This window comes from Aegilops tauschii, chromosome 7 (genome assembly GCF_002575655.3).
Source record: "Aegilops tauschii subsp. strangulata cultivar AL8/78 chromosome 7, Aet v6.0, whole genome shotgun sequence".
In the NCBI taxonomy this organism is placed as follows: Eukaryota; Viridiplantae; Streptophyta; class Magnoliopsida; order Poales; family Poaceae; genus Aegilops; species Aegilops tauschii.
This window is the reverse complement of record NC_053041.3, coordinates 170714458-170786546: the sequence shown is the minus strand read 5'-3', so window position 1 is coordinate 170786546 and position 72089 is coordinate 170714458. Positions and strand designations below refer to the sequence as shown.

Genomic DNA, 72089 nt, shown 5'->3' with positions numbered 1-72089 from the left:
GGATTGCAATCTTCCATGCCACAGCTTTCAAGAACCTTCCTTGCGTATGCCTTCTGGCGCAGTGTGATCCCCTCTGGCCTTTGACGTTCCTCCATCCCGAGGTAGTAACTCAATAGCCCTAGGTCATCCACCTTGAATAGCTCCTTCATTTGTAGCTTGAACTTTGCAATCACCTCTTCATCTCCTCCAGTTATCAATAGGTCGTCGACATAGATGCCAACTAGTAGACGATCTCTTCCTTCACCTCTCTTGTACATCGCATGCTCTAGTGGGGCTTTCTCAAATCCAAGAGAAATCATCGTCTGATCAAGTTTGATGTTCCACGCCCGAGAGCCTTGCCGTAGCCCGTACAAGACTTTGCGTAGCTTCAGTACCTTGTGTTCCTCTCCCTCTTTGATGAATCCCGGTGACTGATTCACATACACATCTCCTTCTAACTCGCCATTCAAAAATGCGGATTTTACATCCATGTGATGTATCTTCCATGATTCCTGAACCGCGAGAGTGATGAGTAGTCTCACCGATTCCATCTTTGCAATGGGAACGAACACTTCTTCGAAGTCCACACCTTCCTCTTGCACGTACTCTTTGGCTACTAGCCTCGCTTTGTGTTTCACGGACCCATCGGTATCTTTCTTGATCATAAATTCCCACTTGAGATCCATGACTTTTTCATTGTTGGGAAGATCCACAACCTCCCATGCATTATTGTCGTGGATCGACCTCAACTCCTTTTCCATAGCGCGACGCCAACACCACTTCGTATTCGCGTCCTTGAAATCCGCTGTTTCCTCGGTGCTTGCTAGACACTGTCACCCACTCCCTTTCATTTTTACCGGGTCAATCGTCCGAAGAGTTTTCTTCGAATATAGGTGTAACACCGGTTGTAGATGTATTGGTGTAGGTAATAGTGTCATTTCCTTGTACCATTCGTGTTTGCCTACTCCATTGGTCCAATGGTACGAGCGCACCACATGTGCTACACGGCCCTCCTGACTCGGGCTGAAACAAAACATCCACTGTTGGTAGGCCTCGTGGGCTGCTTCCAAGACCATGTGCGCCCATTCCTGGGCTGCACGAGGCGGCTGGGTCTGGCTTTCCTTTCCGAGCGTTCCCAGCACCCGTAGGTACGAGTGCGTCGCCTCCCAGTGCAACTCTTGTCTTCGGTGGGATTCCACGTCTGCCTGTTCCTGGGCACCGCGGCACGGCTGCTGCGCATCGAGCTGGCCCTACTTCCAGAGCACTTTCCAGCATGTCTCAAGCTATCCGCATAACTCAATGCACCAGCTTCTTCCAGTGCGTCAGTAGCCGCTGCACTCGTCTCCACTTTTGCACGAGCTTCAACAACAGTTTTTGTTTCTTCGTGGACTTTCGGCGCCACGTACGCCTTCATTTTTTCTGGACACATCGTATGAAGACTGCTTCTCCATGGTCGAGCACATGCGACAATTGCTGCATCCGCTCCAGCGAAGTTAGCACTTATGCTCGTAACATCGACGTAAGCTTCGGAATCACCCCCCATGTCCGTAGCGTCGACATGAGTTTCCGAACCATGAACTTGACAGTGAACTTTTTTCTTCACGGAGCACGACAATTTCTTTAGCCGACGCTTGAAGAACTTGATCTACCTTGTCCACGAGTTCGCACATCAACATCATGTAACTTTCATCACCTAACTAGGCCATGAGCGCCTTCTCCTTCGGGGGATTCTCACACTCCAACTTGAACTGTCCGAGCAGATTACAGTTGTGGCAGCGGATCTTCCTCTTGTCGAACTTTTTCTTCTTTGGCTTCTCCGACTGTTCGTCGGTGTCCTTTGCGGGACGGTACTTTCCGCCGCTACCAGACGCCTTGTCGAAATTGTTCTCCTTGAAAACCATTGCCTGCCACTGAGCACGCGTTAGCATCAGGTACTCATCCTGTTTTGCATCACCGTAACTCAGCTTCATCCGCTCGTCATGCGCCTTGAAGCGACCAACCAGATCATCCAAAGTGAGAGTCTTGAGATCAATGCATTGCTCGATCGCTGACACAATTGGCATGAAGCGCGGTGGAGCGGCACGTAGAAAACGCCGGACCACGGAGATGTCCTCTAGCTTCTCCCCGAGACTGCGAATCCCGTTTACCATCATGGCGACCCTTGCTGTGAAGGCATCCACCGTCTCATCTTCTCCCATCCTCAGATTCTCGTAACTTTTCAGCAAAGTTTGCAAGTTCGCCTCGCGCACACGCGAGTGCCCTAGATGCAACGTCTTGAGTGTGTCCCACGCCTCCTTCGCTGATGTCTTCGAGATAAGATGCTCTTGCACGTCCACCGGCATCACCGAGCAGATGGCCGTGATAGCCTGGCGATCCTTCCGATACAAGGCACCACCCTTCAGGTACTCGTCACCGCCGGGGTCGAGGGCTTCCCAGAGCTCATTGGCCTCAAGCGCCCACTCCATCATGGTCGCCCACACCACGAAGTTCGCACGGTCGAATGGTGGATACTCTGATCTCACTGAAGCATCAATTACTTTAGCCACACCGGAGTACTCCGCCAGCTGCTTGGTCTTCTCGTCGTCTGACATAATCTTCCATTATATTAGAAGATCAACCTTGCTCTGATATCAATTGTTAGCCCAGTCCCGATGCCGAGTACTTCCGGCAACGGCGATATGACCGACGACGAACGACGATGATGAACAGAGCTCGCTGACTATCTTGGTTTCAGCCCCAAGCCGGCCAGACCCAACGAGATACTTTACATCGAGACGCATCGTATGAAGCAGATGCACCGCAGTGCAAAACTGATCTCAGCTCACTGATCTCCAAGCCTAAACATGCACATACACAACAGCCTTTGGGCTGGATACTCAAACGCACACACGCACAGGAGACTTTGGCTGATTGCCACACGTACGTATCGTACGTTGTGATTTTACTTTATTGCTTCACGGTTACAAGTTACAGGGGTGCAGGCTACATATATATACACGCTAGGATCAGCTATAGCAACACTACTTGGTCACGACTTGTACTACTACACGGTCATGACTTCTTGCAATAGTTGGACTCGTATACACACATGTACCTGGTTCACGTCGGGATTAATTCCAACAGTGGTCTCCTCTTCGGATGTACTGGAAATAATTTGCATTTTTTGGTGGGATCAATGCGTATCCTTATGAGGCCGAGTTTATTAATTTATGCATATACTTATTTTTAGTTCATTATTTCTATCTGCTTTCTATATTGTTCTATTTCTGTTGTGCAACGTTGTGTCAGCGTTCAGTTTTATAAATTTTGGAACTGTAATTCGAGCGTGTAAGATTTATCCTAGGCGTAACATTGTAAAGCCTGACCAAATTAATTATACAAAAAAAATGTCAACATCCACAATAGAAACTCAACATGAAGGGAGTATGCAATGTATTTAAACATGAAGGAGTATGTTATGTTATCTCAAACATACCCAAGTAGTGTCGTTCTTACATTTCCTAACAATCACAAATTTGCTTGGTATGCTGCACGGAGAAATGTTATCATTATCGATGACTGAATGGAAACTACAATTGATACTTTTATAAAAGAGCATAAGATCCCTGGTATTTATCATGTCCATCTATGCTAGAAACAACAATTAACGCTTACAGTCTCCGTTCATGCAAACAAATATATAGTATAATTTTCTGGAGAAAACCATTAGTCTTTGTTTATATATTTCAGTTTTTCTTTTCTTATTTGCAGGTTTTGGATCCTTTTGGATAATGGTTTGAAGAATAAATGACAATAGATTTCCCAGGTTTTTTTTTGTATGGGTGCCTCAGGTTGCTTTTACTTTTGTGGTTCAAACTACGAAGGTATTTTGGTACTGAGATTTCCCATCAGCACATGAGAGGCCAGGGGAGGGAATAGTGGGATATTTAATATGAAAACCGCAGGAGAATTGCACTATTTCACAAAATAATAACATTCCTATAATACTTATATCTTCTAAAAATGTATGTTGTATATGGAGTGGTTACAATACCCATAAAGCGTATATACTAATTTCAATTATCTTAAAAATCTCCTGGTTTTGACATGTTAGGGATGTGCTAATTTAACACAGTAAAGTACTTTGGTCAGTTAATTGCTGTTAGAGGAAAAATGACACATTTGGTCAACCTTTTCAAATTTAAGAGGACAAATTTGCCGGATTAAATAGTAAAAAGTATATTTATTATGGTACAACTTATACTTATATAATAATAATAATAATAGTATAGAATATACTCTCACTTTCAAGAATATACACGCATATTGGCACACAACCTCATGTCCACCAGAATATATAGATGACATGATATTCAAAGGATTTTGAAGGAGACATGGAAACACAAAAAGTCAACTAATGGATTCATGTGTTAATCATCCTTATGTAATATGTGAAACCTTACATAATTTACCTAATCTATGAAATTTAAGTCCCATATATCTATTTTTGTGTATCGTTTCAATCATAATAGCAAATTTAATTAGATGATTCTACTATATATATATATATTTAAATAAATATATATATATAGTGTTACTATTCATCATCCAGGGTGCAAAATAAGTTAGTCTTCACCCGAGGTAATCTTACAATCATTATATATATTTTCATTCAGTAGGTTGACAAGAAAAACATAATTGGCAGGAGGTGCCAATAATGCATGAGTAGGTAGATCGCCAATCTTTGTTTTTTGTTACCAAACATGGCTAAATCACTCCACGAGTGATTAGACTTATTGTTTGTCAGAGTTAAAAGAAAAGAATACATGTTGAATGGTAAATTCCATTAATACATAGTGAAGTTACTTGGGTTTGCATTTCTACATGTCCACAAGTTTTTACTCCATGAACCAACCATCATAATTTCAGCTTATTATCTATCTTCAATTATTCCAAAAGATGGCATGAAGAAGACAAAGAAACATTAGATATCAAGATTCAAATCGTTTCAATGCTAGCCGCGCAATTGCGCGGGCCACACTACTAGTTCTTTGTAATGTACATTCTATTATTAGTTATGTGTCAATCCGGTGTTTCTTTGAAAAGCTGAAGTAGGAACCAATCAAGAATTCAAATTAAAAAAAAATTAACGTTATCATTTAAAGTGAATAACCAATCGAGTGATGCACCACGTTCAGAAACGAATCAGGTCCAGCGTGCTCCGGTGATACGAGCTCCCGCGAGTTGTTGGATATGAGATCGAATGGCCACGGACAGAGCTCCTGTCACTTTGTAAAAATTTCCTCCATGAATATTAGATTTACGCGCAATTCCAGGAGCTGGGTTGTGAACTCTTGGATCTCAGATCCCACGGCTCATGATGGCTCGTATCACGGGAGCACCTAACTCCATGTCACCTGATATTTTTCCCCATGCACCATGCACCATGCAGCACGCAACAATTCAGTACACACCATCCAAACATCACATACCACACAAAATTAAAAAACAAAATTAAACTTTCTCACATTAGACCATGTTATAGCCAAACCAATCAAAATGAACTACAATGAAAATAATTTTTCATACAAATGAAGAATCAAGTGCTTTGTGAACCATCAATGTCAATACCATGTTCTCTCACCAAAGCATCAACCGTAAAATTCCTAGTTACAGTCCAGAAAACTGGATATTACAATTAAATTTCAATGAGCGCAACAATATAAGAAAGGGTATCATATATCACAAATACGAAGAGAATCACAAGCATCCACAAATAATCAGTTGCAAACAAATGCTCCTAGCTAGTATAACAGTAGGTCACGGTAATTGGGAAGATGCATGAATCATTGTCTCGCTTCATATAAAATTTCTTATTCATGAATAAAACCAAAAATTTATTTGTTATTATCCATTGACAAGTATAGTTAAATTATAATAATGACTTGACTTTTCTAATGAAATTAGGAGAATACATACACGGAACATTGCAAATCACTTAGTCTTTTAACAATTGAACGCATTCAAGTACTATACAAATGGCAAGAATAAAAAGATTACGACCCAACCGAGCATAAGTAACCTGTCTAGGATGCATACATATCCCTCCTTGTGGACAAATCGACATTATGGGGCGATTCTTGCGAATAAAGTCAACACGCAGATAAAGTTTTTAATTTTACCATGATTAGCCCCCCATAACCCACTACTCCATTAGCATTATACCTTCTTCAAACCAAGACCGAAAACATCTAATGACTGTCTAGTACCCATCGCTTAAATCATGACATTTCAACTTTTATGTCAAGAAGTTGTGTCCGAAATTTCTTACATATTTTATATCGAATGAATTTATTTAGTAATATATCCTCTCCGGTTAATTGGCCTACGAGTATCCTTAGGTTGAAAATTTTACCAACATAATACAAGTTGTATATCCCTAAAATTATCGATAGTTCAAAGACGAGCTCGGGCTCATCACCCGGTGAATAGTAAAATAAGAAATAATATCAGAAAAAATGAAAAAAAAAAATCCAAGATGCTTCTGCGTGTGATGTGCGTGCAATACTTCGGGGTGCTTCACATTCGAGGAACTTGTGGCAAAAAAGACAAAATTGGCTCTGAACAGTGTTTTTTAATTGTTTTCTACCATGAGCCCCTCGATTGTCAAAGCACCCCGAAATTTTGCTCGCATATAACACATAGGAGCATCTTGCATGTAAAAGAATAAGAAATTTTCTTTATTTTTTCTATGCTTTGCAAATTTATTGTTCATATTTTATTTTATTTTCCCTATTTTAGCGAATTTATTGTTCATGTCCGGGCTCAATACGTTGCATCCTAAAATTTATATAATTAAAAATATACCTTTTGGGGGAGAAAATATTCCATTTGAAGTTTCTAATGATATATTATTTCATGAAGTATAACTTCACTAGTAGAAAACAAGGCTTTGGTCCAAGCTCAATGTACACATTAGTCCCGGTTGCATTACGAACCAGGACTAATGTGAGCATTAGTCCCGGTTCGAGCGGCTAGGGCGTCAGGAAGGCATTAGTCCCAGTTCAAATGGGACCTTTAGTCCTGGTTTGAGACACGAACCGGGACTAAAAGGTGGGATATCCCGGTTTGAGACACCAACCGGGACTAAAGGGTGTGATGCCCTTTAGTCCGGATTTGTGTCTCAAACCGGGACTAGAGGGTTTCTAAAATTTATTTTTTGTTTTTCCATTTTTTTTGTTTTTAGTTCTATTTTAAATTGCGTATATCTTTTAGGATATTTGATGTTTTTGAGTGATTCTTTTTGCATTAGATTCAAAACTTAGTCTAGTTTCTATTTGTGCCATTAGTTTTCAAATTTGAATGATTTAAATATGAATTTATTCAAATTTGCTTCAAACCCTAGATTGTGAATAATTTGAGTTTAAAAATAGTTTGTAATTTAATTATTTTTGCTCCTAGTCACATGTTAGATTGTTGTCACAGTAAGATTTATTTGGTTATTTTTAGAATAATGTAAATTAGGATTTTAATTAAAATAGTACTGCTTTGCTTATATAGTTGTTTTAGTCCTTTACTTATTGTTTTCAATTTTTTTTGTTAGTTCCTTCTGTAGATTTTAACATGTTGTAGTATGCTTCTGTTAGACAACAATAGAGAAATTTTTATATTTAATTAATATTGATTTTGCTACCGCTTTGTATTAATAGTTGTTTAGCCTTTAATAATAGTTGATAGAATTAGTTTTGCTATATTAAAAAGTAATTCTTTTGCCACATTAATAGAACGTGACTCTGGCTTGGTTAACCTTAATTGTGACTCTGGCTGGGACGGTGCTAGCAGATGTAGTCGACGGTAGGATTGGATGGACACCATCCCGGACTAAAGGATTTCAAACTCTACCCCCCCCCCCCCCCCCGTGTATCGCCATTTCAGTTTTGAAAAAAAAAGAAAATGATAAAAACTTCAAAAATTAAAATCCTTCAAGATGTATTTATCTTACTACATCTACTAGTTAGGAAAATTAAATAACTTAAATTTGGACATGTTTTGCAGAAAAAAGTGTTATGAAAAAGTAAAATGGTTATAACTTTTGCATACGATGTCAAAAAAATGTATAATATATCAAAATGTTCAGCACGAAAAGCCGGTTCCGATTTCGACGGCCGTAAGCCGTTTTGCAAATTTTTAGAATCGTCAAATTCTGAAAGGAAAAAAAAGTTACCCTCAAATTTATGTTTTTTGAATTTTTGGTCAAACTGTGGTCAAACTACTTATTCATGAAATATTAGTGTTACTAAATAATTATTGGTTTTAAGAATAATAGTTTCAAACTCAAACGGTGAAACGTGTGACTTCATGCTCAAGTTCAACTCCTAAGGGTTAATAGGATTGACAACCTACTATTGTCAGGAAAACAAACAAGTGAGGACTTGGAAACAATGGGGAATAGAACTCGAAAGTTAAGGCCCTGTTTGGTTCAGCTTTTATCGACGGATTCCGCTGCCGCGCAGCAGAATCTGAACCAAAGGGCGAACCCAGCAGAATCCGTTTCCAGAAATCTGCTGCCAAAATTTGAACCAAAAGCGGAAGCAGCCCAAGACGTGCTTTCCAAAATTTGATTCCGCTGCGGGCCAAAATATGAAAAAGTTGTATCAGTTGGTTTGCCAAATGGCCTACATCTTTTTCACATCAGATTTTCCACAGCTATTTTCCATAGCAGATTTTTCACAGCTGCTTTTAGAAATCCACAGCCGAACCAAACAGGGCCTAAGTGTGCTCAGGCTGGAGTAGTGAGAGGATGGGCGACCGGCCGGGAAGTTAGACGATTTGGAATGATGATGGGTGATTAGAGATTAAATTGAGCAGTTATGAGGGGTTATGAGGGGTGATTAGAGATTAAATTGTCAAATAATTCAGAAATTTGAAAATTGGGAAAATTTTAAAAAAATTCAAAATTTGTTTCCGAAAAAAACAAAAAAAATTCAAAAAAATTCCTTTAGTCCCGGTTGGTGTTACCAACCGGGACTAAAGGTGGAGCTCCAGACAGCAGCCACGTGGAGCCCCTTTAGTCCCGGTTCGTAAGCGAATCGGGACTAAAGGTTTTGGGCTTTTGTCCCGACCTTTTTGGACCGGGACTAATGGCCCTCTGGAACCTAGACTAGTTCCCTGTTTTCCACTAGTGCTTGTATCACGTTGGTCAAATTATTATTCTAGAGATATAACAGGCTTTATAAACCATAAAGGAAGGGCGCCAATATTGGCCGGACATGCGGTCTAAGACCTCCCAGGCCGAACGATTCGTTCGATACGAGCGATTGATCCCCGAAACGATTTCGTTCGGTAGGGGGAACCCACAGACCGAACGCCTCTCTATCGCCAAGCCTTTTCCATGCGAAAGCCAAAAAAGGAAAGAAACACTACGAAACAAATGAAAAGGCCCAGATTTTAACTTTTTCTGTGACAAAAAGCCCAATTCTTGCTCTGCTACAAAAAAATGCCATAAACTTTAAAAGCAGAAAAATGCCATGGAAAATTCTAAAAAATGCCATTTGAGTTTGACCAAACTATTTATGATTTACCATGATATTATTTTTTACAATGGCAAGGTTTATAAAACATATTTGATTACCTAATAAAAGCATGGTAAAAAAGTCAAAATTGTCATGGCAAAAAAATTATGTTCACAAAATGACATGGACTGAAAAGTTCTATATATCAAGATCCATAGACTAAAAATATATGCCATGACCCATACGCTAACCATGATGCATAGGCTATAGTTGCCATGGGCCATGGCAACTACGTTGGAAATGTACTATGTATGATCCATAGATTAAAAAGTGCATAGACTATAATGTCACAGCATGATCTATGGACTAAAAATGCCATGATCCATGCACAAAAATTTCCATGATGCATAGACTATATTTATCATGCTCCATGTGTAGAACAAATTTGCCATGTTGCAGAAAAGGAAGAAAAATTGGCCATGGTACAGATAGTAAAAATTGCCATGATCCATAAACTACATTTGCCATGCTCGAACAACTTAATTTGCCATGGTCCAATAAAATTGCGATGGTTTTAAACGAGAAACATGAGGAGTAAAACTAAAGTTGCCATGGGCCATGGCAACTTTATTGGAAAATTTTCTATATATCATGATCAGTGGATAATAAAAAATGTCATGCTCCATAACCTACATTTGCCATGATACATACACTGAGTTTGCCATGGTCCCTTTCAAAAATAAATTTTGCCGTGTTGCAAAAAAGGGGAAAAAATTGCCATGGTCCATATAATTAGAAATTTCCAGGCTCCATAAACTACATTTACCATGAGACATACACTAAGTTTGCCATGGTCCCGTTCAAAAATAAAATTTGCCATGTAGCAAAAAAGGAAGAAAATTTTGCCATGCTCCATAACCTACGTTTGTCGTGATACATGCCTGAGTTTGCCATGGTCCCATTCAAAAAAGAAAATTTTCCATGTTGCAAAAAAGGAAGAAAAATTGCCAAGGTCAATATAATTAGAAATTGCCACATGCTCCATAAACTACATTTGCCATGAAACATACACTAAGTTTGCCATGGTCCCGTTCAAAAAGAAAATTTGCCATGTTGCAAAAAAGGAAGAAAATTTTGCCATGCTCCATAACCTACATTTGCCATGATACATACACTAAGCTTGCCATGGTCTTCTTAAAAAATTGCCATGTTGCATAAATGGAAGAAAATTTGCCATGGTCCACATAATTAGAAATTGCCATGCTCCATGGCAACTACTCATATCATTTCTGTCGTGGCAACTATTTGCTAAAGAAGAATGCAGAAGTATTTACTAAATTTGCCATGGCAAATAAAAAGTAAAATTGCCATGTGTATGAAGGTACAATTGCCATAACAAATAAAGATTGATAATTTGCCATAGCAAAACACTATAATAACTAACCATGGCCTTTGAGCCCTTATTTTTATCAATTGTCATCGCAATTTCCCTGAATAATTGCGACTATATAAGATGTGGGACACATGAAACACATGATTGGCAAGGAATAAAATTACTTGCATGACGAATACAAACTACTTGCATGACACATACAAACTATGTTCCATGGTGCAAAAAAAAACTCTCATGACGCATACAAACTACTCCCTATGTAAAGAAATATAAGAACGTTTTGATCACTAAAGTAGTGATCTAAATACTCTTACATTTATTTACAGAGGGAGTACTTTCCATGGCAAACCAAAAAGTGGTGGAAAAATATTGGTAAAAATCTCATGACGCATACAAACTACTTGCCATGGTGCTCAAAAAACATCATGGCAACAACCTATTTTGCCAGGATGTTAGTACACAAAGGCAATTATATGTGGTTGATACGTCTCCAACGTATCTATAATTTTTTATTGTTCCATGCTGTTATATAATCATTCTTGGATATTTTACAATCACTTTATGGCAATTTTACATCATTTTTGGGACTAACCTATTGACATAGTGCCCAGTGCCAGTTGCTATTTTTTGCTTGTTTTTTACATCGCAGGAAATCAATATCAAACGGAATCCAAATGCAGCGAAACTTTTTGTGGATTTTTTCTGGACCAGAAGACACCTATTGGGCCAAGAAAGTACCTGAGGGGTGTTCCGAGGGGAGCACAACCCACCAGGGCGCGCCCAGGTGGGTTGTGCCCACCTCGGTGGCCTCCCTCACCGCCTCTTTGCTCTATAAATACCCCAATATTCCAGAAACCCTAGGGGAGTCGACGAAAATCAATTCCAGCCGCCGCAAGTTCCAGAACCACCAGATCCAATCTAGACACCATCACGGAGGGGTTCATCATCCTCATTGGTGCCTCTCCGATGATGCGTGAGTAGTTCATTGTAGACCTTCGGGTCCATAGTTAGTAGCTAGATGGCTTCCTCTCTCTCTCTCTTTTGATTCTCAATACAATGGTCTCTTGGAGATCTATTTGATGTAACTCATTTTGCGGTGTGTTTGTTGGGATCCGATGAACTTTGAGTTTATGATCAGATCTATGTTTTTATCCATGAAAGTTATTTGAGTCTTTTGATCTCTTATATGCATGATTACTTATAGCCTCGTATTTCTTCTTCGAATCTTTGGTTTAGTTAGGCCAACTAGATCGATTTTTCTTGCCATGGAAAGAGGTTCTTTGTGATGGGTTCGATCTTACGGTGCTTGACCCCAGTGACAGAAGGGGAACCGACACGTATGTATCGTTGCCATTAAGGATAACAAGATGGGGTCTATTTCTACATAAATAGATCTTGTCTACATCATGTCATCGTTCTTATTGCATTACTCTGTTTTTCCATGAACTTAATACACTAGATGCATGTTGGGTAGCGGTCGATGTGTGGAGTAATAGTAGTAGATGCAGGCAGGAGTCGGTCTACTAATATTGAACGTGATGCCTATATAATGATCATTGCCTGGATATCGTCATGATTATTTGAAGTTCTGTCAATTGCCCAACAGTAACTTGTTTACCCACCGTATGCTATTTTTCTAGAGAGAAGCCACTAGTGAAATCTACGGCCTCCGGGTCTCTTCTTTATTATATTTTCCTTCGAGATCTATTTTTATTCACTTTTATTTTTAGATCTATTAATCCAAAAATACGAAAATACCTTGCTGCAATTTCTATTTATTTATTTTATCTCGCGTTCCCGCGAGATCTTTTTATCCAATCTACTACAATTTTACCTATGTTTTTACCCATGAGGGATTGACAACCCCTCTCTTACGTCGAGTTGCAAGTATTTGTTCTTTGTGTGCAGGAGCTGTTTACGTGGTGTTGCGTGGTTCTCCTACTGGTTCGATAACCTTAGTATCATCACTGAGGGAAATACCTACCGTTGCAGAGTTGCATCGTCCCTTCCTCTTTGGGAAAATACCGATGTAGTTCAAGCAAACATCAGTAGTCAGCTCAAAAAATTTACTAGCTCATACTACCTCGCATAGCAAAAAAATGAATCATAGATACATCAACAGTTAGAGAAAATTAATGAAAAGTTGCCATGGGGTAACTAAATGACCATGGTGTATTGCCTGCTTGTCTAGCAAAATTTCATGGATATCTCCTTAGTCAAAAAAACTAATGATGATGCTCCTCTACAAATACATTAAGACTGCAATCACAAACTGATGTGCCTCTACTGTGTCGTGGCATGTCATTTGTAGAGAATGAAACTAAAAAAATGAAGCGGAAGTGTTGAGCAGGATGCTACCTATAGGGAGGGAACCAACGCTGGGCCCTTGTGCGATGAGTCGCCATGGTGGTCAGCTCGAGTTGTGGTTGCCGCGTCGCCTCATCACCTCAGCGAGATCCGGCATCGGTAGGACGACGTGTGGGGGGCAGTGAGGCCGCCGTGCCCCGCTTGGGGTGGGAGGAGGACACCAACGCGAGCCTCCATCGCGTCATCAACCTCCAAGTCAGCAAGGATAGGGGGACGACACGAGCAGCGACTGCACGCGGCCTTACGCACAACAAAGTAGACGACTGTCACGCCCCATCCCAACCCGCGGCTGTAAGGAGCGAGCGCCGCCCCTTGGAACATGTTGGCTTCAGACGCTTCTCTCATTTACAAATGTTGCGGATGTATTTGTAAAGGCATTTTCAAGACGGAGCCGCAAACCTCCCGCAACCGTTGGACCGCGTTGTCCGGACTAGGAAAGGCATCCAACACCGATCTGTATCGATGCACGGACCGGTACGGACGCCATTGTACGAATCCGTAAATAAGTACTAGTGAGGAATCACAATAGTTATGAAGCATAAGTGAAGGTACTTGGCAAATCATGATATGCAAAAGATAAAAGATCTAGATTTGGAAGTGACAAAACAACTTTCTGAAGATAATGAATGATAATCGGATCAAACAAACGGTACAGAGTGGGACTTCATTTACTGCTCAAGAACTAGGAATGAACTACAAGATGAGTCGGAGAGGAGGCTGTCGAGGATATACCCCGCGGTATGACCCAGCCAGAGATATGACCCGGCTGGGACTTTGGTGTTTCATTGGTAAGCCGGCAGATGGTTACGACCTGGCAGATAGTGGTCCCGCAAACTGGAGACAAACTCGAGCCAAGCCCGTTTCCGACCGCTTTGGCCCACCAAAAATCCTCCTCCCTCGCACGCGCGCGTTCCTGCCCAAAGCCAGCTGCCCGCATTCATGCCGTTGTAGAGTGATACGTCCATTTTGCATCATGCTTTTATATCGATATTTATTGCATTATGGGCTGTTATTACACATTATGTCACAATACTTATGTCTATTCTCTCTTATTTTACAAGGTTTACATAAGGAGGGAGAATGCCGGCAGCTGGAATTCTGGGCTGGAAAAGGAGCAAATATTAGAGACCTATTCTGCACAACTCCAAAAATCCTGAAACTCCATGAAAGTCATTTTTCGAAATAATAAAAAATACTGAGCGGAAGAAATACAAGTGGGGGCCCACACCCTGGCCACGAGGGTGGGGCGCGCCCTACCCCCTGGGCGCGCCCCTGCCTCGTGGGCCCCCTGTTGGCTCTCCGATGCCCATCTTCTGCTATATGAAGTCTTTCATCCGAAGAAAAATCATAAGCAAGCTTTCGGGACGAGACTCCGCCGTCACGAGGCGGAACCAATCTAGGGCTCCGGCAGAGCTGTTCTGCCGGGGACACATCCCTCCGGGAGGGGGAAATCATCGCCATCGTCATCACCAACGCTCCTCTCATCGGGAGAGGGAAATCTCCATCAACATCTTCACCAGCACCATCTCCTCTCAAACCATAGTTCATCTCTTGTATCCAATTCTTGTCTCTAAGTCTAGGATTGGTACCTGTAGGTTGCTAGTAGTGTTGATTACTCCTTGTAGTTGATGCTAGTTGGTTTATTTGGTGGAAGATCATATGTTCAGATCCTTTATGCATATTAATACTCCTCTGATTATGAACATGAATATGCTTTGTGAGTAGTTACGTTTGTTCCTGAGGACATGGGAGAAGTCTTGCTATTAGTAGTCATGTGAATTTGGTATTCGTTCGATATTTTGATGAGATTTATGTTGTCTATCCTCTAGTGGTGTTATGTGAACATCGACTACATGACACTTCACCATTATTTGGGCCTAGAGGAAGGCATTGGGAAGTAATAAGTAGATGATGGGTTGCTAGAGTGACAGAAGCTTAAACCCTAGTTTATGCGTTGCTTCGTAAGGGGCTGATTTGGATCCACATGTTTCATGCTATGGTTAGGTTTACCTTAATACTTCTTTTGTAGTTGCGGATGCTTGCAATAGGGGTTAATCATAAGTGGGATGCTTGTCCAAGTAAGGGCAGCACCCAAGCACCGGTCCACCCACATATCAAATTATCAAAGTACCGAACGCGAATCATATGAATGTGATGAAAACTAGCTTGACGATAATTCCCATGTGTCCTCGGGAGCGTTTTCCTTTATATAAGAGTTTGTCCAGGCTTGTCCTTTGCTAAAAAAAGGATTGGGCCACCTTGCTGCACTTTATTTACTTTTGCTACTTGTTGCTCGTTACCAATTATCTTATCACAAAACTATCTATTACCTATAATTTTAGTGCTTGCAGAGAATACCTTGCTGAAAACCGCTTATCATTTCCTTCTGCTCCTCGTTGGGTTCGACACTCTTACTTATCGAAAGGACTACGATAGATCCCCTATACTTGTGGGTCATCAAGACTCTTTTCTGGCGCTGTTGCCGGGGAGTGAAGCGCCTTTGGTAGGTGAAATTTGGTAAGGAAAAATTTATATAGTGTGCTGGAATTTACTGTCACTTGTTACTATGGAAAGTAATCCTCTGAGGGGCTTGTTCGGGGTATCTTCACCCCGACCAGTAGAGCAAAGAGTTGCTCCTCAACCTACTGAATCTACTGAAAACGAAAATTTCTACTTTGAAATTCCTTCGGGTATGTTGGAAAAACTGCTAGCTAATCCTTTTGCAGGAGATGGAACAATGCATCCTGATGAGCACCTAATATATGTGGATGAAGTTTCTGGATTATTTAAGCTTGCAGGTATACCCGATGATGTTATTAAGAAGAAGGTCTTCCCTTTATCTTTGAAGGGAGATGCATTGACATGGTATAGGCTATGTGATGATATGGGATCATGGAACTACAAACGATTGAAATTGGAATTTCATCAGAAGTTTTATCCTATGCATCTTGTTCATCGTGATCGCAATTATATATATAATTTTTGGCCTCGCGAAGGAGAAAGCATCGCTCAAGCTTGGGGGGAGGCTTAAATCAATGTTATATTCATGCCCCAATCATGAGCTCCCAAGAGAGATAATTATTCAAAAAAATTATGCTCGGCTTTCTGATAACAATCGCACCATGCTCGATACTTCTTGTGCTGGCTCTTTTATGATGAAGACTATTGAATTCAAATGGGATTTATTGGAAAGAATTAAACGCAACTCTGAAGATTGGGACCTCGACGAAGGTAAGGAGCCAGGTATGACACCTAAGTTTGATTGTGTTAAATCTTTTATGGATACCGATGTTTTCCGTAAATTTAGCACTAAATATGGACTTGACTCTGAGATAGTAGCATCTTTCTGTGAATCTTTTGCTACTTATGTTGATCTCCCTAAGGAGAAGTGGTCTAAATATCATCCTCCCATAGAAGTAAAAGTAGCTGCACCTATTAAAGTTGAAGAAAAGACTATCACTTATAATGATCCAATTGTCCCTACTGCTTATGTCGAGAAACCACCTTTTCCTGTTAGGATAAAAGATCATGCTAAAGCTTCAACTGTGGTTCGTAAAAGCAATATTAGAACCTATACACCTCCTGAGCAAGTTAAAGTTGAACCTAATATTGATATTGTTAAAGATCTCTTGTCTGATAATATTGATGGGCATGTTATTTATTTCTGTGATGAAACTGCTAGAATTGCTAAACCTTGTGCTAAAGATAAACATAGACCGGTGGTAGGCATGCCTGTTATTTCGGTTAAAATAGGAGATCATTGTTATCATGGCTTATGTGACATGGGTGCTAGCACTAGTGCTATACCTCATGACTTATACAAAGAAATTATGCATGATATTGCACCTGCTGAGATAGAAGATATTGATGTTACCATTAAGCTTGCCAATAGAGATACCATATCACCCATTGGAATTGTTAGAGATGTTGAAGTCTTGTGTGGGAAAACTAAATATCCTACTGATTTTCTTGTTCTTGGTTCCCCACAAGATAGCTTTTGTCCCATTATATTTGGCAGACCCTTCTTGAACACTGTTAATGCTAAGATAGATTGCAAAAAGGATGTTGTTACTATTGGTCTAGGTGATATGACTCATGAGTTTAACTTTTCCAAATTTAGTAGACAACACCGTGAAGAGGAATTGCCTAGTAAAGATGAAATTATTGGTCTTGCTTCTATTGCCGTACCTCCTAGTGATCCTTTAGAACAATATTTGCTAGACCATGAAAATGATATGTTTATGAATGAAAGAAGGGAAATCGATGAAGTATTCTTTAAACAGGAACCCATCCTGAAACACAATTTCCCTGTTGAAATCCAGGGTGATCCCGTGTTTGAGCTCAAACCGTTACCTGATACTCTTAAATATGCCTATCTTGATGAGAAGAAGATATATCCTGTTATTATTAGTGCTAACCTTTCAGAGCATGAAGAAGAGAGATTATTGAAAACTCTGAAGAAGCACCGCGCTGCTATTGGATATACTCTTGATGATCTTAAGGGCATTAGTCCCACTCTATGTCAACATAAAATAAATTCGGAAAGATTCCAAACCAGTTCGTGATCACCAACGACGGCTGAATCCTAAGATGAAAGAAGTGGTAAGAAAGGAAATACTAAAGCTCCTTGAGGCAGGTATAATTTATCCTATTGATGTCCATTGTGTCCCTAAGAAGGGAGGTATTACTGTCGTTCCTAATGATAAAGATGAATTGATTCCGCGAAGAATTATTACAGGTTATAGAGTGGTAATTGATTTTCGCAAATTAAATAAAGCTACTAAAAAGGATCATTACCCCTTACCTTTCATCGATCAAATGCTAGAAAAATTATCCAAACATACACATTTTTGCTTTCTAGATGGTTACTCTGGTTTCTCTCAAATACCTGTGTCAGCCGATGATCAATAAAAGACCACTTTTACTTGCCCTTTCGGTACTTTTGCTTATAGACGTATGCCTGTTGGTTTATGTAATGCACTTGCTACCTTTCAAAGATGCATGATGGCTATATTCTCTGACTTTTGTGAAAAGATATGTGAGGTTTTCATGGATGATTTCTCCGTTTATGGATCCTCTTTTGATGATTGCTTGAGCAACCTTGATCGAGTTTTGCAGAGATGTGAAGAAACTAATCTTGTCTTGAGTTGGGAAAAGTGCCACTTTATGGTTAATGAAGGTATTGTCTTGGGGCATAAATTTTTTGAAAGAGGTATTGAAATTGATAAAGCCAAGGTTGATGCTATTGAGAAGATGTCATGTCCCAAGGACATCAAAGGTATAAGAAGTTTTCTTGGTCATGCCGGTTTTTATAGGAGGTTCATTAAGGACTTCTCCAAAATTTCTCGTCCTCTGACTAATTTATTGCAAAAAGATATACCATTTGTCTTTGATGATGATGATTGTGTAGAAGCATTTGAAATACTTAAGAAAGCATTGATCTCTGCACCTATTGTTCAGCCACCTGATTGGAATTTACCCTTTGAAATTATGTGTGATGCCAGTGATTATGCTGTAGGTGCTGTTCTAGGGCAAGAGTTGATCAGAAATTAAATGTTATTCAATATGCTAGTAAAACTCTAGACAATGCTCAGAGAAATTATGCTACTACTGAAAAAGAGTTCTTAGCAGTTGTATTTGCTTGTGATAAGTTCAGACCTTATATTGTTGATTCTAAAGTAACTATTCACACTGATCATGCTGCTATTAAATATCTTATGGAAAAGAAAGATGCTAAACCTAGACTTATTAGATGGGTTCTCTTGTTACAAGAATTTGATTTGCATATTATTGATAGAAAGGGAGCTAAGAACCCCGTTGCAGACAACTTGTCTAGGTTGGAAAATGTTCTTGATGACCCACTACCTATTGATGATAGCTTTCCTGATGAACAATAAAATGTCATAAATGCTTCTCGTACTACTCCTTGGTATGCTGATTATCCTAATTACATTGTTGCTAAATTCATACCACCTAGTTTCACATACCAACAAAAGAAAAAGTTTTTCTATGATTTAAGACATTACTTCTGGGATGACCCACATCTTTATAAAGAAGGAGTAGATGGTGTTATTAGACGTTGTGTACCTGAGCATGAACGGGAACAGATCCTACACAAGTGTCACTCCGAGGCTTATGGAGGACACCACGCTGGAGACAGAACTGCACATAAGGTATTGCAATCCGGTTTTTATTGGCCTACTCTCTTCAAGGATGCCCGTAAGTTTGTTTTATCTTGTGATGAATGTCAAAGAATTGGTAATATTAGTAGACGTCAAGAAATGCCTATGAATTATTCACTTGTTATTGAACCATTTGATGTTTGGGCCTTTGATTATATGGGACCTTTTCCTGCCTCTAATGGATACTCACATATTTTAGTTGCTGTTGATTACGTTACTAAGTGGGTAGAAGCTATTCCAACTAGTAGTGCTGATCATAACACCTCTATTAAGATGCTTAAAGAAGTTATTTTTCCGAGGTTTGGAGTCCCTAGATATTTAATGACTGATGGTGGTTCACATTTTATTCATGGTGCTTTCCGTAAAATGCTTGCCAAGTATGATGTTAATCATAGAATTGCATCTCCTTATCACCCGCAGTCTAGTGGTCAAGTAGAATTGAGCAACAGAGAGCTCAAATTAATTTTGCAAAAGACTGTTAATAGATCCAGGAAGAATTGGTCCAAGAAACTTGATGATGCATTATGGGCCTATAGAACTGCATATAAAAATCCTATGGGTATGTCTCCATATAAAATGGTTTATGGAAAAGCATGTCACTTACCTCTCGAACTAGAACATAAGGCATATTGGGCCATTAAAGAGCTCAATTATGATTGCAAACTTGCCGGTGAGAAGAGGTTATTTGAAATTAGCTCACTTGATGAATGGAGAACACAAGCCTATGAAAATGCCAAATTGCTTAAAGAAAAAGTTAAAAGATGGCATGACAAAAGGATACAAAAGCGTGAGTTTAATGTAGGTGATTATGTATTGCTATACAATTCTCGTTTAAGATTTTTTGCAGGAAAACTTCTCTCTAAGTGGGAAGGTCCTTACGTTATCGATGAGGTCTATCGTTCCGGTGCCATAAAAATCAACAACTTCGAAGGCACAAATCCGAAGGTGGTGAACGGTCAAAGAATTAAACATTATATCTCAGGCAATCCCATAAATGTTGAAACCAATGTTATTGAAACCGTAACCCCGGAGGAATACATAAGGGACACTTTCCGGAACGTTTCAGACTCCGAAAAGGAATAGGTATGTGGTACGGTAAGTAAACCGACTCCAAAACAGTTCTAATGGCAATTTTTCTCCGTTTTGGAATATTTAGAAAAATAGAAAAATAAGAAGCAGTCCGGGAAGGACACGGGGGATCCACAAGGGTGGAGGGCGCGCCCTACCCCCCTGGGCCCACCCCCTGCCTCATGGGCACCTCGTGCGCTCTCCGGACTCCGTTTTCTTGCAGGATATGTATTTTGGTCGGTAAAAATTCATTATATAATCTCCCGAGGGTTTCGACTCCTGTATCATGCAATTATCCTCTGTTTGTGTTTCGAGCTGTTGCTGCTGCAGATTAGAGCAAGATGTCTTCTCAAGAGTCAGTCGGGGAGAGCCGGGTGTCTCATCCGGCATCGAGATCAAGGACAAACAGCGATGCTGACCACTTTGGGCCAGCAACGGAGGAAGAGATGGAGGCTGATTTGAAGAGGATAGAGGCCATGGAGGAGGATCAAGAAGTCACTTCTCGTCTCCAAGCTGGATTCACGATGGGGGAACTACAGAGCCCGGCTATTCCAAACTCAGTTGTCCCTTCCAATGTTAGATTTCTTTCTTATGAGAATATGAAAAAGAGTGTTACTTGTTCCCCCGCAGCTATGCAACACCCTTGGGTGCAAGGAGCTTCGGTCGTTACAGGAAAGCTTCGTAAGGAGATAATGGATCTCAAGCAGCAACTCAATAAGCTCGAAGAAGAGAATCGTATCCTGAGGAGTATCATCGCCAAGAATATCACACCAACACCTGCGAAGAAGGAGATATAACCACATGGGTATGGGCACTCCCCTTGGCAACTGCCAAGCTTGGGGGAGGTGCCCCGGTATCGTATCACCACCACATCTCCTATCTTTACCGTTTTTCTTAGTTTGATCCTTTTAGTAATGTCTTGATCTAGTAGAATAAAGTTTTGGTATGATTTAGTTTTGAGTTTTGCTTTATGATCCCTCTATGTAATCGAGTCCGTGAGCTATATAATAAAGATTAGTGTTGAGTCAAGGGCTTGATTATTTTGCCATGATCTTGGGTGAATAAAAGAAAAGAGGAAAAGAATAAAATAAACAAAGAGATCATATTGATCTTATGGAGAGTAATGACTTCACATAGAAAGAGTATGATGATTAAAAGTTGTTGAGAGTTGACAAACATAGCTTTGGTCATCATTGCAATTAATAGGAAGTAATAAAGAAAGAGAGGTTTCACATATCTCTACTCCTAATGGACGAGTTGGTTGAATAGTCCCCCCACTTTCGTCCGGGTTTTTTTCGACTATTTTTTTCGCTGGTTTTTTTCGTCACCTCCCCGCCCCACCTCACCCCACCCCACGCACGCACCCAAGAAAACCACCCCGCATGAGGAACGCCGTTCCTCTCGATCCCCTTCCGTCGTCGCCGCCGTCCTCTCGATCCCATCTATCGTTGCCACCGCCGCCGCCTCTGCAAGGCAGGGCGGTTTGAATCCCGCAGCCGCCGAACTCCGGGAGATGCCGTCGCCGCCTCTCCAGGGCAGGGCGGTTTCAGTCCCTGCCGCCGAACTCCGGAAGACGCCGCCGCCACCGAACTCCATGACCCATGGCTGCCACACATCTTCCTCCACGCACGGCCGCACCCCCACCCCTTTTTCTTCCCTCCCTTCGGCCTTCATCTCTACCCGTCCCACTCCTCGGCCTTCAATGGTGATCCGCTGCCTCCCGCTCCTCGTGCTCCGATCTGACAACTGATTCACCGCCGCGCCTCGGATACGTCACGGCGACTCGGATACAGGCGACCGGCGGTGATCTGAGACCAACGAGTCGGCACCACATCCCTGGTACTTCCCTTCCCCATCTGCCAACCCTCTACCCTCCCCCTCTACAAAGGCCCGTGCGGCTCTGTCCGTCCGACCTCGACGGACACAACCATCCGGGCAGACGCGGCCATCATGGATCACGAGAACGCCGGCGCCACCGGCGCCTTGGATGCATCGCCCGTCACCACCACGATGGCACCTCGCTACTGCCGCTCGGCATGGATGGCCGCCCCAAGACATGGATAAGCTCTCGTGATCCCCAGCCCACCCCTCTCATCCCCTGAATCCGTATCCTCTGCTCGTGCTCTCCTGTTCCTCCTGAAACGACGAGGGGTAGTGCCGGCCGTGGCTCAGCAGGATAGCATAATTAAGCTTACCCTTTTTCTTTTGTGTTTGAATCAGATTTGCTGGTTCTCAGTTTTACATGCACGTATCAATCTTTCTTCTGTATGCAGGTTACACACCTGATGATTTTTACAACCTCTTCTGCAGATCTTCAGAACACCGAGCGAAATATTGGCTTGGAACGATCTTGGGTTGGCAGGGCGGCCAGACCAGGTGGCAAATGTGGTGCACGAGTCAACCTCACATCATACTGTGGTGTCTAGGATGGGCGTGGTGTAACATGACGCTTTCTAGAAGCATGTTATCGAACATCTCCACAGAATCACGAGCTTGCCTAATTCCCAAAGCATGTTATCATAAGGATGAGTACGGAGGACAACTCTCTCAATTCCCAAAGCACTAATCTTGTCCTAATTGCTCATATATTGAATCACTTTTCGCTGCAAATATGTTTTCTGTTTGATGAGCTAGAAGATGCTTGGAGGCTAAGGACAAAGAGGATCTGACGTTCACGTTCTTGGGAGGCAATCAGTACTTTGTGCACTTTGGCTGTGGATATGGGTACACATTCTTGATGTCTCGATGAATTGGAGAACAGATGTAATGGTACGTGCTCTATGCAAGGACATGAGAACAATCCTCCAAATTGAACTACGTGATGGGAGAGTAGGTAGGAAACTTTGTTCGTGTACGGGTTGCTTTTCCTGTATATAGCGGGCGCTGGAAATTTCAGTTGCGATGATAGAAAGGATCAAGGAAAAGAGAACAAGGGTGGGGCTTAAACTTCAGTACGGGTGCTTGCCGTGGTTCTGCTATGCATGTGGCTACATCGGGCATCAGGTCATGTCTTGTGCGCGTAAGTTCAGGTGGTGAACCTGTATGCTGACGACTGCGATGCTTACCACCGAGGAAGTTCGTGCAGCAAGCAGGAAGTAAGACCTGAATTTAACTAGATGACCCACAATATCTAGCAACTCAAACCATTGTCTCACATTAGAGTAATTTTTAATACAGTCATATAGCTATCCATGCTGACATGCTGTATTATTATTTTCATTGGAGGTTAATTAAGTATTTTTTTTCAGGCACCTTGGACAAATTTTGGAAAGAGGAGCATGACTCGGAGGTATGAGCCCCAGCAAGGGCCATCACAGCTGCGCTGACAAGCAAGTGTAAGTTGGTGATGGTGCCACCGTGTCAGAGTTCGGAGACTACCCTTGGAAGCACAAATTGGACAAAGTGCCTTGTGCCACTGGTGTTTCAACACCAGGGATGTGATTTTGCTCTATAGTTTGCAGTACATTAGACAATTTTGTATGCTATTCAGTAATTAATGCTAAAGTTTATTCCTACAGCTTGTACTTGAACAGGTCCCTGTTTACCGATGGCGAAAACTCATCCTTGATCCAGCTTACTTCTGCAAATGTTGACCAACAGACAATTCTCTTCATGCCTTATTCATAACATCAAATTTCTCAACCTAATGGCATCTGTCAAGGATCTCTAAAGCCGATGGATTAAACTTGTGTTTTTCTCATGTGTTCAGTATACATGGTTATCTTCGTAGGCTAATTTCACTTTTGATGAACTGATGATAAAGCGACAATGGAATCAGAAGGTGAGCTAAAAATAATCTTGTTATCTATTGTTGTTGCAAATTTTCCAGTATGCGTGTATCTATATCATAAAAAAGGAAGCAAGTTTATACCATGATTATAATGTCCTACTGATGTGCTTATTGTATCGATGAAACATCTCGAATGTATTTCTTTTTACAAATCTATTTATTTTTACTGGGCTTTTTACAAATCTAATTACTTGGATTCTTTTTTTCTTTTGTTTTATATTTAACATTAAAGTTTGCTTTTCTATCTTTTCTGATTCACAAATTACGGTCATGCCAATGGAAATGATGAATACACCTCTATAGTTGGTCGTAAAACCAGTCGAGCATCTGGCCAAACCCATTTGCGATGCAGGCCCAAAAAACTTCATCATTCATTCTGCAAGCTGCCTAAAGAAAAAACAGCACCACTGAAACATACAGTATGACTTAAAGGTAGCAATAAAAAACCATCTCTGGTTCATTAATTGGTTCAGATAATCAAATTATTCAATTGAAACATGTGAGAAATTATTATAAAAAGAATCTGGATGCATCATATTAAAAGTGGAATAGGGGCAACGGCATCGATCCTTTGTAATGACCATCTGCTGGAAGGCGATGCGGTTGGCGAGAATTTGCTTAGCTCTTTCGATGACGCCACACGGGCATTCGTGAATTCCGAGTAAGCCGCAACCCGGTTTGACAGGGCGAGGGATGCGGGAGTGGTTGACAATGAGGTGGCCCTGTCTAAGGGCACCCAGTAGACTGAGAAAGGAACATTGTTTCTGTAACACAATGATATTTAGACTTTCAGAGCACCCCTGCACTACGTGAGATTCAGAAGGTATTCAGATTAGTGTTTGCTGATATCTGTAAATTCCGTTTGTGTGAGTTTTATATTTTTCTATCCCTGTCGACGTAGTAATCCACTGTTCAATGATGTGCAGGTGGTACGGCCGGCGGATGCATCCATGTGCAAATCATCTGGCACCAAGCGGACGGAGCTGTACGAGTTGGGGCCACCAGCTGGCTGACAGCGCACACATGGGCGAGCATGAGCAACATGGAGCTAGGGAGTAAGCTGGGAGCGGATGGACGGGGCGTGAGGTAGAACGGGGGTGGGGAGCGGGCAGACCGTGGACAGAAGAGAACAACACCGGGTTTGTTAATTACTTTATGCACGATCACAGATTTATCTCTTTATTTATGTGGCTTATCAGGCTTGCTGCACGATCACAGATTTATCTCTTTATTTATGTGGGTGGACAGAAACATCCTTTCTAAAGTTTTCTTGGGGCTGTACTGACGAACAACTTGTTCAGTGATACCAACCCCTTCGAGCTCCCTCAACCCTTCGACAACACTTATTCAGTTTCTCACCACAAGTGAGTTCTATTTGCACCAACATTCGTGTTAATCATTGTACGTGCTGGTAATCAGAGTTTAGATAAATGCTACTAATGCTAGCGCTCGCCCTACATGGACAGAGTGGTGGCCGAACGATATGGTTAAATAATAAACTGACTTGGAAGAAGCAACAGAACTTATTATGGACAAAGAGAGATGCACAATTTTTCTAATCTGTTTATTATTGGTCGTTTCATGCATCGTTTAGGGTAAAAAATTCCTAGAACATGAGTTTGTCCTTGCATAATTATCCATGCTTGATGGCACTACATCGTATCAGCATACTTTAAGTTTGTCCTTGTATTATCATGTATTCAGGGGCAAAAATGCCGAGAACAAAGAAATGATGAATTGTATTGTAGTCATTCTTGTAGCTAAATATTATGTTTAAAATTGATCATCACTTGGGATGTTGCCAACTGCAGGGTCGATGAGACATTGAATTGCCATATTGCTTTTCCCTCTTATTGACATGTTAAGAATATATCTTTAACAATAGAATTTAATATTTGTGCTTTCAGGTAGTAAGAGACATGATCAGATCACTAACCAGTGATGAAGGCGTTATGTGGTCGTTGACGTCATGCTAAATGTTGGTGTAGTGCCAAATAAGAAGATACGGAACAAAATCCCTAAGCTAGACATTATGGTATAATGGAAATTTGAGGATTCTTGCCTATCATACCCATTTGTAGTCTATATCATACTGCAAAATTCCATGAACATTTGGTCCACAATATATTTTTTGTTATATGGTTCCTGCCAAAGCGTGGATGTAGGTGGATGTGGGCGCTGTGGCTGCCACCAAGGATGTAGGGGTCGCGCCCCAAGCTGCAAGTACGTGGTAGGGCGTCAAAACTGACGAGGACACGGGAGCCGCACTGCAGCATGAGTGTTTTTCATAATTTATTTAGGTATGTGAAGTCTTTTTAATGTTCACATATATGCTGAAATTTTGACATTGAAGAACCAGCAATGGAGTTGTATGTAATTTCTTGCGAGAGCTATACCATTCTTTTTAGTACTAACTAATTCCCATGAGTGCCAGTGGTGAAATTTTCAGGCCTATGAACTGGATGATATTTTCATTGCTGGCAATCTTCATCAACCTACCTACGAGGACATTGATATACTAATTGCTGCACAAGTGTTCTCAGCACCGGCTAGCAAGAAGAGAGTATGATTGTTCAATGCTCACTGTTGTAAGCTTGTTTCACGAGGAGCTTCTCAGTGTTGTACATGTAGGGTGTTGATAATATAAATAAAATCTATTTGTTCATTCTTCTACTGTACCTCCGATTCGTCCCCCACGGTTCAGTAGAGTACAGTTATGTGCTAAAGTATTAGGAAGTCATCATCTTCTAAAACATATTGTTACCTACTCAACCCAGTAAGCAAATAAAGAGTATGGTGAACTTAACACCTTTCTATCTTTATTTTTTGTTTCTCTTATTCATAGCATCTTTTCCCCATTTATAAATCTAACGGTGGTGAACTTAGACTTTGTGTAAGGAGAGCCATTCTGTTTTCTTGAACTTAACAACTCCATATATCCTTATTTATCCAGAAAGCTTTCAGACGATACTCACACCATCTGACTCTTTGAAACATATAAATGTTTTTTCAGATCTATTACAATCCAAGATTTGTTAATTAATCATATTATTTATACACATAAGTAGTATAAAGTTACCCCAAAATTGTTAATATGGTTTTGGATTATATATTATGATGCTGAAAAGGACGTTATTGGTGCCCATTAAAATAACAGTATGAAATAACCCTGCATATATTTGTTGGTTTTTAATTTAAGTCTTTCAACTCAACTGAAATTATTATTTGTACTCCCTCCGTTCCTAAATATAAGTCTTCCTAGAGACTCCAATGTGAACTACATACGGAGCAAAATGAATGAATCTACACTTTAAAATATGTCTATATATATATCTGTATGTAGTCCTTATTGAACTTTCAAAAAAGACTTATATTTAGGAACAGAGGGAGTACAACATTTACTAACTTTTATCTCCTATTGGCTATCTGGAACGATTGTGGGTATTAATGAAGAAGTCCTCGTTAGGTGGACTAGCTCAAAATGGAGAAGTATGTTGGTATTTTCGGTTGATTGTTTTAAGCATTTAAGCTCGTAGCAACTTGTAACGTCAATATCTTCGGGATGCCTTGCAATATTTTAGAAAACTATATTTTTTTTCCAGCATGGTGTGATCCGGCCTGATCTAGCGTGCTGCCCTGAGACGTCCTGACCCCATTACTTCTCACATATGGCGGTTTTCAGATAGCGTAGACACATGGAGACAATTTGGTGATCCGATTCTCTCTCCCTCCCTCCCTCCCCCCCTCTCTCTCTCTCTCTTAGTTGCTAATAGAATAATGAACAATCGATAAGACTAATATTATAGACCTCCTCCTCCTCAATCCTACCATGTATTATTCGACTTTTGTGCTAATACAGAAAAAAGTATGTTGTAAACTTGTGAGTCGTGAGCAATATTCTCTGGGCAAGTTTTAACCTGCTTATTCACAATTGATGTTGCATGTCAATCGCCCTTTCACCCTTATTTTTTATTTTAATGTCTTAGTGTATGTATAATTAGGGTTTTTCTCCGGTTGGTATTTGAATAGGAGTTGGTCGCTTCCCTTTACATCATAGTTCATAGTACAACACACACATTTCCTTTTGAGTCTTATGTGAATTTCATTTTGAGCCGATACACCAAATCTGAAGTTACATAATTCTAACAAAACTAAAAATTACTATAAAAATATAAATAAATGCCAATAAATTTTTAATCAACAAATGTTATCAAAGATTGATGTATCTACCTCTCCCAAGATAGCTGGGAGTAGCATGTTCTAGAAGATGTGTTTTGCTGCTGCAGTTTCTAAATGGTAAATTGTATGGTTTCAAGTGCCTAAGTTCATATGCAATAGTTTGCCAGCCAATTGCACATTGCAATTAAGTTTCTGGTTATAACTTCTTGGAACATTTTTTAAAAGGGAACAAAATCATCCATGTGTTAATTTTAATTAAAGGAGAATAGCAATGCACACGCTTTCACGAGACAATCGATCTTAAGCATAAAAAAACATTCAAGTGTTATTATCATTTGTAATGCAATGCACAATAAAGAGGTCAATATTTGTGTACCACCTTTATTTTGTGCATCAGATATGATAACCCTTTTGTGTATAGGGTAGAGTTACATTTTATTATCGAAATACATTGCAAGCGAAGTACATTACAATTACTTTGGCTATATTTTCTATCTATATGAAATTTACATGCAACCAATACAAATTATGAAAAGCCCGTGGCAACGCACGGGCAGTCTACTAGTAAATATACTATCTTGGACATCTAAAGAGTTGATGTTGGACAAGGAAGACAACGTAATGGGTTATGTTTTCTTATATCTGAGATAAAGTATATTGTCATGGATCATCCAACATGTTGAGCTTGCCTTTCCCTCTCATGCTAGCCAAATTCTTTGCACCAAGTAGAGATACTACTTGTGCTTCCAAAAACCCTTAAACCAGTTTTGCCATGAGAGTCCACCATACCTACCTATGGATTGAGTAAGATCCTTCAAGTAAGTTGTCATCGGTGCAAGCAATAAAAATTGCTCTCTAAATATGTATGATTGATTGATGTGGAGGAAATAAGCTTTATACGATCTTGTGATGTGGAAGAAATAAAAGCGACGGACTGCATAATAAAGGTCTATATCACAAGTGGCAATATAAAGTGACGTTCTTTCGCATTAAGATTTTGTGCATCCAACCATAAAAGCGCATGGCAACCTCTGCTTCCCTCTGCGAAGGGCCTATCTTTTATTATTACCTTCTACCTTATGCAAGAGTCATGGTGATCTTCACCTTTCCTTTTTACATTTATCCTTTGGCAAGCACAGTGTGTTGGAAAGATCCTAATATATATATCTAATTGGATGTAAGTTGGCATGAACTATTATTGTTGACATTACCCTTGAGGTAAAAGGTTGGGAGGTGAAACTATAAGCCCCTATCTTTCTCTGTGTCCGATTAAAACTCCGTAACCACAAGTATTGCATGAATGTTAGCAATTATGAAAGACTAAATGATAGTTGAGTATGTGGACTTGCTAAAAAGCTCTGACATAGACTCTTTCTGATGTTATTGTAAATTGCAATTGCTTCAATGACTGAGATTATAGTTTGTTAGTTCTCAATAAAGTTTCTGATTCATACTTTGCATTGAGAATAGATTATTACTTGAGCATAAGAAATCATATGACAATATCCATATATGTTGCTGTTATGAGAATAATCATGATGCCCTCATGTCCGTATTTTATTTTATCGACACCTCTATCTCTAAACATGTGGACATATTTATCGTTATCGGCTTCCGCTTGAGGACAAGCGAGGTCTAAGCTTGGGGGAGTTGATATGTCCATTTTGCATCATGCTTTTATATCGATATTTATTGCATTATGGGATGTTATTACACATTATGTCACAATACTTATGCCTATTCTCTCTTATTTTACAAGGTTTACATAAGGAGGGAGAATGCCGGCAGCTGGAATTCTGGGCTGGAAAAGGAGCAAATATTAGAGACCTATTCTGCACAACTCCAAAAGTCCTGAAACTCCATGAAAGTCATTTTTGGAAATAATAAAAAATACTGAGCGGAAGAAATACAAGTGGGGGCCTACACCCTGGCCACGAGGGTGGGGGCGCGCCCTACCCCCCTGGGCGCGCCCCCTGCCTCGTGGGCCCCCTGTTGGCTCTCCGATGCCCATCTTCTGCTATATGAAGTCTTTCGTCCGAAGAAAAATCATAAGCAAGCTTTCGGGACGAGACTCCGCCGCCACGAGGCGGAACCTTGGCGGAACCAATCTAGGGCTCCGGCGGAGCTGTTCTGCTGGGACACTTCCCTCCGGGAGGGGGAAATCATCGCCATCGTCATCACCAACGCTCCTCTCATCGGGAGAGGGCAATCTCCATCAACATCTTCACCAGCACCATCTCCTCTCAAACCCTAGTTCATCTCTTGTATCCAATTCTTGTCTCTAAGTCTGGGATTGGTACCTGTAGGTTGCTAGTAGTGTTGATTACTCCTTGTAGTTGATGCTAGTTGGTTTATTTGGTGGAAGATCATATGTTCAGATCCTTTATGCATATTAATACTCCTCTGATTATGAACATGAATATGCTTTGTGAGTAGTTACGTTTGTTCCTGAGGACATGGGAGAAGTCTTGCTATTAGTAGTCATGTGAATTTGGTATTCGTTCGATATTTTGATGAGATGTATGTTGTCTATCCTCTAGTGGTGTTATGTGAACGTCGACTACATGACACTTCACCATTATTTGGGCCTAGAGGAAGGCATTGGGAAGTAATAAGTAGATGATGGGTTGCTAGAGTGACAGAAGCTTAAACCCTAGTTTATGCGTTGCTTCGTAAGGGGCTGATTTGGATCCACATGTTTCATGCTATGGTTAGGTTTACCTTAATACTTCTTTTGTAGTTGCGGATGCTTGCAATAGGGGTTAATCATAAGTGGGATGCTTGTCCAAGTAAGGGCAGCACCCAAGCACCGGTCCACCCACATATCAAATTATCAAAGTACCGAACGCGAATCATATGAACGTGATGAAAACTAGCTTGACGATAATTCCCATGTGTCCTGGGAGCGTTTTCCTTTATATAAGAGTTTGTCGAGGCTTGTCCTTTGCTACAAAAAGGATTGGGCCACCTTGCTGCACTTTATTTACTTTTGCTACTTGTTGCTCGTTACCAATTATCTTATCACAAAACTATCTGTTACCTATAATTTCAGTGCTTGTAGAGAATACCTTGCTGAAAACCGCTTATCATTTCCTTCTGCTCCTCGTTGGGTTCGACACTTACTTATTGAAAGGACTACGATAGATCCCCTATACTTGTGGGTCATCATAGAGCACGCCACTCAACATTGAAGACGGCTCAGGCCGGATGTGACCTCTCACTGCCTCCGCCATTGAAGCGGCGCGCCGGCCATGGGAGTCGCCCGCTTCACATCTCCGGTCTCTGTACCTGTTCAATGCCGGAGACGCGTGACTGGATGGGACGGGACGGATATCTATCACGTATGTTCAATGCCCCATCTCTCCGTATGCTGCCATTAAGCAAGCTCGCCGGCCGAAAAACCCACTCCAGCGTCCCGCATTAACGTCCGGCTTCACCGAAATCCACTATTTAAGAGCAGCCACTCCCGGCTATGTCCATAGCACAACACATCCGCCCCACATCCTCCTTCTTTCCTCCACATCCGCCATGACCGCTACCGAGAAAGCACTATGGGACAGTCTGTTGCTGAAGATGAACCACTCGGTGGCCAGCCTTGCAGCCACATGGCATAGCCGCCATGCCAGGCAGATCGAGTCCAGCTTGCCGGCCAGCTCACCCGAGGCCTCCGATGATGAGGACAACACCATGATGGAGACGGGCTCCGACAACTCCGCCCCGGCTCCCGCGCCTCCTGTGCATGTCGGCTTCACCATGGAGCAGGAGCAAGCGCACTTCAAATGCCGCCATGGCAGAGGCCCGGCCTGTTGGGGAACGCAGTAATTTTAAAAAATTCCAACGCACACACAAGATCCATCTAGGAGATGCATAGCAACGAGAGGGGAGGGTGTTGTCCACGTACCCTCGTAGACCGAAAGCGGAAGCATTATGACAACGCGGTTGATGTAGTCGTACGTCTTCATGATCCAACCGATCCTAGTACCGAAAGTATGGCACCTCCGCGATCTGCACACGTTCAGCTCGGTGACGTCCCATGAACTCTAGATCCGGCTGAGGTCGAGGGAGAGTTTCGTCAGCACGACGGCGGGATGACGGTGATGATGAAGTTACCGATGCAGGGCATCGCCTAAGCACTACAACGATATGACCGAGGTGGAAATCTGTGGAGGGGGCACCGCACATGGCTAAACAATCAACTTGTGTGTCTATGGGGTGCCCCCCTCCCCCATATATAAAGGAGTGGAGGAGGGGAGGGCCGGCCCTCTCATGGCGCACCCAAGGGGGGAGTCCTACTCCCGGTGGGAGTAGGATTCCCCCTTTCCCTAGTAGGAGTAGGAGAAGAAGGAAGAGGGAGAGAAGGAAAGGGGGGCCGGCCCCCTCCCAATTTGGATTGGTCTTGGGGGGCGCGCCCCCACCTTGGCCGCCTCCTCCTCTCTCCCACTAAGGCCCATTAAGGCCCAATGACTCCCCGGGGGGTTCCGGTAACCCCTCGGTACTCCGGTAAATGCACGAACTCACCCGGAACCATTCCGATGTCCAAACATAGCCTTCCAATATATCGATATTTATGTCTCGACCATTTCGAGACTCCTCGTCATGTCTGTGATCACATCCGGGACTCCGAACAACCTTCGGTATATCAAAACACATAAACTCATAATAACGATCGTCATCGAACGTTAAGCGTGCGGACCCTACAGGTTCGAGAACTATGTAGACATGACCGAGACTCGTCTCTGGTCAATAACCAATAGCGGAACCTGGATGCTCATATTGGTTCCTACATATTATACGAAGATCTTTATCGGTGAAACCTCATAACAATATATATTGTTCCCTTTGTCATCGGTATGTTACTTGCCCGAGATTCGATCATCGGTATCTCAATACCTAGTTCAATCTCATTACCGGCAAGTCTCTTTACTCGTTCTGTAATGCATCATCCCGCAACTAACTCATTAGTCACATTGCTTGCAAGGCTTATAGTGATGTGCGTTACCGAGAGGACCCAGAGATACCTCTCCGACAATCAGAGTGACAAATCCTAATCTCGATCTATGCCAACTCAACAAACACCACCGGAGACACCTGTAGAGCATCTTTATAACTACCCAGTTACGTTGTGACGTTTGATAGCACACAAAGTGTTCCTCCGGTATTCGGGAGTTGCATAATCTCATAGTCATAGGAACATGTATAAGTCATGAAGAAAGCAATAGCAACTAACTAATGATCATCGTGCTAAGCTAACGGATGGGTCAAGTCAATCACATCATTCTCTAATGATGTGATCCCGTTAATCAAATGACAACTCATGTCTATGGCTAGGAAACTTAACCATCTTTGATTGAACGAGCTAGTCAAGTAGAGGCATACTAGTGACACTCTGTTTGTCTATGTATTCACACATGTACTAAGTTTCCGGTTAATACAATTCTAGCATGAATAATAAACATTTATCATGATATAAGGAAATATAAATAACAACTTTATTATTGCCTCTAGGGCATATTTCCTTCAGTCTCCCACTTGCACTAGAGTCAATAATCTAGATTACACAGTAATGATTCTAAAGTCTTGGTGTTGATCATGTTTTGCTCGTGAGAGAGGCTTAGTCAACGGGTCTGCAACAATCAGATCCGTATGTATCTTGCAAATCGCTATGTATCCCTCCTTGACTTGATCGCGGATGGAATTGAAGCGTCTCTTGATGTGCTTGGTTCTCTTGTGAAATCTGGATTCCTTTGCCAAGGCAATTGCACTAGTATTGTCACAAAATATTTTCGTTTGACCCGATGCACTAGGTATGACACCTAGATCGGATACGAACTCCTTCATCCAGACTCCTTCATTTGCTGCTTCCGAAGCAGCTATGTACTCCGCTTCACACGTAGATCCCGCCACGACGCTTTGCTTAGAACCGCACCAACTTACAACTCCACCGTTTAATATAAATACGTAGCCGGTTTGTGACTTAGAGTCATCTGGATCAGTGTCAAAGCTTGCATCGACGTAACCATTTATGATGAGTTCTTTGTCACCTCCATAAATGAGAAACATATCCTTAGTCCTTTTCAGGTATTTCAGGATGTTCTTGATCGTTGTCCAGTGATCCACTCCTGGATTACTTTGGTACCTCCCTACTAAACTAATAGCAAGGCACACATCAGGTCTGGTACACAGCATTGCATACATGATAGAACCTATGGCTGAAGCATAGGGAATGACTTTCATTTTCTCTCTATCTTCTGCAGTGGTCGGGCATTGAGTCTGACTCAACTTCACACCTTGCAACACAGGCAAGAACCCTTTCTTTGCTTGATCCATTTTGAACTTCTTCAAAACTTTATCAAGGTATGTGCTTTGTGAAAGTCCAATTAAGCATCTTGATCTATCTCTATAGATCTTGATGCCCAATATATAAGCAGCTTCACCGAGGTCTTTCATTGAAAAACTCTTATTCAAGTATCCTTTTATGCTATCCAGAAATTCTATATCATTTCCAATCAACAATATGTCATCCACATATAATATTAGAACTGCTACAGAGCTCCCACTCACTTTCTTGTAAATACAGGCTTCTCCAAAAGTCTGTATAAAACCATATGCTTTGATCACACTATCAAAATGTTTATTCCAACTCCGAGATGCTTGCACCAGTCCATGAATGGATCGCTGGAGCTTGCACACTTTGTTAGCATCCTTTGGATTGATAAACCTTCGGGTTGCATCATATACAACTCTTCTTCCAGAAATCCATTCAGGAATACAGTCTTTACATCCATTTGCCAAATTTCATAATCATAAAATGCAGCATTTGCTAACATGATTTAGACGGACTTAAGCATCGCTACGGGTGAGAAGGTCTCATCATAGTCAACTCCTTGAACTTGTCGAAAACCTTTCGCAACAAGTCGAGCTTTGTAGACAGTAACATTATCGTTAGCGTTAGTCTTCTTCTTGAAGATCCATTTATTCTCGATGGCTTGCCGATCATCGGGCAAGTCAACCAAAGTCCACACTTTGTTCTCATACATGGATCCCATCTCAGATTTCATGGCCTCAAGCCATTTCGTGGAATCTGGGCTCATCATTGCTTCCTCATGGTTCAGAGGTTCGTCATGGTCAAGTAACATGACTTCCAGAACTGGATTACCGTACCACTCTGGTGCGGATCTTACTCTGGTTGACCTACGAGGTTCATTAGTAACTTGATCTGAAGTTACATGATCATCATCATTAGCTACCTCACTAATTGGTGTAGTAGTCACAGGAACTGATTACTGTGATGAACTACTTTCTAATAATTAAGGGAGCAGGTACAGTTACCTCATCAGGTTCTACTTTCCTCCCACTCACTTCTTTCGAGAGAAACTCCTTCTCTAGAAAGGATCCATTCTTAGCAACGAATGTCTTGCCTTCGGATCTGTGATAGAAGGTGTACCCAACAGTCTCCTTTGGGTATCCTATGAAGACACATTTCTCCGATTTGGGTTCGAGCTTATCAGGTTGAAGCTTTTTCACATAAGCATCGCAGCCTCAAACTTTAAGAAACGACAACTTGGGTTTCTTGCCAAACCACAGTTCATAAGGTGTCGTCTCAACGGATTTAGATGGTGCCCTATTTAACGTGAATGCAGCCGTCTCTAAAGCATAACCCCAAAACGATAGCGGTAAATCAGTAAGAGACATCATAGATCATACCATATCTAATAAAGTGCGATTACGACGTTCGGACACACCATTACACTGTGGTGTTCTGGCTGGCGTGAGTTGCGAAACTATTCCGCATTGTTTCAAATGAAGACCAAACTCGTAACTCAAATATTCTCCTCCACGATCAGATCGTAGAAACTTTATTTTCATTTTACGATGATTTTCCACTTCACTCTGAAATTCTTTGAACTTATCAAATGTTTCAGACTTATGTTTCATCAAGTACATATACCCATATCTGCTCAAATCATCCGTGAAGGTCAGAAAATAACGATACCCGCCGCAACCCTCAATGTTCATTGGACCACATACATCAGTATGTATGATTTCCAATAAATCTGTTGCTCGCTCCACTATTCCGGAGAATGGAGTTTTAGTCATCTTGCCCATGAGGCATGGTTCGCAAGTACCAAGTGATTCATAATCAAGTGATTCCAAAAGTCCATCAGAATGGAGTTTCTTCATGCGCTTTATACCAATATGACCCAAACGGCAGTGTCAAAAATAAGTTGCACTATCATTATCAACTCTGCATCTTTTGGCTTCAATATTATGAATATGTGTGTCACTATGATACGTCTCCGTCGTATCTACTTTTCCAAACACTTTTGCCCTTGTTTTGGAATCTAACTTGCATGATTTGAACGGAACTAACCCGGACTGACGTTGTTTTCAGCCGAATTGCCATGGTGTTATTTTTGTGCAGAAATAAAAGTTCTCGGAATGACCTGAAACTTCACGGAGATTATTTTTGGAAATAATAAAAAATATTGGCGAAAGAATCAAGGCCAGGGGGCCCACACCCTGTCCACGAGGGTAGGGGCGCGCCTACCCCCCTGGGCGCGCCCCCTGCCTCGTGGGCCCCCTGGTGCTCCACAGACCTCAACTCCAACTCTATATATTCGTGTTTGGGGAGAAAAAATCAGAGAGAAGGATTCATCGTGTTTTACGATACGGAGCCGCCGCCAAGCCCTAATCTCTCTCGGGAGGGCTGATCTGGAGTCCGTTCGGGGCTCCGGAGAGGGGAATCCATCGCCATCGTCATCATCAACCATCCTCCATCACCAATTTCATGATGCTCACCGCCGTGCGTGAGTAATTCCATCGTAGGCTTGCTGGACGGTGATGGGTTGGATGAGATTTATCATGTAGCTGAGTTAGTTTTGTTAGGGTTTGATCCCTAGTATCCACTATGTTCTGAGATTGATGTTGCTATGACTTTGCTATGCTTAATGCTTGTCACTAGGGCCCGAGTGCCATGATTTCAGATCTGAACCTATTATGTTTTCATGAATATATGTGAGTTCTTGATCCTATATTGCAAGTCAATAGTCACCTACTATGTGTTATGATCCGGCAACCCGAAGTGACAATAATCGGGACCACTCCCAGTGATGATCATAGTTTGAGGAGTTCATGTATTCACTATGTGTTAATGCTTTGGTCCGGTACTCTATTAAAAGGAGGCCTTAATATCCCTTAGTTTCCAATAGGACCCCGCTACCACAGCAGGGTAGGACAAAAGATGTCATGCAAGTTCTTTCCCATAAGCACATATGACTATATTCGGAATACATGCCTACATTACATTGATGAATTGGAGCTAGTTCTGTGTCACCCTATGTTATAACTGTTGCATGAATAATCGCATCCGGCATAATTCTCCATCACCGATCCAATGCCTACGAGCTTTTCACATATTGTTCTTCGCTTATTTACTTTTCTGTTGCTACTGTTACAATCACTACAAAGCTATCACTGTTACTTTTGCCACCGTTACCGCTACTATCATACTACTTTGCTACTAAATACTTTGCTGCAGATATTAAGTTATCTAGGTGTGGTTGAATTGACAACTCAACTGCTAATACTTGAGAATATTCTTTGGCTCCCCTTGTGTCGAATCAATAAATTTGGGTTGAATACTCTACCCTCCAAAACTGTTGCGATCCCCTATACTTGTGGGTTATCACACTACTATCGAGATTCAACAAAAATAGACCACTCTTCAAGGGTGCATGATCATAAAAGATATTACTCATATAAATAGAACAACCATTATTCTCGGATTTAAATGAATAACTGTCTCACATCAAACAAGATCCAGATATAATGTTCATGCTTAACGCTGGCACCAAATAACAATTATTCAGGTCTAAAACTATTCCTGAAGGTAGATGTAGAGGTAGCGTGCCAACGACGATGACATTGACTTTGGAACCATTTCCTACGTGCATCGTCACCTCGTCCTCAGCCAATCTTCGCTTAATCTGTAGTCCCTATTTTGAGTTGCAAATATTAGCAACAGAACCAGTATCAAATACCTAGGTACTACTGCGAGCATTAGTAAGGTACACATCAATAACATGTATATCACATATACCTTTGTTCACCTTGCCATCCTTCTTATCCGCCAAATACTTGGGGCAGTTCCGCTTCCAGTGACCAGTTCCTTTGCAGTAGAAGCACTCAGTCTCAGGCTTAGGTCCAGACTTGAGCTTCTTCACTTGAGCAGCAACTTGCTTGCCATTCTTCCTGAAGTTCCCCTTCTTCCCTTTACCCATTTTCTTGAAACAGGTGGTCTTGTTGACCATCAACACTTGATGCTCCTTCTTGATTTCTACCTCCGCAGCTTTTAGCATTGCGAAGAGCTCGGGAATTGTCTTATCCATCCCTTGCATATTATAGTTCATCACGAAGCTCTTGTAGCTTGGTGGCAGTGATTGAAGAACTCTGTCGATGACACTATCATCAGGAAGATTAACTCCCAGCTAAGTCAAGTGTTTGTGGTACCCGGACATTCTGAGTATATGTTCACTGACAGAACTATTCTCCTCTATTTTGCAGCTGTAGAATTTATTGGAGACTTCATATCTCTCAATCCGGGCATTTGCTTGAAATATTAACTTCAACTCCTGGAACATCTCATATGCTCCATGACGTTCAAAACGCCATTGAAGTCCCGGTTCTAAGCCGTAAAGCATGGCACACTGAACTATCGAGTAGTCATCAGCTTTGCTTTGCCGGACATCGTCATCAGCAGCATCTGCAGCAGGCCTGGCACCTAGCGGTGCTTCTGGGACGTAATTCTTCTGTGCAGCAATGAGGATAATCCTCAAGTTACGGACCCAGGTCGTGTAGTTGCTACCATCATCTTTCAACTTAGCTTTCTCTGGGAACGCATTAAAATTCAAAGGAACAGTAGCACGGGCCATTGATCTACAACAACATAAATATGCAAAATACTATCAGGTACTAATTTCATGATAAATTAAAGTTTAATTAATCATAATACTTAAGAACTCCCACTTAGATAGACATCCCTCTAATCATCTAAGTGATCACGTGATCCAAATCAACTAAATCATGTCCGATCATCACGTGAGATGGAGTAGTTTTCAATGGTGAACATCACTATGTTGATCATATCTACTATATGATTCACGCTCGACCTTTCAGTCTCAGTGTTCTGAGGCCATATCTGCATATGCTAGGCTCGTCAAGTTTAACCCGAGTATTCTGCGTGTGCAAAATTGGCTTGCACCCGTTGTATGTGAACTTAGAGCTTATCACACCCGATCATCACGTGGTGTCTCGGCACGACGAACTTTCGCAATGGTGCATACTCAGGGAGAACACTTGTACCTTGAAATTTAGTGAGAGATCATCTTATAATGCTACCGCCGAACTAAGCAAAATAAGATGCATAAAGGATAAACATCACATGCAATCAATATAAGTGATATGATATGGCCATCATCATCTTGTGCCTTTGATCTCCATCCCCAAAGCACCGTCATGATCACCATCGTCACCGGTGCGACACCTTGATCTCCATCGTAGCATCATTGTCATCTCGCCAACTATTGCTTCTACGACTATCGTTGCCGCTTAGTGATAAAGTAAAAACAATTACAGGGCGATTGCATTGCATACAATAAAGCGACAACCATATGGCTCGTGCCAGTTGCTGATAACTCTGTTACAAAACATGATCATCTCATACAATAAAGTTTAGCATCATGTCTTGACCATATCACATCACAACATACCCTGCAAAAACAAGTTAGACGTCCTCTACTTTGTTGTTGCGAGTTTTACGTGGCTGCTACGGGCTGAGCAAGAACCGTTCTTACCTACGCATCAAAACCACAACAATTTTTCGTCGAGTGTGCTGTTTTAACCTTCAACAAGGACCGGGCGTAGTCGCACTTGATTCAACTAAAGTTGGAGAAACTGACACCCGCCAGCACCTGTGTGCAAAGCACGTCGGTAGAACCAGTCTCGCGTAAGCGGACGCGTAATGTTGGTCCGGGCCGCTTCATCCAACAATACCGCCGAATCAAAGTATGACATGCTGGTAAGCAGTATGACTATTATCGCCCACAACTCTTTGTGTCCTACTCATGCATATAACATCTATGCATAGACCTGGCTCGGATGCCACTGTTGGGGAACGCAGTAATTTAAAAAAAAATTCCTACGCACACGCAAGATCCATCTAGGTGATGCATAGCAACGAGAGGGGAGAGTGTTGTCCACGTACCCTCGTAGACCGAAAGCAGAAGCATTATGACAACGCGGTTGATGTAGTCGTACGTCTTCACGATCCGACCGTTCCTAGTACCGAAAGTACGGCACCTCCGCGATCTGCACACATTCAGCTCGGTGACGTCCCACGAACTCTAGATCCAGCTGAGGACGAGGGAGAGTTTCGTCAGCACGACGGCATGATGACGGTGATGATGAAGTTACCGACGCAGGGCTTCGCCTAAGCAGTACAACGATATGACCGAGGTGGAAATCTATGGACGGGGCACCACACACAGCTAAACAATCAACTTGTGTGTCTATGGGGTGCCCCTCCCCCGTATATAAAGGAGTGGAGGAGGGGAGGGCCGGCCCTCTCATGGCGCGCCCAAGGAGGGAGTCCTACTCCCGGTGGGAGTAGGATTCCCCCTTTCCCTAGTTGGAGTAGGAGAAGAAGGAAGAGAGAGAGGGAGAGAAGGAAAGGGGGGCCGGCCCCCCTCCCAATTCAGATTGGGCTTGGGGGCGCGCCCCCACCTTGGGCGCCTCCTCCTCTCTCCCACTAAGGCCCATTAAGGCCCAATGACTCCCCGGGGGGTTCCGGCAACCCCCCCGGTACTCCGGTAAATGCACGAACTCATCCGGAACCATTCCGATGTCCAAACATAGCCTTCCAATATATCTTTATGTCTCGACCATTTCGAGACTCCTCGTCATGTCCGTGATCACATCCAGGACTCCGAACAACCTTCGGTATATCAAAACACATAAACTCATAATACCGATCGTCATCGAACGTTAAGCGTGCGGACCCTATGGGTTCGAGAACTATGTAGACATGACCGAGACTCGTCTCTGGTCAATAACCAATAGCAGAACCTGGATGCTCATATTGGTTCCTACATATTCTACGAAGATCTTTATCGGTCAAACCTCATAACAATATATATTGTTCCCTTTGTCATCGGTATGTTACTTGCCCGAGATTCGATCGTCGGTATCTCAATACCTAGTTCAATCTCGTTACCGGCAAGTCTCTTTACTCGTTCCTTAATGCATCATCCCAGAACTAACTCATTAGTCACATTGCTTGCAAGGCTTATAGTGATGTGCATTACCGAGAGGGCCCAGAGATACCTCTCCGACAATCGGAGTGACACATCCTAATCTCGATCTATGCCAACTCAACAAACACCACCGGAGACACCTGTAGAGCATCTTTATAACTACCCAGTTACGTTGTGACGTTTGATAGCACACAAAGTGTTCCTCCAGTATTCGGGAGTTGCATAATCTCATAGTCATAGGAACATGTATAAGTCATGAAGAAAGCAATAGCAACTAACTAATGATCATCGTGCTAAGCTAACGGATGGGTCAAGTCAGTCACATCATTCTCTAATGATGTGATCCCGTTAATCAAATGACAACTCATGTCTATGGCTAGGAAACTTAACCATCTTTGATTGAACGAGCTAGTCAAGTAGAGGCATACTAGTGACACTCTGTTTGTCTATGTATTCACACATGTACTAAGTTTCCGGTTAATACAATTCTAGCATGAATAATAAACATTTATCATGATATAAGGAAATATAAATAACAACTTTATTATTGCCTCTAGGGCATATTTCCTTCACGGCCTGCGCCGGCGTTCCAGCAAACGCAGGAGGAACAACGGTACAACATGTTCCTTCTGGAGCAGCACCGGCTGGCGGAGGGCCAGATCTACCGCGAGCGCGCGAGCGAGGAGGCCGTGGCGAACCCCAACTTCGTGGTGGAGCAACGTGCCATCTACAATGCCGTTTGCGCTCAAGCCGCCGCTCGCCAGGAAGCGGCCGCCGCGGAGGCGCAGCTGCAGGCGGTTGCGGAGGAGAACAACGCCAGATGCGCTTCCTACTCGCCGCCGACGATTCATCAGCCGGCCCGATGGGACCAAGACAGAGCTGGCGCCACCATTTCCATCGTGTACCTCACGTCCACCGGCGACGGACAGGTCGCAAACTCCTCCGAGGATGACTAGGCCATGGGAGGCGGCGGTGCCTTGTGTCTCATGTGGGTTGGTCCGTCTCCCGTGTTCTACTCTTCCTCGCCGAAGACCGCACCTTCACTTCACGGGTCTTATCGCCGATGCTTGTGGAGACGGCTGATGGAGGACGACACGGGCTTGGACGCTGGCCGCCGCGGCGTAGTATAGGTTTAGGGGCGGGTCTTTTATTTGTTCTAAATGTTCGAAATATAACCAAATCCGTTATGTTTGTATAAAATCCGTCATGTTTATACAAAATCCGGTCGTGTTTGCATGAATTTCATCCGATTTGTTGATAAAAATTGAAATGAGGTAAATACACCAGTGGTGTTTGAACTTGCCATGGATGTGCACTTTAGTGCCTGAACTTGCAAAATACATTGAAGTGGTTCCATAACTTGGCATGGACGTGCATATACGGTTCAAATGGTGTTTGTATACGTCCGTGAAGCTAAGGAGGCGGGCCAGCATGCCATGGGGCCCGCTGTCAGTGACAAGGGTGTGTGGCCTGTTTTTTTGGAAAAAACCCCTGAAATTATTTTCTTACCATAAGGCCCTCAGGGAGAAATCGATAAATTATAAAATAAAAACTAGAGTATAATTATAAGATAAAAAATAAAACTGGTGTGCTGGATCGAACAAGCGACGTACCAGTCAGAGTGCATGCGGCTAGCCACTCGACAACTTTAATGATTCATAACCTTTATAAACATTTGGCCGAACAAAATAAATAAAGAGAATTTAATAATCCAGCAAAAACACCATCGGATCTGTGACCCAAATATCGGACCAAAGCTTATAGGCACGGATGCCACTCCAACCATTGAGTTGTCATGTATCAAAAGTACAAGTACTCTTTATGACTGTATAACAAACATAATTTAAAAATAATGAAAAAAATCTTCATGTCACTTTAAAAATAATTCACGTGTTATTTTAAAACATATTCATAAAATTGAAAATATTTATGAATGACTAAAATGTTTATATGATTCAAGTATTATTCATGTGAGGATCCATAGTCTAATGGCGCACTGGGCTTGTATTTTTTTTTAGAAAACACACAAACTTATATACTCACTCCGTCCCAAAATAGGTGTTTGAAGCTTAGCACAACTTTGTACTAGAGTTAGTATAAAGTTGAGACACTTATTTTGGGACGGAGGGAGTACTATATAAACTTATTAAAACAACACAGGTTTTTTTTAAAGCATGAACACGTTGATATACTACAGAAATAGTTTGTTAAAAATGTGAAATTTTAAAATTATATGAGAATTTGTTTAAATATATGGACATTTATAAAATTACTTTTATTTTTTATTAAAATGTGAACATTTTTTCAAATTATAAATTATATTCTTAATTTTTAATTTTATTATGTGTATTTCTGTTAAATTATTGCATAGGTATTTTATGAAATGATATGAACTTTTTAACGTAATTTGTTTGAAATATATGTATATTTTTTGTAACATGATAATAATTTAAGTATTTTTTAGAAAAATGAAATGAAAAAGAACAAACCCGCTGAAAACTGAGCCACACTGTGGTCCATTTTAGCCATACGGGCTCGTTATGTTATAAACCTAAATTTATCGTTTTACCATTCGATGTCGCCAGTTGGAGTGGAATGTGCGGCCATATAGCCCCTGGTTGCAGGTTCAAACCAATGACAGTGTATTGTTGAAATATTTTTTAATTTATGTTGTTCAGCTTTATGTTTATAAAGTGTATGAATCCATTCTTGACACTAAATTTGAATGGGTCGATTGGCTAACCATGCACACCTACGCGTGTGGTTCAAACCCCGGACCAGTTTTAATTATTAAGAGATTAATAGATTTTTTTAATTTATCAATTTCTCTTTGAGGGCCTTTTGTAAGAAAAAAGTATTCTAGAGGGTTTTCTGCAAAAAACCAGGCCACATGCCTTGTCTCTTACATCCTGGCGTGCCTCGTCAGCGTCATGGACGTATAAAAACAAGATTTGAACCGTATATGCATGTCCATGCCAAGTTGTGGAACCAGTTCAATGTATTTTGCAAGTTCAGGCACTAAAGTGCACATTCGTGACAAGTTCAAGCACCAGTGTTGTATTTACCTCAATTGAAATGCATGTGGTTAGTGTTGGATGTCTATCTCTGACAGCTGAAGGAACTGTTCCACACGAGTACAGACATATCAAAGCATACATACTCCAGAAGCTTCTCCCATGTACTACGCCATTATCCAGCGAGTCGCTCCTTCTCTCTGCGCCTCTCGAACCATCGCTCTGACGTCGACGCCGCAAACCCGTCCTGATTTATTGGCCCCATCGTTCCAGTTCCTTCGCCATTTTTCCCAGCTCGCCGACGCCGAGACCGCAGCACCAATTCCCAACCGTGCGATCCTCAACTGCAGTCCCAGCGGACCCCATCCGAGCTAGCTCTCACGTTCCAATCAATGGCGGACCTCTTCTTCGGGGGAAGCCCTTTCCGGCGGCTACTCTACGCCCGCCCCTTCGCCTCCGCCACGGCCGCCATGGACTGGGTGGAGACCCCGACCTCCCATGTCCTCCGCATCAACGTCCCGGGCCTGGGCAAGGACGACGTCAAGGTCCAGGTGGAGGACGGCAACGTACTCAGCGTCAGGGGCGCGGCCAAGGAGAAGGGAAAGGAGGGGAACGAGGAGGAGGCGGTGTGGCACGTGGCGGAGCGCGGGAAGCCGGAGTTCGCGCGGGAGGTGGCGCTGCCGGAGCACGTCAGGGTGGAGCAGATCAGGGCCAGCGTCGACAACGGCGTGCTCACCGTCGTCGTGCCCAAGGAGCCCGCTCCGGCCCGCCCCCGGACCAGGCCCATCGCGGTCTCCAGCAAGCTCTGACGCCGGACTCTGTTTATTTGCTCAAAAAATAGAAATCTGGTATGTTTATGGGGTTGGTGATGTGTCAACGTAAATCGACCGTGAAAGTTGTACTGTGATGTGATAAATATGCCAAGCAGCTGTGAATAATAAACTAGTAGCCGTGAATGATTTTACTGTAAAATACAAATACAAATCGTGATGATGCTGTGCTGAGGACGTATGACAAGCTGAGGAATTTGGTTAATACTTAGTGATGAGTATGACAAAAGAATTGATCTTGGGGCAATGCAGAAATTTGAAAGACCATTTTGAGCTTGCTTATTCTGACAAATTTGTTAAGGTGTACTTACTACACTGAAATATAACTTGCTTGACAAATCGGCCTACATACGAATTTTCTCTGACCTCACTGGAAAGTGAGACCCGTGGCGCGGAGCTTGTCGGCGACGATATCGTCCATGCGGCGCGCCATCTCCGGCGTCATGTGGTTCACCCAGTCGCCGGCCACGCCCTTCCGGAAGAGGGCCTTGCGAGGGAACTTGAGGCCGTCCATGTAGCCCGTCCTGTTCACCTCCATGCTCCTCAGGCTCTCGAGGCTGCAGAGCTCGACGATGCCGCGGACGACGCCGGCCTCCTCCTCCGCCTCCGAGAACGGCAGCCCGACGAACCGCGCGAGCTTTCTCACGTTCTCGGCGGGGTCGCGCAGCAGCTCCTCGTACCTCAAGAAGAGCGCGTTCTCCGGCCACGACTCGCTGGCGCGCCGGTACCCGAGGATGTGGTCCCAGAACGGCCCGTACGTGTTGGCGCCGCTGCAGATGGACTCGAAGGTGTCGATGAACGGTAGCTCCGGGTGCATGCTCCGGCGGAACTGCCACAGCGACACGGCCGTGTCCTTGGGCTCCCTGCAGATGTACACGACCCTGCAGCCGCCGGCGCGCGGCAGCATCTCGTGCGGCATGTGCGTGTACATGAGACGCGGGGACGGGAGCGCGTCGAGCCTGGCCTCCCGGCCGCCTCCGGCGAAGAGGGCGTCTAGAAAAGGCACGCACTGGTGCGGGCTGAGGCGGAGGAGTGGGTGGTCGGCGCCGGCGGGCGGGTAAGAGCGGCGCGCCATCGTGGCGAACGACAGGGCGTTGAGCCACGTGGTGCCGCACTTGGGCAGGCTGGCGATGATGACGTCGTCGGGGCGGGGTACGAAGCGGCGCTGCAGGCCGATGGCCGCCGGGACGAAGGTCTCCGGCAGCCAGAAGCCCTGGTAGCAGCGGAGCTTGTTCTGGGTGCCGGCCAACAGCTTGCTCGGTAGCGCCGATACCAGGACATCGCCGTGGTCTTCCGAAGATGTCTCCGCCGCTATGGCGGCGACCAGGTTGACGTTGTCGAGGACAACATCCTTGAACGGGATAGGGCCTGCCGGAGCACTGGCTGCGTTAGTCGCCATGGATTGAAGTTGGAGTTGTTGGACTGCCATGTGATTGATAAGGAAGGTCTGCATTACCGCAGCGGTGCCATGCTATATCATCACTGGTGACCCGAGCAGTATATTTGGAGCGTGGATCACGCGTCATTAAAAAAGTGGAAATGTACGGGCCTGTTCGGCAACGCTCCAGCTCCCAGCTTCATGAACTCCACGCATGAAGCTGAGCCGAACGCTCTAGCTCCAGGAAGCTGGAATAGAGAAGCTGGCGGCCCGTCTCAGTGTAAAAAGGAAGGAGTTTGGGAAGCTGGTCCTTTCCAGATCCGTGAAAACAGGGAAGTTGGAGTTGAGGCAAATTACATAGGATTGCCACCGCCAAGTGACATTCAGCATACCGTTTCGATTTTCTATCGCTAACTCTCTCTAGCGCGCGTTGGCTATTGGCTTTGGGCCCCAACCCGGGCTGCCAATCCATCTAAAGTTGGGCTTATTGCTAATCAAATGGCCTGTCAGACCCGTGCCTAACCACGGAAACCGGAAGTTGGGTGCCGAACGCTTTCCATAGCGCCAGCTGAAGTGAGAAGCCATACGAGAAGTTAAATCTAGGAAGTTTTGGAGAAGCTGGGCACTTGCAGAACACGCCCGTCTTTCGCTACCGATTTCTTTGCTTTTTGATGATTATCTTTTTTATAAGATATAAGAGAAGGACCCTCTTAGCTGACGCATCGAACCAAGGAATAGTAAAAGGATGATGGAAAGCGAAAGTAAGAGAAGACCAAATGCCACGCCGAATTTGTTTTTTTCATCCCCGAAACACTGTTGCTCCATTTCGCATGAAATTTTTCAAGCATGCTTGTGACACTAACACGAACTTGTCATGCCCAATATGCAGTCTTATTCTCATGAGTCTGGGGAGACCCGTCAAGAATAGAAGCGCATATCAAGTCACTTCATAAAGAATAGTGCAATGCACATAATGATCATGATGAAATGCAACATGACAAGAGGCACAATGCAACAAACAAAGATGAGCATGGCATGCAACAGATAAAGAGACAATGCAAAACAAAGATGAATAAGCCATATAATAAACCCACATGGAAATACTCATGACCAAGGTTGGAAAGGTTACAAAATGGAAAGGATTACACTCGAGGTATTACACGAACATCTACAAAAAAATCAGAATTTTTTGATTTTTTTTTAATTTACTATTCATCTGGGATTCAAAGCGCCTCCCAGATTCAAAGCGCTGCCGGGATGCAGCACTTGTTCGAGGTAGGTTAGTAAAATGATGATTAAAAACGCTACCGAGATGCCTTTGGTAACGGTGTGTGCGTTACAAAGGGGATATCCTATCACACACCCCTGCTTGTTGACTCGGGTGAGGCGGTTCACCGAGGCAACAAGGATGTCTTCTCTTTCGAACTTTTGTGGTTTGAGAGGGATGACTTCCTTGCTTTGATAGCCATGGAATGGGCCTCAAAGCAGAGGAGAGATTCGAACATTGACATATGGCAATTTGAATTAGACATCTGAGATAGTTTTTGAGGGGATGGGTTAAAAATGAAAGTGGTATCTACAAGCAGCAAAAGAAAGGTTACTTAATTTCATTAATGATCTTGATTTAAAGGTTGAGACTAATTTGCTTGATATAAGTGAACGAGGAGCTAAATGTGAGGCTGAGGTTAGTTTGGCGAAGATTCTTAGAGAAGAGGAGATCAAATAGGCACTTAGAGCTAAAGTGCGTCAGGTGGTTCAAGGAGATAATAATACTCAATTTTTCCATATGATTGTGAATGGGAAATATAGAAAAAGGAAGATTATCCAACTTGAACAGGACGAGGGTACAATAGTAGGGCATGAGAACGTAAAGTTGTACATTTCCAACTTTTATAAAAAGCTGTTTGGGGCACCAGTAGTGAATTTTGTTTCACGCAACGAGGATATGGTTGAGGATGTACCGCAGCTAGGAGAGGATGAGAACGAGTTACTCACTACTCCTTTCACGGAAAAGGAGGTTTTCGAGGCGATTTCGCAGATGAATAATAATAAGCCACCTGGCCCGGATGACTTTTTAGTAGAATTTTATAAGAGATGTTGGGATATAATTAAGCTGGTCTGATGCCAATGTTCCATGATCTGTTTAAGTCCCACATGGCGAGCAAAAAACTTTAGATTTTCTATATCGTAAACACGAACTCCCAACATTCGCTAGGAGGGGTGGCATTTCAAACAGTTTTGATGGTAGTTGTAGTTGTGAGGTGATGGCAACTCTTCAGAACAACATGACGGTTTCTTTAGAAGAAGGCATTTTTCATTTAAAACTGTCATCGTTTAATCTCGTGAAGCAACTAAAACAGTCAGGCAAAAACATTCACTCGTCACCCCCCTCCTAACTGACGTTCGCTAGAAAACATTATCGATAAATGAAGCCATCAACCAGAAAAAAGTATATATATATATATATATATATATATATATATATATATATGTATCTGTTTTGCTGGAACTTAGCTAGTAGCTGGGAAATAAATTGGTCTCATTCACTTCACTGACCGTCGGATCTAAAGGCCGGATATTCATGTTGGCTGTTTTTTCCTTACACGCGAGAGCTGAGCAATGGCCTGGGGTGCAACACGTTATTTCGTCTGGCGGCCCTCATTGTCAACACTGATGTTCGTCGTGGCATGCATCAACACACTAGCAACTATCACTCATGTTTTTTCTATCAGCTTTTTATGTTTTTTATATGGATGCTTATGTTGTACAGTGGCGCTTTACGGGTTTCTATGGTCATATGTCTTGGAGTGATCGTCATATATCTTTGAATGATATCCGTAATTTGCATAATAAAGGCCCATCCTTGGATGGTTTTAGGGGATTTTATAATTGTATACTATTCGGAAGAAGAGGGTGACAATATGAAATCTAATGCTATGATGAAATAGTTTCATGATTGTCTTACATAGTGCGGTTTGGATGAATATGTGTTCCATTGGTGATCTCATTACTTGCAAAAGAGGGGATATCAGGGAAAGACTTGAAAGGGCTATCTGTAATGCGGAATGGGCAAATAAATTTCCTTGGGCTGCGGTTATCAATTAGTAACATGTACGCTCGGAGCACCACCCTTTGATTCTGGATATGGATTATTTTTACGGTAATGTATTTAGTCGTCCGAAGGGCCATGTAAAACGAATTGAAGCAAGATTGCTCAAAGAAGAGACAGTTGAGGAAATCGTGAAGTCAGCTTGGGAAAAGGCCAAGATTGCAAGTATTGATCCATCTCTCGTGGCTCAGACTCGAGCGGTGCATGCGAATATGCATACAACATACTCGGGGTCATGATACTCTGAAGGGTCCAAAATGGAGAATCAACAAATTAAAAAAGGAATTAGAGAGACGGTGGTGTGGTCCTCTAAATACACAGTCCCGATCTCAACAAAAGGAAGCTGTAGTGCTTATTGAAAATCTTTTGGATCAAGAAGCAATTTTCTAGATACAGAGAGGTCGAGCAAATTGGTTGATGCATGGGGATCGTAATACCTCTTTCTTCCTTAATGCGACTACAACTAGGGAAAAGAGAAATAATATTAAGAAACTCCATGATGATTTTGGGGTTCGGCAACAAGGAACGGAACTGAAGGATCACACCACAGACTATTTTTGAAATCTTGTCACTTCTAAAGTTTTGCAACCGGGTCAGGAGATTTTATCTCTGGTACATAGAAGGGTGCCAGCTAAGATGAATAATGCACTCCTTGCCCCTTACATCGTTGAAGATGTTTGTAAGGCTCATTTTGATATTGGTGATTTAAATACTCCGGGGCCGGATGGACTACATGCTATTTCTTATAAAAGATTTTGATACATGTTAGGGGACGATCTGGTCGAGGAGGTTTTGTAAGAGGTTAACATGTGTACTATTCCAACGAGATGGACTAACACTACTATTATGATGACCCCGAAGGTTAATTCTACGAAAAAGGTCACCTAATTTAGGCCGGTTAGCTTGTGTAATGTGGTGTATAAAAGTACTGCAGAAATGGTGGCTTCTCGTTTGAAGTTTTTTCTCCCAGAAATTGTGAGTCTGAATTAGAGTGCTTTCGTGTCAGGAAAATGATTACAGAGAATGTTTTAGTGGCTTATGAGTGCTTTCATACAATTGAAAATAAGATAGAAGGTAAAGAGGGTCTATGTGCCATCAAGTTTGATATGCATAAACCTTATGACCAGGTTGAGTGGTCCTTCCTGAAGGAGATTATGCTGAAACTAGGCTTCCGAGAAAAAACTGGGTAAATTTTATTATGCAATGTGTATCCACTGTTGAATACCGAGTTCGATTTAATCTGGAAAAAAGTAAGAGTTTCAAGCCTTCGAGGGGGTTAAGGCAGGGAGACCCCCCATCTCCTTATCTTTTGTGTTATATGTACGGAGGGTCTGATTGGATAACACGTGAGGAGGAGCACGTGAAAACATTGTTGAGCCTCCTTGTATTTGCAATCTACTAAGCTCACTCCCTTTAACTTACTTGCAAGTTTTACTTCCGTGCTTTACCCTTTATTAGATTTACATGTCTGGGGTGTTTTAGGAAATATCTAGATAAGCTTAAAATTGCCAAGAACTAAAATTGGGAAAACCATCTAGGTTGTGATATAATTAGTTTTAGTAGTCTGTTCACCCCCTCTAGACTCAGTTCGATCTTACACAACACCAAGTGAGGCCTTGACTTTTGTGGTAGCAAGACATGGTGGAATACATGGTCATGTGCTTTCTGGGCGCTTTGTGGGCGACTGAAAGTGCATAAACCCCGACCCACGTGTGGTTTTCATAATTAATAGCAATCCTATGGACTAATGATTTAACAGATATGGGTTCCATAGGTAATCCATGCAGAACATTGGACGGGTTCAAGGATGAAAGCCATCAAGATAAACATATGCATTGAGATTTGGTATGATTGGCACTTGCATGGACTAACAGTTGCATTGAGTTATATACGAAAGAATGTTCCATATGTGATTCATAAGTATATGGGTTGGATTTGGGAAGAATGACATTAAAATGAGGGTATGCATCAAGATTATTTAGTTATAGAGATGAATATGTTATGGTCAAGAATATGCAGAAAATTGACTAAGATAAATCAAGATTGATTCTAGTGAGTAAGTCAAATATGACCAAGATAGAGTTCGTTGGAGGAAACAAAAAGTTTTTGTGTGTGGGCTTATGAGTTGAGCCATGAAGGATCAAGCTCTTGAGAGAGTGATTAAAGAAAATAATTCTAGACATGTCTTGAAGATAATTAAGGTCATGATGAGCTCATGAATTGGGCCAAGGTTGATAAAGTCTTGAAGTGAGTAAATTTAAATGAAAAAATTCACTATGGCTCTCAAGATATTGTGGTGGAGTATTTAGAAGAGCAAGTGATGACCAATATGATTCTCATGGAGAAACTCAATATTGTCATGAGAGAATTGATCCTTTAGTGATCAAGTCTTGAAGCAATGAAGTAAAGCAAAGAGTTGGTTCTGGCTTTAAAAAAACTAAGGTAGAACATAAAGTGAACTTAAAGGTTGACTAAGATGAAGCCCGGTGATTGGACTATAGATTGTCCACAAATAATAGTAAATGATGTACGACGTGGATCAAATGATCTAGTGGTATGTTAAGAAATTGTGAATTGCACTTCATGAACTCACCCATACTGTGTGTTTTCTATGCCTATGTGGGTTAGGAGAAGTTGATGACTTACATCAAAATAATTTTTTAAAATAGGCCATGTGAGGATGACTTCAGTGGGGATGGGCATCAATGTCCAAAAATGCAAGTTCAAGACGAGCATGACGATGGATTATATGCTACTTGATTGGCCCAGAAATTAATCCAAAATTTGAGTGGTTAGAAATATGGGTGGTACGAATGCGGATGGAACCTTTAGGTGAGCCCTAGGAGCCCCAACGAGGCCCACTGAGCCAGCCTTCATCTATGTTTCACAAAGTACCTAATGACGATACAGTAAACATATGTGGATTACAGTGATAGGGGTGATCACCTCAGGTTATCACATGGTCATGGGACACAAGCTTGACCCACGTTCAGGCCCTCACATGGCGAGAAATGACTCTGTTGATGATTATAGTTAACAACTACTACAACACGTGCCCAATGGCAACGTCTGGTCAGTTCGATGTCTAGTCGCCGGAGTTGAAGGTGGACGAATCTAGACGGGACATGTAAACGATCTACTAATCGACTATCTCTACACTTCTCTAGCTTACGGATTGACGAAGTCCCGTATTCCTCCTAGAGAATGTCCTTATGTAGCGGCCTTGGCCGGTGGCCACCATCCTCCACGTCGACAACCGACTCATACCGGAAGGGGGTTAATGCGCACATGTCGTCCTAATAGGCGCCCCATTTAAAGTGGAGACACACCAATTCATCATATGTCGTTCTCGTTTGTTTACTAGCACGAACAAATACGCCCGTCTAAATGCGTGGTTGCTGCAGATGCTCAAGTTCGCACACTTTTTCAAAAGAAACTTGCATGTGCATTTGATAGATTAAATAATATTATGAATTACCAAAATGCTAACAAAATTTTAAAGTTTTTTTGAATATTAAAAACTGTTCATGCACTGTAAATAATTTTCATGATTTATAAAAAAATGCTCAATAATTTAATAAATTCATAAATATTAAAAATATTCATCAATACTAAAAATGTTCACAATTTTAAAACTTCTTCATGAAGTTTGAAAAATATTAAAAATTACAAAAAATCTTGAATTTTTAAATATATTCATGAATTCTGAAAAGTATCTGAACGTAATATTCATGAAAATTGTAAAACAAAAAATGGAAACAGAAAAAGAAACAAGAAAAACATGCAAAATGAAAAAGAACATAAACATGAAAAGAAGAAATGACGCAACAAAAAGGACCCGATAACGCACAAACACATGATTTGACCAGGAGAAATCAATCGTTTTTTAATTTCGATGACAAGCTTAGTGATGCGAGGATGGCAAGTTAGTTGGCAAGCATGACTACTCCATCCTTAGCATATTTTTTATCAAAAAATTGTCGTGCGTGAACTTTTAAACTTGCCATCCACGCGCCAATTAAATTAACATCGAAAATGTTTGATTTGCCATGGTCAAATCCCAAACTTCGGGATTTATCATTTCCCAAGAAAAAGAGGAAAACAAGGTCAAGGAAACCGGTGGAAAATCATGCCCACGTTATGCATCAAACCTTTCCGGCTCAGAGCATCTCCAACAGCCGCGCTATATAAGCGCCACGCTGAAACAATTAGTGCTTTTTGCGCGCGCTACCGCTCCGGGCGCTCCAGCGGATGCGCAAAAATCGCACGCGCGTCATATCCAGTTCAGCGCGCCGGCCGAAACGCCATCGCGCGCCGCTTATTTGCTGCGCCTGCTCCCGCGCGCTGGACTCTCGAGCGCTTGCTCGCAACTCCACCTACCCCCATCCAGCCGTTGGCGCCGCCGCCGCCCGCGCCACCCCATTTCTTCCGGCGACCGTTCCGGCGCTTCCCCGGCCTATCCCCGCGCCGCCGCGGCTTCCTCTAGTCAACGCCGCCCATCGCGCACGACAGTCCTCCGACGAACAGCGCCCGGCCGCCCACTGCCGCTCGGCGCCCGCAAGGTGTTTGACAAAACGCCCGCAAGGTATGTATTGCTTCAACTTCACATTTTTTACATGTTTGTAGTTTTTATAGCCTAGTTTAAATTGAACATTGTAGATGACTTCATCGTATGATTCTTCCGAAGAAGAATTTGATATGGAAGAGGAGGAGGATCTTGCAATGATCCTACCTATGCACATCAATAAAAAACCGAAGCACGGGTTATGGTCGGCAGAAAATTTGGAGGGATAGGGTCGATGCCCACAACAGATTGATAAGGCCTATATTGTGGAGAATCCCACAAACATCGAGTCATACTTTCGTCGCCGGTTTAGGATGAGCACCGAGTTGTTCAGGCACATTGCAGAGAAACTAGCGAGCCATGACCGGTTTTTTCAACAAAGGAGGAATGCCGTCGGCGGAGAGCTCGGGCATAGCACCTTTCAGAAGGTGACAGCCGCTTTGCGTATGTTGGCATACGGTATCCCGGCTCATCTAGTTGATGATCACTTAGCCATGGGTGAGAGCCAAGCCATCATGTGTGTCAAGCGCTTCGCAGTCGGAATTGTGCAAGTGTTTGGCCAGGAGTATTGGAGATCTCCCAATGCTGAAGACGCTGCAAGGCTATTGGAGATGAACAAAGTTGGCGGCTTCCCAGGTATGCTTGGCTCAATAGATTGCATGTATTGGAGTTGGAAGAATTATCCAAAGGCATGGCATGGGCAATTCCACGGCCAAAAAAAGGGTTCCACTATAATCCTTGAAGCGGTGGCCGATCAAGAGACTTGGATTTGGCATGCTTTTTTTGGAATGCCTGGATCTTTGAATGACATCAACGTTGTGAACCAATCACCACTGATGAATAAGATTGCAAAGGGTGAACTGCCACCGGTGCAGTTTGTAGCAAATGGTCGTACATACAACTATGACTACTATCTTGCGGATGACATCTACCCAAAGTGGCAAACATTTGTGAAGCCGTTGAAAAAACCAGAAGGTAAGAAAAATCTTGATTTCCACAATGCTCAGGCGGCGGCTAGAAAAGATGTGGAGAGAGTTTTTGGGATTTTGCGAGACCAATTTGCTATTGTGAGAGGAGCGGCTAGATTTTGGGATCAAAAGATACTTTGGTACATCATGCACAACATGATCATCAAGAATGAGCATGGCCAAGATGTAGACTACTCTCAGTATGAGCTCTTGGGACATCCCGTGCGAGTGCGGCGGAGGGCTGAAAGGGTGGCCCGTTTTGTTACCTCCTATCATGCTATTCGATGTCCTGCAGCGCATGATGATCCTAAGAAGGATCTCATTAAGGAGTGGTGGGCTTGGAATGGCCGACAAAGAGCATCATAATTTGTGCGTTTGATATTGTATTGTTGAACTATTTGTTGTATTGAACGATAAACTATTTGTTTGAGTTGTAATAACGAAATTGAACTATTTATTGTTCATTTATTTTGTTTGTATTTGATCTTTTTGCTTGTGTTTGGAGCGCATATGTTGTTTGTGCGAGAGCGCGCGCTGCATTTTTGCACGCTACTGGAGCTACGCGCGCGCTGCATTTTGCTGCGGTTGCTGGAACCAGCGCTGCCCGCCGCGCCAAACCAGGTGATGGGCACGCTGCAAACTGGTTTTTAGCGCGCCGCGCGTTGGACGGCTGTTGAAGATGCTCTTAGGCGAGGTACCATATTCGTTGTGTCTTGTGCACCGAAAGGTCGAACCATGTATGTTTTTCAAGCGAGCTGCTGAACAAAACTCACAGTTAGACTACAATTTAATAATAAAAAAGTGCAACGGCTGTAGGGTGAAAAGGCCATGAAGCTCCTTTATCTACCATAGATAGAATGGAAGAGTTTTTTCTCACTGTTGTTTCTGATGTAGGAGCGTGAAACTAAAGAGGATTTTCAGTCCTCTGCTCTACCAGCCAAAACCTAGAAGGACACTTCATACCCGATTTGACACAGCTAGACTGAAAACACTGCTTGTCAAGAGCACAGACCCCAGTATAGAATACTTTTTTGAGTATGTTGAGCAACTCCAATGGGGCGATTCATTTCGTCCGCCGCCGTCCGTTTGGGTTGGCGCGGACACAAAAGGCGGCTCAACGCGCCGACCCAAACGGACGCGCATCCGTTTTTCGTCAGCGGGCGACCCATTCCCGACCCATTTTTGAGCCGGATTTGCGTCGGCGCAGACACGCGACGAACGCGCGCACGCTCGCCTTCTCCTCTTCCCGGGCCCGCTGGTCGGTAGCACATTGGCCTCCCCCCTCACCCCCAGCCAACAGCAACCCCCGCCCGCCTTCTTCGTCGCCGACACCGTCGCCCATTTTTGCCGGCGACTCTGCCAGCTGCCGCCGCCTCCACATCCGCCCAGCAACGCCGCCCACTCCCCCCGTCGCCCGCCACCGCCGTCTTGCCGCCGGAGGAGCAAACTGCTTCCCACCACCGCTCCTCCCATGCACAGCCGCCCGCGACCAAGAAGCCGCCTCGCCGCCCCGGTCAGATCAGACCGGCACGCTCGTCGGACGCCGGCCCACTCGTAGGACGCCGGCGGGGCAGCTAGCTGGTCTGTGCGCGCCGCGACTCCCCTCGCCGGCCGTCTCCTTCTTCGACGCCCGCAAGCTGTTCGACAGTTTGCCAAGGTACGAAAATGGACTCCGCCGACGAGTTCTTTTTCCACAATTTCCTTTGCGACTCTAATGATTCGTCGTCCGACGACGAGGAGGAGATATTGGCTACCGTGTTGGTCCATCACCACCTCAACAGCCAGCGGCCGTTGTTCTGTGGCTCCATTCTGGGCCACCTTCCGGCGTTGAATCGCAACCGAGAGTGCGGGCATTTCCTTCTTTGGAAGGACTACTTTGATACAACAAACCCGTTGTTCAAACATCAAAAATTCCGCCGCCGTTTCCGTATGAGTAGGCATCTTTTCAACCGTATTAGAGAGGGGGTGGTCGGCTATGATGACTATTTCGAGTGCAAAGAGGATGTCGTCGGCAAGATCGGTTTCTCCTCTTATCAGAAATGCACTGCCGCCATCCGTATGCTTGCATATGGAGTGACTGGTGATCTCATTGACGGGTATGTCCGTATGAGTGAGTCTACATGCCTAGAGTCCCTGTATAAGTTCTGCAAGGCTGTTATTGTTGTGTTTGGCCCTGAGTACTTGAGAGAGCCGACAGCTGAAGATACAACCTGTTTGTTGGCGATGAATGCCAGAAGGGGCTTCCCAGGGATGCTTGGTAGCATAGAATGCATGTACTGGTAGTGGAAGAACTGTCCTTCTGCTAGGCAAGGGCAGTATAAGGGACATGTCAGGGCTTGCACTGTCATACTAGAGGCCGTGGTGTCTCAAGATCTCTAGATCTGGCACTCTTTCTTTGGCATGGCTGGATCACATAATGATATCAACGTGCTTCAGCGCTCGACGGTGTTTGCTAGGCTTGCCGAAGGCAACAGCCCACCGGTGAACTTTACTGTCAACGGCCACAACTACGACAAAGGATACTACCTGGGTGACGGTATCTATCCTCAATGGACCATTATTGCCAAGACAATACCCAACCATGTCGGAGAGAAGAGGAAAAGATTTGCCCAAGAACAAGAGAGTGCTAGGAAGGATGTCGAGCGTGCCTTTGGTGCTTTGCAATCTCGATGGGGCATCATTCGGTATCCTGCTAATACCTGGAGCACGCAGAAACTGTGGGAGGTGATGACTGCTTGTGTGATCATGCACAATATGATCGTAGAAGACGAGCGCCCAGAATGTCTGTGCGATCAAGGATTTCAGTTTCAGGGTGAGAATGTTGTGCCTGAGCATGGAGTAGCGGCAACGTTTGAACAGTTCACCCAATTTCATCAAGACATGCGTGATTGGGAAACTCACGTGCAACTGCAAAATGATTTGGTTGAACATATGTGGACTCATGTTGGCAACCAATAGATGTATCTTCTTTTATTTGTTTGCAAAACTATGTGATTTTTTTTATTTGTATCCGGCTTGTAAAACTATACTATTTTATTCGATGAACTATGTTTGACAATATGTTTGAATGCAAATCAATGTAATATTGGGCGGCCAGCCGGCCACGCCGGCACATATGGGTCGGCGCCTCCACAAGAAACGTCTCCTTCCTCCTCCCGTCGGCGCCGCCGCGGATCCACCCCGCCTCCGATGGCCTTTGGCCTATGGAGGTGCGGAGGATCTCGGCCCCCCGCCGTCGGGAGGGACCCTGTTCTCGTTTTTGCTAGGTTGAACGTCTTGGTTGGGGCTGTGTGGCGGCGGCGATGTCCCTCTGTAGCAATAATGTCTCCCACGTCCTATCTCCGTCCCGGTGGTGGGAATATGTGACGCCCCCGATTTGACCGTACACTAATCATGCACGCAAATGTGTACGATCAAGATCAGGGACTCACGGGAAGATATCACAACACAACTCTAAAACATAAATAAGTCATACAAGCATCATAATACAAGCCAGGGGCCTCAAGGGCTCGAATACAAGTGCTCGATCACAGACGAGTCAGCGGAAGCAACAATATCTGAGTACAGACATAAGTTAAACAAGTTTGCCTTAAGAAGGCTAGCACAAACTGGGATACAGATCGAACGAGGCACATGCCTCCTGCCTGGGATCCCCTAACTACTCCTGGTCGTCGTCAGCGGGCTGCACGTAGTAGTAGGCACCTCCAGTGTCGTAGGAGTCGTCGTCGACGGTGGCGTCTGGCTCCTGGACTACAGCATCTGGTTGCGACAACCAGGTAGAAAGGAAAGGGGGAAAAGAGGGAGAAAGGCAACCGTGAGTACTCATCCAAAGTACTCGCAAGCAAGGAGCTACACTACATATGCATGGGTATATGTGTAAAGGGCATATCAGTGGACTGAACTGCAGAATGCCAGAATAAGAGGGGGATAGCTAATCCTGTCGAAGACTACGCTTCTGGCCATCTCCATCTTGCAGCATGTAGAAGAGAGTAGATTGAAGTCCTCCAAGTAGCATCGCATAGCATAATCCTACCCGGCGATCCCCTCCTCGTCGCCCTGTTAGAGAGCGATCACCGGGTTGTATCTGGCACTTGGAAGGGTGTATTTTATTCAGTATCCGGTTCTAGTTGTCATAAGGTCAAGGTACAACTCCGGCTCATCCTTTTACCGAGGGACAAGGCTATTCGAATAGAGAAACTTCCCTGCAGGGGTGCATCACATAACCCAACACGCTCGATCCCATTTGGCCGGACACACTTTTCTGGGTCATGCCCGGCCTCGGAAGATCAACACGTCGCAGCCCCAGCTAAGCACAACAGAGAGGTCAGCACGCCGGTCTAACCCTATGCGCGCAGGGGTCTGGGCCCATCGCCCATTGCACACCTGCACGTTGCGTACGCGGCCGGAAGCAGACCTAGCCTAGTGGCGTTCCAGTCCAATCCGGCGCGCGCCACTCAGTCGCTGACGTCACGAAGGCTTCGGCTAATACCACGACGCCGGGATACCCATAACTACTCCCGCGTAGATGGCTAGTGCGTATAGACCAAATGGCCAGACTCAGATCAAATACCAAGAACTCGTTATGCGTGTTATGTCGAAGTAACCGCGGACGCCGTCCAGGGCCAGGCCCACCTCTCACCTAGGCGGTCTCAACCTGCCCTGTCGCTCCGCCACAAAGATCCACTTGCGGGTACTCCTACGAGCCGACCCGACTTTATTTACCACATGTGTCATGTATTGAGTATATAAGTATATACCCGTGATCACCGCCCAAGTGATCACGGCCCGATAGTATAGCACAGCAGACGGACAAGAATGTAGTGCCACTGATGGAAAACTAGCATCCTATACTAAGCATGTAGGATTGCAGGTAAAGGTAATAACAGTAGAAGCAAGGACAGGCTATGCATCAGGATAGGATTAACGGAAAGCAGTAACAGGCTATACTACTCAAATGCAAGCAGTATAGATAAGAATAGGCGATATCTGGTGATCAGGGGGGCTTGCCTGGTTGCTCTGGCAAGTAGGAGGGGTCGTCAACTCCGTAGTCGAACTGGACAGCAGCAGTGTCGGTCTCGTAGTCTACCGGAGAGAAGAGGGGGAAGAAACAGTAAATACAATGCAACATAAGCATGACGATGCGTGACATGACAATCAGTGGTGCTAGGTGTGTCCTAATGCGACAGTAGGTGGTACCGGCGAAGGGGGGGAACATCCGGGAAAGTATTCCCGATGTTTCGCAATTTCGGACGGACGGACTGGAGGGGGAAAGTTGCGAGTTCGAGAGGTTAGGGATGTGTGGCGGACGAACGGGCTGCGTATCCGGATTCGTCTCGTCGTTCTGAGCAACTTTCATGTACAAAGTATTTCCATCCGAGTTACGGAATAAAAGATATGATTTTCTAAAGATTTAATCATTTTCTGGAATTATTTTTAACAGAAAAGGAATATGACGTCAGCATGACGTAATGATGACCTCAGCAGTCAACAAAGCGGCTGACCAGGTCAAACTGACTAGTGGGTCCTACCTGTCATAGACAGTGGACTAACAGAAGATTAAACTAACTAAATTTAGATTAGTTAACTACTCGACCCCACCTGTCATTGTCTAATCAACTAAACTAATTAGTTTTAATTATTAAAATGTTTTAATTACAGGATTAAGCGGTGGGGCCCGCACGTCAGTGGCTGGGGCCTGCCCAATCAGCAGTTGACTGGGTCAACCCAGTCAACTGGGACCCACAGGGCCCAGTGGCAGTGGCTCTGGGTGGCCCCAGGCCAGCCACGTCGGCGACCGGCGCCGGAGCGACTCCGGCGACCAAAACAGAGGCGGCCCCTCGCCGGAGTTGGCCGGAATCGCGCTACGGGGCTCGGGGAGGAGCGGGGCTAGGCTCATTCGAAGGCCCGCGCCGTGGCGCATTGAATGGAGGTGGTGGCTTGGTCGGAGGAGGGCCGCAGCGTCGCCGGCGACGAGCGGGGCGGACACCGGGGCTCGGGTGAGTTTGATGGCGAGGCTGCGGGGCATGGTTTATCGCGCGGCTGGGCGCGTTCGAACGCAGAGACAAAGCCGCGTCGAACGGTAGCGACACCGTGGCCGGAGAGGCTGTGTAGCGACGGCGACGAGTGGCGCGGCGGACGCCGGCGTTCGGCCGCGAGAGGGAACGGCGGTGCCACGCGTTAATGGGCAAACGGGAGGGCTAGTCGGCCCCTACTCGACGCGGCGAGTTCAATGGCAACACGCCCGTGTCCATTTGGTCACCGAAGACTCGTCGGCGACGAGCTCCGCGGTGCTGCGTTCGGGCGCTTCGGCGGAAACTAGCTAGGGCGCATGAGAAAGAGAGGAGGAAGCAGGGGCTCACCGAGCGGCGCACACGGTGGCCCTTGGGGGTTTAGTAGCTGCAGGGGCGCGGCCGGAGTTGGTGAAGAGCGGCGGCGGAGCTTGTCGGAGCAGAGGAGGAAGACGGCGATGTCGGGGGGGAGGGGCGTTGCGGTGGCTCCGGTCTCCAACGGGCTGCACCAGTCGAAGCAGCGGGCGACGGCGGCCCTTGGAGACACCGTGGGGCGGCGAGGTGGGCACGGTGGCCGTGGCTAGGCCGGAGGCATGGCGGCGGTTGCGTTCGGATGTGAAGGGGAAGGAGAGGGCGAGGTGGATCCAAGGGAGGAGGGAGAGGCGCAGGAACCGAGGGCGAGAGTGGGGGCGAGTGGGAGGCGCGATCGAGGAGGCGGGGCGTGGCAGCCTTATCCTCCCCCGTCGCCGGCGAGGGGGTGCGGCGGGGACGTGCCCCTGTTCCGACCCCGGTCGGGGGAACAGGGAAGGGGAGGGAGCGACCGAGCGAGGTGGGCCAGGCCGGCCGGTGGTGAGTTGGGCCGTCTGGTCCAATAGAGGGGGGGTTCTTTTCTTTTTAAATTTTCACTTTTTCCTTTTATTTATTTTCTTTTCTGTTTTAATTCAATTTAAATTATTTAGGCATTTTATAAAAATGTGTTTACTACACCATATTTACTTATGCAAAATATGGCATCTCCCGAACATTTTGTTTTAAATTTTGAAAAACTTTTATTGTTGACACTAATTGAATTTAAATTATGAAACGGTTTTGGATCATCGCATGGTTAACAACAGTAACCGAGGTGACATGGCATGATTAGCGGGGAATTACTGTAGCTTGATTACCCGGGCGTTACAAAACTCCTCCACTACAAGAAATCTCGTCCCGAGATTTAGGAGGTAGAAGGAAACAGTGCGAGGTATTCATCACGCAGGCGATCCTCGCGTTCCCAAGTGGCCTCATCTTCAGAATGGTGCGACCACTGGACTTTGAGAAACTTGATCGCCTTCTGACGTGTGCGGCGTTCAGCTTGGTCGAGAATGCGGACCGGATGCTCCTTATAAGAGAGGTCCTGCTGCAATTCGAGCACTTCATGATCCACTTCTCGGATTGGGTCCTTGAAGCAACGGCGGAGCTGTGACACATGGAACACATCGTGAACCTGAGAAAGGTTCGGCGGAAGCTCCAGTTGGTATGCCACTTTTCCACGCCTTTCCAGAATAGTGAATGGGCCAATATAGCGAGGAGCTAGTTTGCCCTTGATTCCGAAGCGGTGAGCACCCTTCATTGGTGTGACTCGAAGATAAGCCTTTTCGCCAGGTTGATAGACCATGTCTTTATGATGACGGTCATACTGACTCTTCTGACGTGACTGAGCAGCCTTGAGATTCTCACGAATAATGCGGACTTGTTCTTCGGCATGTTGGATAATATCCGGACCGAAGAGTGGACGTTCCCTCGTTTCTGACCAGTTCAGAGGGGTTCGGCACTTTCGCCCATATAACACTTCGAAGGGGGCCATCTTCAGACTAGCTTGATAGCTATTATTATAGGAGAACTCAGCATACGGGAGAGATTCCTCCCATTTCTTGCCGAAGGAAATAACACAAGCTCGAAGCATGTCTTCGAGAACTTGGTTGGCGTGTTCAACTTGCCCTTGCGACTGAGGATGAAATGCAGTACTGAATGACAGATGAGTTCCCATGGCTTCTTGGAAACTTGCCCAGAATCTTGAAGTGAATAAGCTGCCACGGTCTGATCTGATAACCAATGGAATACCATGGAGTGAAACAATCCTGGACATATAGAGTGTTGCCAGTTGACTAGCAGTGATCGTTTCTTTGACCGCCAGGAAATGTGCAACTTTGGAAAGCCGGTTAATGACGACAAGAATAGCATCATTACCTTTCTGTGATTTGGGAAATCCAGTGACGAAGTCCATCTCAACATGGTCCCATTTCCATTCAGGAATAGAGATAGATTGCAGAGTTCCAGCAGGTCTTTGATGTTCTGCTTTGATACGACGGCAAACGTCACACTCAGCAACATATCGAGCAATGTCTTGCTTCATATTAGACCACCAGAATCTCTGACGGATGTCTTGGTACATCTTTGTACTACCAGGGTGGATACATAGAGGCGTATCATGAGCTTCTTTCATAACTTCCTGTGTCATATCCAGGTTTTTCTCTGCACATGGCACCACTAGGCGGCCCTTGAAGTATAAGGTGCCATCTTCAGCAATAGTGAAGAATGAGGGCTTTCCTTCTGCGAGGTAGCGCTTAATCTTGTGGGCTTCAGAGTCATACTTCTGTAGCCTTTTGATGCTGTCCACGAGATCTGGTTTAGCAACTAGGGTATTGAGGGAACCCTGGGTAACAACGTGGAGGTTCACCTTGCCAAACTCCTTAGGAGGGGGAGCGAGTGCACCCGGAGGAACAATATGGAGGTTCAGCTTCCTGAATTCTTCAACAAGCGAGGGCTGAACTTTGTGAACCTGGAGGTGGTTGCAGTAAGACTTGCGGCTCAAGGCATCAGCCATTACATTAGCCTTGCCTGGCGTATAGGAAATACCCAAGTCAAAGTCTGCAACAAGCTCCATCCATCTCTGCTGACGGAGGTTCAGGTCTGGCTGAGTAAACAGATACTTCAGACTTTGGTGGTCAGTGAAGATCTCGCAACGATTACCGAGAAGGTAATGTCGCCACTGCTTCAGCGCATGAATGACAGCAGCAAGTTCGAGGTCGTGAACTAGGTAGTTCTCTTCGTGAGGGTGCAATTGCCAAGAGGCATAAGCAATCACTTTGCGGTCTTGCATTAGGACACAGCCTAATCCTTGACGGGAAGCGTCGCAGTAAATGACGAAGTCCTTCTTAGTATCAGGTGGTGCTAGAACTGGGGCAGAAGTCAACTTGTCTTTGAGTGCCTGGAAACTTTTCTGACATTTGTCTGTCCATTGGAACTTGACGCCCTTATGCAACAGGTTAGTCAGAGGCCTGGCGATCTTGGAGAAGTTCTCGACGAATCGACGGCAATAGCTGGCGAGACCGAGAAAACTTCTGACTTGCTTAACGTTCTTGGGAGGAGTCCAATCAAGGATAGCCTGGACTCGTTCAGGGTTGACGGCAATACCATCCTTAGAGATGACATGCCCAAGATAGGTTACTTCCGGTAGCCAGAATTCACATTTGGAGAACTTGGCATATAGTTGATGCTCTCGTAGCTTTTCCAGCACAAGTCGAAGATGTTCAGCATGTTCTTCTTCGTTCTTGGAAAATACCAGGATATCATCCAGATAAACCACGAAGAACTTGTCGAGGTAATCCATGAATATATAGTTCATCAGACGAGAGAAGGTGGCGGGAGCATTGGTTAAACCGAAGGACATGACAGTGTACTCGTATGAACCATAGCGAGTCACGAAGGCGGTCTTTGGGATATCCTCTTCGCGAACACGGATCTGGTGGTAACCCAACCTCAAGTCGAGCTTAGAGAACACTAACGAACCCGCCAGTTGATCATACAGATCATTGATCCGAGGAAGAGGGTATTTATTCTGAATGGTAGCTTGGTTTATAGGACGGTAGTCTTGAACTAATCGGTTTGTCCCATCCTTCTTCTTGACAAACAGAGAAGGTGCTCCCCAAGGAGAGCAACTTGGGCGAATGAATCCTTTGCGAAGAGAATTGTCTATTTCCTCCTTAAGCTCAAGGAGTTCATGCGGCGGCATTTTGTAGGGTCGCTTGGCTATAGGAGTGGTGCCTGGTTTCAAGTCGATGATGAATTCGACAGCTCTAGCAGGGGGAATCCCTGGAAGTTCTTCAGGGAAGACGTCGAGGAATTCACGCACGACGGGAATGTGTTCAATGCCCTCGAGTGGTGCAGCGTTCAATGCATTCAATGCATAGAGCCTGGCCTCGGCATTTTGCACCACATGAGCTTGGTAAGCAACTATTTCATCTGAAGGGTGAAGTAGATGAACGGTCTTAGTGGCGCAAACTATAGAAGCAGTATGCGCTTTCAGCCAATCCATCCCCAAAATGAGGTCGATGTTAGACGACTTCAGGATAATGGGAGAGGCATAGAATTCCAGCCCTTCGATTTCCACGGGGACATCGATGCCAACCAGGGAGGTTTGACACTGTCCCACGGGGGTTTTGACCAATACCGAGGTGTTCATCTCCTCACATTTAACGTTGTGCTTGTATGCAAAATCTTATGACATGAATGAATGCGATGCACCTGTATCAAATAAAACGGATGCTGGTACTGAATTTACGAGGAGTGTACCCATCACAGTAGCAGGCTGGTCTTGAGCTTCGTTGAGATCAACGTGGTTGGCATGAGCACGACCATAAGACTTAGCATTGTTGTTGCGGGGCTGGTTGTTACCACGGCCAGTTGCTGGAAGGGCCAGTTGATTCTGGTTCTGGTTGCATTCTCTAGCACGGTGTCCTGGTTGACCACACCTGAAGCACAAGCCATTATTGGGAGTGGGAACAGGAGCTTGGGACGGTGGAGCTGGAAGTCTTGACCGCCTAGATGGTGGTGGAGGCAGACGAGGTGCAGCATAGGTCTGCCTTGGGGCAGATGCATTTGGACGGTACAGGCTGTTCGGGATCCATATCTTACGCTTCTGTGAGGGCGGGCCCGAAGATGAGCCCGTGTCACGGTTGCGCCTGTGAGAGCTCTGGTATTCCTGCAGGCCAGTTTTGACATTGATGGCCTTGTTCACCAAGGTGGCGAAATCAGCAAAGTCATGCACTAGAAGTGCGAGCTTGATGTCAGCTTGAAGGCCATCACGGAACTTCTCCTGTCTGCGTGCATCAGTTGCAATGTCCTCTTCAGCATAGCGAGACAAGTCCAGAAACTCCCGCTGATAAGCTTCAACAGTTTTGTTGCCTTGGGTGAGGTTGCGGAACTCACGCTTCTTCCGGTCCATGACTCCCTGAGGAATGAAGTGGGCACGGAAAGCTGCTTGGAAGTCTGTCCAGGTGATGATTGTTCCAGCTGGCAGAGTACGCCTGTGGCTATCCCACCATTGAGCTGCGGGTCCCTTTAGAAAGAAGGAAGCAAAGTTGACATAGCTGGCAGGGGCTACATCGGCAGACTCCATCTCATATGTGATGTCACGGAGCCAGTCATCAGCATCCAGAGGCTGAGTTGAGCTGCGGTACACAGTTGGGTTCAGGCGCATGAAATCCTGCAGAGTTACTGGGGTTGGTTGCTGGTCCATATTGGGGCGAGGAAACTGAGCCATCATATTTTCCATGAATTGGCGGTTCAGTTCGAATTGTTGGATCATACCAGCCATGTACTCAGGTGGTGGTGGGGCATTGCCACCACGACCACGACCACCTGGTCTAACCATCCTGCTAATATATAACAGGGGTAGTTCAGCATTGAGAAATTTGCAAAGACAAGAATCATTCATGATGAAACATGCATAATGAAAGGAGCACGATAGCTACTACATAGTAACCGGCATAACTTACAAAAGGGGTCATGCATAGAGTTCGGTACTCAGAGTTCAGTACATAGACTAAAACAACATAGGCGGCACACAGGCTCGCGGAGAATGCATCTAACATTACAAGCAAGCCTACATCAGTCCCAAGAGGTACTGTGGAGGTAATCGTAGCCCGATAGCTGGTAGTGAGGCAACGGATAGCCCTTCACGTCAGCAGACTGGGGGCCGCGGATACTCAGGTGTAGAGCCCGACGCTCAGGTGGCAGAAGAGGACCAAGTGCGGGAGAGTAGCCTCCCACCTCTGGCCAACCAACACCGTGGGGCATCACGGTCCTGGCTGGGTAGATCGCAGTACGTGGTAGCTGTCCAGATCGGACAAAGGGGTGCAGCAGCGTCAGAGCACGGTAAAGGTGCTGACGGGTGGTGTACATCTCGTGGCGAAGAGCTCGGTTAGCTCGATCCAGCCCATCAGCATGCAGAACCAGGTTCTGATGGTAGAAGGGCTCTCGGGTGACAGTGGAGTAGGCAGCAGTATAGTATCCCTCCGCACCAACATCAAATGCGATAGCAATGTGCCTGAAAGGGGAGGTGTCCAACTCCCGATACTCTCCACGAAGACGTGTCAGAGCAGCATAGGCAGCATCGTGGACAGCCATATCGATGGTCACACCAACACCATGAGCAGTGTGCAGCACAGTAGTGGAGTCATACTCCCGCGAGTAGAGGTGGACGATGGCACGGTACTGCTCCTGGTTAAAGTCCTGGTACTCCTTGTAGACGGTGTACTCAGGGTGCCAGCGATAACCCAGATAGGTCATCATCTCAGCTAGCACAGCAGGTGATCCCGAGGCACCAATGGCCGTCGTTGGGCGCACGACCTGCCTCGTGGGTTCCATCTGAAAGCAAAGATGTTTCAAAGGAGTCAATTGACAGTGTGTGAATTGTTCAAAATACCATTCTAAGAAATAACTATGGCTTATCCAACTTTGGGGTGAATGCGGTCACGGGATCCTAGTGTTAGAGTTAGTAAATTCGTTTAACCCGAGTAGAAGAGAGTTCAGAGTCCCAGAGTAAAGGTCGAGGAGTAAAAGATCCTATTACCATCCAATGGCGACGTGGGCCCGTAAGCCACACACCCATGTTAGTAAAAGTTTTGTAATGTCTAGACTCGACTTCGGCCAAGGAGTGTGGAAAGGGGGATTCCTATAGGCAGTCGGCTCTGATACCAACTTGTGACGCCCCCAATTTGACCGTACACTAATCATGCACGCAAATGTGTACGATCAAGATCAGGGACTCACGGGAAGATATCACAACACAACTCTAAAACATAAATAAGTCATACAAGCATCATAATACAAGCCAGGGACCTCGAGGGCTCGAATACAAGTGCTCGATCACAGACGAGTCAGCGGAAGCAACAATATCTGAGTACAGACATAAGTTAAACAAGTTTGCCTTAAGAAGGCTAGCACAAACTGGGATACAGATCGAACGAGGCGCAGGCCTCCTGCCTGGGATCCTCCTAACTACTCCTGGTCGTCGTCAGCGGGCTGCACGTAGTAGTAGGCACCTCCAGTGTCGTAGGAGTCGTCGTCGACGGTGGCGTCTGGCTCCTGGACTCCAACATCTGGTTGCGACAACCAGGTAGAAAGGAAAGGGGGAAAAGAGGGAGAAACGCAACCGTGAGTACTCATCCAAAGTACTCGCAAGCAAGGAGCTACACTACATATGCATGGGTATATGTGTAAAGGGCATATCAGTGGACTGAACTGCAGAATGCCAGAATAAGAGGAGGATAGCTAATCCTGTCGAAGACTACGCTTCTGGCCATCTCCATCTTGCAGCATGTAGAAGAGAGTAGATTGAAATCCTCCAAGTAGCATCGCATAGCATAATCCTACCCGGCGATCCCCTCCTCGTCGCCCTGTTAGAGAGCGATCACCAGGTTGTATCTGGCACTTGGAAGGGTGTATTTTATTCAGTATCCGGTTCTAGTTGTCATAAGGTCAAGGTACAACTCCGGGTCGTCCTTTTACCGAGGGACACGGCTATTCGAATAGATAAACTTCCCTGCAGGGATGCACCACATAACCCAACACGCTCGATCCCATTTGGTCGGACACACTTTTCTGGGTCATGCCTGGCCTCGGAAGATCAACACGTCGCAGCCCCACCTAAGCACAACAGAGAGGTCAGCACGCCGGTCTAACCCTATGCGCGCAGGGGTCTGGGCCCATCGCCCATTGCACACCTGCACGTTGCGTACGCGGCCGGAAGCAGACCTAGCCTAGTGGCGTTCCAGTCCAATCCGGCGCGCGCCACTCAGTCGCTGACGTCACGAAGGCTTCGGCTGATACCACGATGCCGGGATACCCATAACTACTCCCGTGTAGATGGCTAGTGCGTATAGACCAAATGGCCAGACTCAAATCAAATACCAAGAACTCGTTATGCGTGTTATGTCGAAGTAACCGCGGACGCCGTCCAGGGCCAGGCCCACCTTCACCTAGGCGGTCTCAACCTGCCCTGTCGCTCCGCCACAAAGATCCACTTGCGGGTACTCCTACGAGCCGACCCGACTTTATTTACCACATGTGTCATGTATTGAGTATATAAGTATATACCCGTGATCACCGCCCAAGTGATCACGGCCCGATAGTATAGCACAGCAGACGGACAAGAATGTAGGGCCACTGATGGAAAACTAGCATCCTATACTAAGCATGTAGGATTGTAGGTAAAGGTAATAACAGTAGAAGCAAGGACAGGCTATGCATCAGGATAGGATTAACGGAAAGCAGTAACAGGCTATACTACTCAAATGCAAGCAGTATAGATAAGAATAGGCGATATCTGGTGATCAAGGGGGGGGGCTTGCCTGGTTGCTCTGGCAAGTAGGAGGGGTCGTCAACTCGGTAGTCGAACTGGACAGCAGCAGTGTCGGTCTCGTAGTCTACCGGAGAGAAGAGGGGGAAGAAACAGTAAATACAATGCAACATAAGCATGACGATGCGTGACATGACAATGAGCGGTGCTAGGTGTGTCCTAACGCGACAGTAGGTGGTACCGGCGAAGGGGGGGGAACATCCGGGAAAGTATTCCCGATGTTTCGCAATTTCAGACGGACGGACCGGAGGGGGAAAGTTGCGAGTTCGATAGGTTAGGGATGTGTGGTGGACGAACGGGTTGCGTATCCTGATTCGTCTCGTCGTTCTGAGCAACTTTCATGTACAAAGTATTTCCATCCCAGTTACGGATTAAAAGATATGATTTTCTAAAGATTTAATCATTTTCTGGAATTATTTAATTTAACAGAAAAGGAATATGACGTCAGCATGACGTAATGATGACCTTACCAGTCAACAAAGCGGCTGACCAGGTCAAACTGACCAGTGGGTCCTACCTGTCATAGACAGTGGACTAACAGAAGATTAAACTAACTAAATTTAGATTAGTTAACTACTGGACCCCACCTGTCATTGTCTAATCAACTAAACTAATTAGTTTTAATTATTAAAATGTTTTAATTACAGGATTAAACGGTGGGGCCCGCACGTCAGTGGCTGGGGCCTGCCCAGTCAGCAGTTGACTGGGTCAACCCAGTCAACTGGGACCCACGGGGCCCACTGGCAGTGGCTCTGGGGTGGCCCCAGTCCAGCCACGTCGGCGGCCGGCGCCGGAGCGACTCCGGCGACCAAAACAGAGGCGGCCCCTCGCCGGAGTTGGCCGGAATCGCGCTACGGGGCTCGGGGAGGAGCGGGGCTAGGCTCATTCGAAGGCTCGCGCCGTGGCGCATTGAATGGAGGTGGTGGCTTGGTCGGAGGAGGGCCGCAGCGTCGCCGGCGACGAGCGGGGCGGACGCCGGGGCTCGGGTGAGTGTGATGGCGAGGCTGCGGGGCATGGTTTATCGCGGGGCTGGGCGCGTTCGAACGCAGAGACGAAGCCGCGTCGAACGGTAGCGACACCGTGGCCGGAGAGGCTGTGTAGCGACGGCGACGAGTGGCGCGGCGGACGCCGGCGTTCGGCCGCGAGAGGGAACGGCGGTGCCACGCGTTAATGGGCAAACGGGAGGGCTGGTAGGGCCCTACTCGACGCGGCGAGTTCAATGGCAACACGCCCGTGTCCATTTGGTCACCGAAGACTCGTCGGCGACGAGCTCCGCGGCGCTGCGTTCGGGCGCTTCGGCGGCAACTAGCTAGGGCGCAGGAGAGAGAGAGGAGGAAGCAGGGGCTCACCGAGCGGCGCACACGGTGGCCCTTGGGGGTTTAGTAGCTGCAGGGGCGCGGCCGGAGTTGGTGAAGAGCGGCGGCGGAGCTTGTCGGAGCAGAGGAGGAAGACGACGACGTCGGGGGGGGCGTTGCGGTGGCTCCGGTCTCCAACGGGCTGCACCAGTCGAAGCAGCGGGCGACGGCAGCCCTTGGAGACACTGTGGGGCGGCGAGGTGGGCACGGTGGCCGTGGCTAGGCCGGAGGCATGGCGGCGGTGGCGTTCGGATGCGAAGGGGAAGGAGAGGGTGAGGTGGATCCGAGGGAGGAGGGAGAGGCGCAGGAACCGAGGGCGAGAGTGGGGGCGAGTGGGAGGCGCGATCGAGGAGGCGGGGCGTGGCGGCCTTATCCTCCCCTGTCGCCGGCGAGGGGGTGCGGCGGGGACGTGCCCCTGTTCCGA

The 72089-nt window shown here is 44.7% G+C and overlaps 3 protein-coding genes and 1 long non-coding RNA gene across 4 annotated transcripts; 2 read left to right on the top strand and 2 right to left on the bottom strand.

Annotated features, from left to right (window-relative positions):
- Positions 1-1676: 1676 nt before the first annotated feature.
- On the bottom strand, positions 1677-2570 carry LOC141026975 (uncharacterized). The gene has a single exon (XM_073503884.1). The coding sequence runs from the start codon at positions 2568-2570 to the stop codon at positions 1677-1679; it is 894 nt and encodes a 297-aa protein (XP_073359985.1).
- A 22650-nt stretch (positions 2571-25220) lies between these two features.
- Positions 25221-26934, top strand: LOC120969366 (uncharacterized). The gene is made up of 3 exons (XR_012189030.1): positions 25221-25634; positions 26178-26570; positions 26705-26934. It is a non-coding gene; the product is annotated as an uncharacterized lncRNA (long non-coding RNA).
- An 18029-nt stretch (positions 26935-44963) lies between these two features.
- LOC109739422 (16.0 kDa heat shock protein, peroxisomal) lies at positions 44964-45737 on the top strand. The gene has a single exon (XM_020298507.4). The coding sequence runs from the start codon at positions 45166-45168 to the stop codon at positions 45580-45582; it is 417 nt and encodes a 138-aa protein (XP_020154096.1). The 5' UTR covers positions 44964-45165; the 3' UTR covers positions 45583-45737.
- Positions 45738-45850: 113 nt separating this feature from the next.
- On the bottom strand, positions 45851-47074 carry LOC109739421 (flavonol sulfotransferase-like). Its single transcript, XM_020298506.4, has one exon. It carries the CDS (start codon positions 47054-47056, stop codon positions 45971-45973), a length of 1086 nt encoding a protein of 361 aa, XP_020154095.1. The 5' UTR covers positions 47057-47074; the 3' UTR covers positions 45851-45970.
- Between the last annotated feature and the right edge of the window lie 25015 nt (positions 47075-72089).

Bases quoted from the DNA above. Each gene is read 5' to 3' on its own strand.
- LOC141026975 (XM_073503884.1), bottom strand. From the start codon at position 2,570: ATGTCAGACGACGAGAAGACCAAGCAGCTGGCGGAGTACTCCGGTGTG.
- LOC109739422 (XM_020298507.4), top strand. From the start codon at position 45,166: ATGGCGGACCTCTTCTTCGGGGGAAGCCCTTTCCGGCGGCTACTCTAC.
- LOC109739421 (XM_020298506.4), bottom strand. From the start codon at position 47,056: ATGCAGACCTTCCTTATCAATCACATGGCAGTCCAACAACTCCAACTT.